This window comes from Mixophyes fleayi, chromosome 2, assembly GCF_038048845.1.
Source record: "Mixophyes fleayi isolate aMixFle1 chromosome 2, aMixFle1.hap1, whole genome shotgun sequence".
NCBI lineage: Eukaryota > Metazoa > Chordata > Amphibia > Anura > Limnodynastidae > Mixophyes > Mixophyes fleayi.
Window position 1 is genome coordinate 308,695,922 of NC_134403.1, and position 72,089 is coordinate 308,768,010.

Consider the following 72,089-nt stretch of genomic DNA (forward strand, 5'->3'; position numbering starts at 1 on the left):
GCAGGAGAATGGTCAAAAACTAGCCGAGGTCAATTCACAGGGAGCACAGAAAAGGAATGGTCAGGAACAAGCCGGGTAATACACTGGAGTCACAGATAAGATGCCACAGGAATGCTGGAGCAAGGATGAGACCTAATACTCTGGCACTCATTATGTGCCAGAGTCGGCCTTTTATAGGGGGAGACAGGAGGCAGGACTGCCTACGGCGGTGGTAATGCTGAACACCACCGCCGGATACTGTGGATCGCTTCCCGTTGCGGCTGCCGGGACCCGGAAGTGATGACCGGTTGCCTAGCAACCGGCCGTCTAACATCGGAAGAAGGCGCCCCTTCCCTGTGCGGAGGATGAGACACAGGGACGGCGCGTGACAATGTGACCGCAAGGTAAGTATTTTCTTTTTTTTTTCAGCGCTGCCCCCTTGCCACAACCAAAACTCCTGCTGGGCCACATTTACAGGTATGCTGGGCCGCGGGTTGGACAACCATGAGCTAGTCTATTTCATCTATTCACCACACAGACATGCCTGCCCTTCATAAAAACCACATCTCATTCTTTATTATTATATTCTTTATTATATGTCTATGTAAAGTGAAAGTGACTTTGGGTAAACCATTTTCTTTATGTGCTTTATTTTACTAACATTTTGCAACATTTCTAATTTTAACTAGGTGTTTACTTGATGTTATGTACTATTTTCTGACCTTTAGGGTTGGAATTCAATTCCCCTGAATTAGCGAGGTTTTAAAATATTGCCGCTATTACTGTATTTTATCCCGGCTCTCTGCTTGCAGCTCAGGGAGCTGTGAGCAAAAAGCCGGCATTGAAACTACTGTTATAATGGTAATTAAGAGCATTATTACCGTAATAACAGTAATAATGCACAGGTCACGTTACTTTTACCAGTAACGCAGCCAATTGAATTTCCCCCTAAGCTTATCAGAACTGCAGATATTTGAAATAACATTTTGATGGTGTGGCATGTTTTTGACAGCTAACTATTTCCCTCCTTCTGAAGGACACAGTGAAACCTTACTCAGTCTGGAATAAAAAAGTATTGCCCTATATAATCAAACAAATTAAACTAGACTAATTGTAAAAGAAAAAAATGTGTCTTTTTGCCACTTCCCATTTAAAAGGCTATATATATATATATATATATATATATATATATATATATATATATATATATATATATATATATATATATATATATATATATATATATAAATAAAATATATATATATATATATATATATAATATATATTTATTAGCATTTACCAACATTAATTGAAGCCGATTTACATGAACAAATCATATAAATGTACTTCAGTGACCAAATACATATCATGATTTTAGCATAAGTAATATTTAAGCATGATGCTCCCTCAAATGTACCTAACACATGTAAGCATGGTCGTAACTACCTGGGTAGCAGCTGAGCAGCAGCCACACAAACTGCTCTCTGGGCACTGCTCAGTGTCCCTCCCTAGAAATTTTGGGCAATGCTTCAAAAGTTCTATTTACGCCCTGCATTTAAGTATTGTTCAAACTACAGTTCCCTGTAGCCCAAATCCCTGATGCTATCAGTTCCCTGTAGCCCCAAATCCCTGATGCTATCAGTTCCCTGTAGCCCCAAATCCCTCATGCTATCAGTTCCCTGTAGCCCCAAATCCCTCATGCTATCAGTTCCCTGTAGCCCCAAATCCCTCATGCTATCAGTTCCCTGTAGCCCCAAATCCCTCATGCTATCAGTTCCCTGTAGCCCCAAATCCCTCATGCTATCAGTTCCCTGTAGCCCCAAATCCCTGATGCTATCAGTTCCCTGTAGCCCCAAATCCCTCATGCTATCAGTTCCCTGTAGCCCCAAATCCCTCATGCTATCAGTTCCCTGTAGCCCCAAATCCCTCATGCTATCAGTTCCCTGTAGCCCCAAATCCCTCATGCTATCAGTTCCCTGTAGCCCCAAATCCCTCATACTACAGTTACCTGTAGCCCCAAATCCCTCACTCTACAGTTCCTTGAAACCCATGAAAACTGAATTTATCTGGGATTTTTTTTTATTCATTTTACAAAAAGGGGATAAGAAAAGTGGATGATAAAGTGAAACTATAAAATAGTGAGACAAAACCGGAGATGGATATACACCTAAGCCCACTGTTTGTAGTTCAGAATCTTGGATATTGTTGGTAGATAGTTTTAAATCCTATTCTGAGGCACTCTCAATAGTGCATGTTTTCCAGATTTTTATATGATTATTAGTCTGAAAAATGTATATTAAATGACCCACATGTGCCATTTAATATTTCACCTGTGATTGTCTGAGGAAATCTGTAAACCCTACACTGATGGCCATATCAGAGGGTATGTAAAAAACAAGCGTTTTAGAAAACAATGGACTTATGACCAGGAAATCGTGACATTCTGAAGAAATTATACGCTCCTCCGTTTCACATTAATAGAAAATGGGGCATATCATCGTCAATGCAGAGCGATTCAGATGTCAGGATGCTGAATGAAAAATGACATTCTAAAATGGACATCTGCTTTAACCACTATAAAAACATTATAAAACAATCAAATCATTCAGAGGCAAATTATTTAAACCCTTACAGAATGAAAACAGGAAAAGAAAATAAAGGCAATCCATTCTTAAAAAAATAGGTTTATTGTTTTTCAGAAACGTTGTTTTAAAGTGATAGAAGACACATTAATCCATGAGGAAGAAAAACAGCCACTTCATTGAAACACTCAACAATATAAATAATACATAACCCTAGATAACTACATCACAAAAATCTGAAAAAATAAAGTATGTGGCAGAAAAAGAAAAATTTAAAAGGTTACATCAACAAAACATATTCTAAAAAGAAACGGACAGATTGCAACTTTAAATAATGTACAGTCTATTATTATCTTGCAAAACAACGAAATCATTTGCAATTCTACTTGTAGCCACTACTAAAGAAAACTAAAAATGCAAATGGTAAAATGTTTTAAAACAGAAGTAACTTTCTAACAATTGTCCTGAATGTTGCAATAAGGTGTGGTTGTATTTTGGTTGAAGCAAGATAGGAAGAAGTGATCTATATTGAAAATAAACAACAATGACTATGTAACAATGCACTGACATACCACTGTTTTGATTCTGAAAAAACACGTTTACATATTACTTACTATTGCATTACAATATTTTCATCTATGAAAACTGATGCTGCAAAGAAAGTGTCTTTGGTTTGAGGTGTTTATACAGAGGTAATATGGTCATTACCGTGGTAATCTTATGCCTTTTTTTCCATAAAGGAAGCTTAATATTACTGATTAGGCTTTTATTGCAAATTAAATTAAAAACTGAATAAGTAAAATTATTCCAGCCGTTGTCTAATATTGTATCAAATATTATATATCAGGTGTTATTTTAAATGATATTCAAATATTTAAATTCCATGTAACAAAAAACATCAAATGTTTTGCACTTCGATAGAGCACTAGTCTGTAAAAGTGGCAAATTGTAAATGGTTTTACACTTATTGATCTGCTGAATTCACCCACTTTCGCTGATTGGGCTGAATTTAATGAATTCAATAAGTAAAAATATCAGTGAACATAATGTTATAAAATATAAATGAACAGCTCTTACATGTATGAAGTGGTTTAGCGGCAACAGTCCTTTCCCTTATGAAAGAGCGTTCATAGTGCTCAAAAGGACATTTGAAAAGAAAAAGGAGGAGCGCGGTAAATCGTGGGGAACGCAAGATTAAAAAGGTCTTAAAAATTAACACACACACACACAGTAGATCTGATCAATTATAGTTGTGAGCACTGATATACTGAAGATAACTGTTCTGCTCTACATTGCGAAATATTATCACATAGGCAACTGGAGTGTATTAATCCATTTGTTAAAGGTAAATTGTAAGTATTACCTTACCATTTTACTCTATTAAATTTGAGTCTACCATTACAGAAAAAGAACTTATTGCAATAGATTACATTATAATAATTTACAGAAAAATAGCAGTAATCAGTTTTGTTACATAATTCCATATATAAACAAAAGCAGTGCAAATCCTATTGTTTTCGTCACCTCACTGGTTAAATCAAACCAAGTGTTGGTCACACATATTATTAAAAGCCATAGACAGTGCAACATGAGCAGTGAGCTACTGGCATAACAGGACACACTTGGTTTAATATTTAAATGTCTAAATTCAAGCTCCTCCCTCCTTATTACTCAGACAAGACTACTGACCAATCACCAACTATGCAATGCCAGGCAATGCCTTATGTAACGACAACTGCCACTTGGCAAGTAAACCCCAGGGCTACTTATTAGCCTTGTACTTCGAAGCATCCCGCGGCTCTCTGCTTGGATTGCTCCAGTCATCTGCTTCTGCAGGATTCTTGTAGTGTCGCCATGCTGACTTGTTAAATACTGGCAGTCTCTCAAATGACTCACCAGAAACAGCCTACATGTAGGGGGAAGAAAAAAAAAAAGGACTTTCATTTGAAAAAATATATACTTTCAACAATTTTCTTTTTCACAATCTGGTGGCAGATTCTAAAAAACCAACACGTTACATAAATATCCCGAATTACAGTCTGGAACTTTTAAACCTGTAATTATCAGTACCCAATCTTATCCCAATCTTCATAACATCGCTAAGGCGCAGTAAAGAGTAAATTATTTATCCCACCATGGCGATGCTTATGAAGTATATTCTTGTGTGTGAATGTGAATCATTATCATTTATTTATTTATATAGCGCCAGCAAATTCCGTAGCGCTTTACAATTGGGAACAAACATTAATAAAACAATACTGGGTAATACATACAGACAGAGAGGTAAGAGAACCCTGCTCGCAAGCTTACAATATTCTTGTGTGTGAATGTGAATGACAAGTTAATATAAAATATGGGTTAAAATGCAACAATAATTAATTAGTGTGAAGAAGTTTGCAAAGGGAAGTGAATATTTAATAAAATCCCATTCCTGGCCTCCCTTTAAGAAAACAGGAATCGCTTAAAAAGCCATTGTAAATATCAAGAAAAAAACAGAACCTGATTAGTTTCCGAAACATCAAATGGTCTCTATTTCCACTTTGATCTTTCAGAAGTAATTTTGCACAGAAAATGTGGGAATACAAAGGTTTTGTAATGGGTGAAAAATCACCAAATCCTCAATAGAGGATTGGTTGTTTGACACAGGTTATTCAATACAATCTAATGACACCCACACAGGTTATAATTTTTATGCTTTTATCAAATTACTTCTATTTTGATTGTATCTACATTCTTACGTGATACACAATTTTCTACATAATATTACTTCTAAAAAATTGCAATATTACCACACAAATTAAAATGTGTATTGTGCATTTACAACAGACACTCTGCAGTGTGATGGCATCTTAAAACTGGAGGGAAGGTTGAGAACAAGGAAGAAAAAATATGAGACAATGTGAGATGAAAAGAGAGTAACCATTATTAAGAGATTACATCAAGGAACAGAGACAGTGTAAGAACAGATGACTGAGGGGAGGTATGAGCATGGGGAGAAAAAGAAAGTGTGTGTAGGGGCGAGCGAGCAGGGAAGAGAGAGGCAGCGTGAGTAGGGGCGAGCGAGCAGGGAAGAGTTAGGCAGCGTGAGTAGGGGAGATTGAGCAGGGAAGAGAGAGGCAGCGTGAGTAGGGGAGATTGAGCAGGGAAGAGAGAGGCAGCGTGAGTAGGGGAGAGCGAGCAGGGAAGAGTTAGGCAGCGTGAGTAGGGGCGAGCGAGCAGGGAAGAGGGAGGCAGCGCGAGTAGGGGCGAGCGAGCAGGGAAGAGGGAGGCAGCGCGAGTAGGGGCAAGTGAGCAGGGAAGAGGGAGGCAGCGCGAGTAGGGGCGAGTGAGCAGGGAAGAGGGAGGCAGCGCGAGTAGGGGCGAGTGAGCAGGGAAGAGGGAGGCAGCGCGAGTAGGGGCGAGCGAGCAGGAAAGAGTTAGGCAGCGTGAGTAGGGGAGATCGAGCAGGGAAGAGAGAGGCAGCGTGAGTAGGGGAGAGCGAGCAGGGAAGAGTTAGGCAGCGTGAGTAGGGGCGAGCGAGCAGGGAAGAGGGAGGCAGCGTGAGTAGGGGCGAGCGAGCAGGGAAGAGGGAGGCAGCGTGGGTAGGGGCGAGCGAGCAGGGAAGAGGGAGGCAGCGCGAGTAGAGGCGAGCGAGCAGGGAAGAGGGAGGCAGCGCGGGTAGGGGCGAGCGAGCAGGGAAGAGGGAGGCAGCGCGGGTAGGGGCGAGCGAGCAGGGAAGAGGGAGGCAGCGCGGGTAGGGGCGAGCGAGCAGGGAAGAGGGAGGCAGCGCGAGTAGAGGCGAGCGAGCAGGGAAGAGGGAGGCAGCGCGAGTAGAGGCGAGCGAGCAGGGAAGAGAGAGGCAGCGTGGGTAGGGGCGAGCGAGCAGGGAAGAGGGAGGCAGCGTGAGTAGGGGCTAGCGAGCAGGGAAGAGGGAGGCAGTGTGAGTAGGGGCTAGCGAGCAGGGAAGAGGGAGGCAGTGTGAGTAGGGGCTAGCGAGCAGGGAAGAGGGAGGCAGCGTGGGTAGGGGCGAGCGAGCAGGGAAGAGGAAGGCAGCTTGAGTAGGGGCGAGCGAGCAGGGAAGAGGGAGGCAGCGTGAGTAGGGGCGAGCGAGCAGGGAAGAGGGAGGCAGCGTGAGTAGGGGCGAGCGAGCAGGGAAGAGGGAGGCAGCGTGAGTAGGGGCGAGCGAGCAGGGAAGAGAGAGGCAGCGTGAGTAGGGGCGAGCGAGCAGGGAAGAGAGAGGCAGCGTGAGTAGGGGAGATCGAGCAGGGAAGAGTTAGGCAGCGTGAGTAGGGGAGATCGAGCAGGGAAGAGTTAGGCAGCGTGAGTAGGGGAGATCGAGCAGGGAAGAGAGAGGCAGCGTGAGTAGGGGAGAGCGAGCAGGGAAGAGAGAGGCAGCGTGAGTAGGGGAGAGCGAGCAGGGAAGAGAGAGGCAGCGTGAGTAGGGGAGAGCGAGCAGGGAAGAGAGAGGCAGCGTGAGTAGGGGCGAGCGAGCAGGGAAGAGAGAGGCAGCGTGAGTAGGGGCGAGCGAGCAGGGAAGAGAGAGGCAGCGTGAGTAGGGGCGAGCGAGCAGGGAAGAGAGAGGCAGCGTGGGTAGGGGCGAGCGAGCAGGGAAGATGGAGGCAGTGTGAGTAGGGGCTAGCGAGCAGGGAAGAGGGAGGCAGCGTGGGTAAGGGCGAGCGAGCAGGGAAGAGGGAGGCAGCGTGAGTAGGGGCGAGCGAGCAGGGAAGAGGGAGGCAGCGTGAGTAGGGGCGAGCGAGCAGGGAAGAGAGAGGCAGCGCGAGTAGAGGCGAGCGAGCAGGGAAGAGGGAGGCAGTGTGAGTAGGGGCTAGCGAGCAGGGAAGAGGGAGGCAGCGTGGGTAGGGGCAAGCGAGCAGGGAAGAGAAGCAGCGCGAGTAGGGGCGAGCGAGCAGGGAAGAGAAGCAGCGCGAGTAGGGGCGAGCGAGCAGGGAAGAGAAGCAGCGTGAGAAGGGGCGAGCGAGCAGGAAAGAGAGGCAGTGTGAGTAGGGGCGAGCGAGTAGGAAACAGAGGCAGCGTGAGCAGTGCCGTAACTAGGGCTGTGCGACAGGGGCGACCGCCCAGGGCGCAATGCTGAAGGGGGGCGCAATTTAGGAATTTTTTAGGTTAATTTGGTTAAAATTGAGGGCTAGGGGGGTAGCATTTGTCTTTCTTGCCCCGGACGCTAGAATTCTAAGTTACGGCTCTGAGCGTGAGGAGAGGCGAGCGAGAAGGTAAGAGAGGCAGCGTGACCAATGGGAAGAGCAGGGAAGAGGAGAGAACAAAGAGAACAACAAACAAAAAAACAGTGTAAGGAAAGCTCATACAGTTTCATCTGATGTGGCTATTGTGCATGTCACAGGAATAGAGCCATCCTTTACCAATTTAACAGAAGTAAATGTTTTAATATATAATTTACAGTCTAAACTTGCCTCCTGATTGTCTGTAACATCATGGGCTGGCATTTAGCATTAATAAAATACATTTTAAAAAAACTTTCAAATCCCTACTTCCTCCATTTGATAAGTAGTAAAATAATTGAAACAGAAATTTAAATAATGTCATTATTTAAACAAAGTAAATAATGATCATGAAGGCAAAAAAAAAAAATATCTTCACACAATTCTTAGGAGATAGATAATACCTTTAGATAGATAACTGCATCAGTCCCCACACCTTCCATGGAGTAGAGTTGAAGGTCTCCTTGGAAATAGCGAGCATAGAGTTGAGAGATGGGCAGTCCATAACCGAAACCAGCCTTAAATCCATGGAAACGAGATTCAAGTAATTAGTTTTTGTTTCAGTACATTAGAGAATTAAATTAGTTGTATTTTGCTACTTAAATCATAGCATGGTCAAAACACACTTATTGAATAATACAAGTTTGATTACTCAAAGCACTTCATGTATTCACTTTTGATTTCAATCAACTTTATTCTCTGAAGAATTAATATAAAATGGATTTGATTGATGGCAAAGTCAGCTACACCAAGCAGAGTGAAGTATCATGAGGTTTTCAGTATAAATTTAAGCAGAGGAGGGCTGGCAAATTTTAGCCTGGGGGTAAGATTCAACTCAGTAGCCTATTAGGAACATTTTAAATAAAAAAAAAAAAATGCATGTGGCTCGGTGACCCAGTCTAAGGTAGCCTACTATGTGACCGGCCTGGGAGGCACATGCCTCCTTGCTCCCCAGCGCAGCCTGTACCTGAAGTTAAGTAATTTTTAGTGAATATCACATATTGATCAAAAACTTACCAAGGGAACTGCTCTGCTTGGCTCCAGACTGGGTTTGGGTGCTGTTGAATACATGTAATTGAACAATCGATCAATCTTCCTTAGTGGCACCCCTCCACCCTGGTCAGTAATCTAAGAGAAAGAAAATAGTAAAACAGAACATCTTTTGCAATAAATGCTTACTAACAGTTGCATCTCAATGGCAAGTTGCACAACGCAGCATTTGGTCATCGTTTTTGTGATTCTCCAAACAGCTATTACACCTTATTGGAGGTGTTCTGTGCTAACATCACGAGTCCTGGAGGGGAACACTTTTACTTGATCCGTGTGTGTGTGTGTGTGTGTGTGTGTGTGTGTGTGTGTGTGTATTTTATTTTTAGATAATATGTGGATGAGGGGGGAGGGGTGGTGGCATGTGGCATACAGGGTATTCTTATGAAAGAGCAGAGGCATTCTGAAACTTGGCCTACAGCCTATACGTGGTTGCAATGTATACTCCTGTAAAGTAACCCCCATCATCTGGATGACTGAACTAAAACAGCGAAAAACTGCTGTAGAGGACCACTGCAGAAGGTACAGGTTTTTTAAGCCCCCTTCACCAACACATTATATTAGATAAATAATAGTTTACTGTAGAGGTACACTTTAAGTACTTCAACGTTAGAGAATGCGGGACAATTGTAATTTTCTGTATGAAATGTACCTTAATTGAAAGATCTTCTTTCCCAAGCGTGACTAATGTCTTTATAGGTGGCAGAGATTCCATACTGTCCTCATGCCGCTCTACAGTTGCTCTCATTGAATTCTAGATTGAAGAAACATCAAAGATAAAATATCACTGTAGCGTTATATATGGTCCCTATGATGGCTATGGAAATAATGAGTTGAAAGAACACAGATGCACACATACACTTAAACACTTCAGTAGTGAACTCCAAGATGTTATAGCAACTATACACCTTTTGGGCTATCTATGCCTGTTTAAACAGTTTGGACAGTGGATGCTGTAACTCTCCCATATGTACTGAAATCATAAGCCTTGAGGAGTCTCACTGAGAGGTTTCACACACCTGCATATGCTTGCCCACACTTGTGCATGTACACATCTATGATCAGTTACTGGTAATGAGCAGCTCACAGGCTAATCCCACCTGTTGCTTACACAAAGTGGAGGCAGTCATTAAGAAAATGCAATTTTATTTCTAATGGTAATTACTACAGTTTTATTGCAAGTTGTCCTTTCACTATTTGTTTGTTTAAACCTTTTTTGGCTAGTGTTGGTTGGGGGAGTTTATTGTGGTCTTGATTGAAGAACGCTGATCACATGTGTCTGTTAATCAGATATATTCATAGTAGAATGGCTGCAAAGCCAGTGATGGCTGCATAGTTAGTGTATATATATCTAAGTGTATAGATACAAATGTAAACAAAAAATTTAAACAGCATAATTCGGAGTTATACCGGAGAAAACAGGAGAAGAACATTCTGCCTATTAACTCAGCTACACAGGGACTACAGTCAGTATTCACTTGAAACTCCATTTTCTACCTCTGATGTTTTCAACTCACCCTGGATACAAGCTCCATGCAGCATGAGGACTGTTTTGAACTCTGATCTTATTTTCTTCTCATTTCATGAAAGTTTGTTTTATATGTCAGTTTGGTTTCACTGCAAAATCCACTATGTTTAATCAGCCTGCTGTACTACTTGCTCAACCACTCCCTACCCATGCTACATTATTTCAGTCCCCTATCTTTATCACTGTGCTCTCAGTTCTACTTAATGCTTTGTCTGCCATCACAATTAGGAAGAATTGATACTGATTTTGAACCACTCTCCTCTCTCATGACTCTGCAAAAACTCAGCTATTCAATCACCTGCTCTTTATTACTCTCCATTCAACACTTCCACCCATTCCCCCACATGACTACCACATCATTACTCTATACTATCCAGACATCCATGGATAAACTACATTTGCTGCAGCATAGCTCTGCACTACTTATCTGATTACACTGGACATTGCAATTAGGTAATTCCTTAATTCCCTAATTTTTGCTATTTGACTCATAAATCCCAATGCTTGCCAAAATATTTTACTTTCTCTCTTTTCATGGCATTATCTTTAGGACTATATCATCCCTCACCCATCCTGCAACACACACCTCTGTCCACATTGCCCCTTCATTACTTCACTCACCTCTAGTGAACACTCATGAACTGTTTTCCTATTTAAATTCGATAACTTTAACAGCCGCACCATGCCACCAGAATCTAAAACAACAGACATCTTACAATCATCTTACCTACTTTTCTTCATCACTGCTTCTATTAGCTGGTGATATATCACCTAATCCAGGTCCCCCTCAATTCTCCCACACGCATATATCTGAAGACCACAGAAATCCAGCAAACCTTAAACGCATCTCCTGTCTCCCCTCTCTTCCAAAGTCCTTTAAATGTGCCCTTTGGAATGCACGTTCTGTTTGTAACAAACTTACCTCCATTCATGATCTCTTCCTCTCAAACAACCTCAACCTTCTAGCAATAACAGAAACATGGCTCATGCAATCAGACACTGCCTCACCTGCAGTCCTTTCACATGGTGGTCTTCATTTCACCCACACCCCCAGACCGGGAGGCAGACAAGGAGGAGGGGGTTGGACTACTTCTCTCCCCACAGTGCACATTCACAGTTCTACCAAGTGTCCCATCACTCACATTCACATCTTTTGAAGTACATACTGTTAGGATTTTTAACCCATTCTCTATGCGTGTTGCTGCCATCTATCGCCCCCCTGGTCCACACCAACAATTTCTTGAACACTTCTCTGCATGGCTCCCTCACTTCTTATCTACTGATATCCCCACCATCATCATGGGTGATTTCAACATCCCCATTTCTAATCCACGTTCCAATGCTGCTTCCAAACTACTCTCTCTTACCTCCTCACTTGATCTCTCCCAGTGGATTGAATCCGCTACTCATCAGGATGGCCACTGTCTTGATCTTGTTTTCTCTAGACTATGCTCAGTTTCTCATTTCCTAAACACTCCTTTCCCTCTCGGGGATCATCACCTTATTACCTACTCGCTCACCCCCAGTTCTTTACTCTCCCTAGTGTCAAACTCTTCCAAGCCTCCTCACAACCGCAGGAATTTCAACTCTATTGATTTTCAACAGTTTTCCATCTCTCTCCAACACCTTCTCTCCCCAATTTCTACATTCTCCTCCCCTGATCGGACAGTACCCCATTTTCATCAAACCCTAGCAACTGCCCTGGATCAAGTGGCTCCAGCGACACTACATACTTCGCGTAGTATTCGTTGCCAACCGTGGCACACTACAGTAACACGAACTCTACAAAAACTTTCTCGTAAAGCAGAACTTCACTGGCGTAAATCTTGTGCCTCTAATAATTTCATCACATATACGGATATCTACCACTCCTATAGAAATGCTCTGGACACTGCTAAACAAGCATACTTCCGATCTCTCATCTATGCTCAGGCTTCTAACCCCAAACGCCTCTTGAACACATTTAACTCTCTTCTGAATCCTCCTGCCCCAAATCCTCCAACTAACATCAGTGCACAGGATCTTGCTTCCTATTTCAAGGACAAAATTGATAAGATCAGGCTTGAAATGGTATAATCTCCCTTGACATGCAATCGGCTCAATTCCTTTGTAGCACCCTCTGACACTCTCTCGTCATTTGATCCAACAAATGAAGAGGAAGTTTCTACTCTCTTCTCATCTTCCTACTCTACCTTCTGTCCTCTTGATCCCATTCCCTCACAAATTGGTATGTCCCTGTCTCCTGTTCTCATTCTCCCTCTAACTAAAATCTGTAATCTCTCTCTTTCTACTGATATTTTTCCATCACTATTCAAGCATGCAGTGATTACTCCCATTTTAAAAAAACAAAATTCTGACCCTAACTCTCTCGTAAATTACCGCCCCATCTCCCAACTCCCATGCCCCTCTCCAGGCTTCTGGAGAGAATTGCCTACACTCGCCTCACACAATTTCTTACAGCAAACAACCTGTTGGATCCTCTTCAGTCAGGCTTTTGCTCTCAACACTCCACAGAGACTGCGCTGACCAAGGTTGTCAATGATTTGATCACAGCAAAAAATAATAACCATTACTCTCTTCTGATTCTCCTGGATCTCTCTGCTGCATTTGACACTGTTGACCACTCTCTCCTAATACAAACGCTATAATCCCTAGGTCTTGAAGGCACTGTCCTATCCTGGTTCTCATCCTACCTATCTAATCGCTCTTTCAGTGTTAATTTCTCTGGATCCACCTCTGCTCTGCTTCCTTTATCAGTTGGAGTACCACAAGGCTCAGTCCTAGGTCTTCTGCTATTCTCTATCTACACCACTTCTCTTGGAAAACTAATAAGCTCCTTTGGATTTCAGTATTATCTCTATGCGGATGATACACAAATTTATCTATCCTCTCCTGATCTTTCACCATCTGTGTTGTCTCGCGTTACTGACTGTCTTTCTGCCATTTCATCTCGGATGTCTCCCGCCAACTCAAACTCAATCTTTCAAAAACTGAATTAATAATATTCCCACCCAAAAACAGAAGCTTCCTGCCTGACATTTCAATTTCTGTTGATAACATGACCATAAATCCCACCCCGCAAGCTTGTTGCTTAGGTGTAATCCTTGATTCACAACTGTCATTTATTCCCCACATCAACTCTATATCTAAATCATGTTACATACACCTAAAGAACATTTCCAGAATACGCACATATCTGACACAAGACACCGCAAAAACATTAATTCATGCACTCATCATCTCCCGCATCGACTATTGCAATCCCCTCCTTACTGGTCTTCCCAAAGTCAGACTTAAACCCTTACAATCTATTTTGCATGCAGCTGCTAGATTGATTTTCCTTACTAACCGTTATTCCTCTGCTGAGCCACTTTGTCAGTCTCTACATTGGCTGCCTGTATTTCAACGAATCCAATATAAAATTATTCTACTAACATACAAGGCCATCAACAAAATTGCACCGACATACATTTCCGCACTGGTCTCGAAATATCTCCCCATTCGACACCTCCGTTATGCACAAGATCTACGTCTCTCCTCCACTATCATCACATCCTCCTATTCTCGGTTACAGGATTTTTTCCGGGCTGCACCCACTTTGTGGAATTCCCTCCCTCGCACAGTAAGACTTTCCTCTAGTCTTCAAACCTTCAAGCGTTCACTGAAAACCCACCTCTTCAGACAAGGTTATGATATTCCTCAACCATCATCTTAATTTCCCTAGATTACCCTATTACCATCCTCTACACAGCTAACGCAAGACAACAACCCTCTGACCAACATTGCAACACACACAGCCCACTCAATACTTTTACCTTTGCGTTCTAGCTAAACCATTATGCAATATGATGTAGCACATGCCCTTGTGTTTCAAACTCCCATTGTCCTATAGATTGTAAGCTTGCGAGCAGGGTTCTCTTACCTCTCTGTCTGTATGTATTACCCAGTATTGTTTTATCAATGTTTGTTCCCAATTGTAAAGCGCTACGGAATTTGCTGGCGCTATATAAATAAATGTTGATGATGATGGTGATTTTGTGGCATTGACCAACAACATGACAAAACAAAATTCACAAGGAACAGCTGACATAATTTCACACCTCATTGAGATCACTGGTTCCTGGTGAGATAATAGGCTGCATTCATCAACATCATCATCCACATTTACATTCTTGTGGATATTGCTTTGTGTAGGTGACCGAAGTGTTGTTAAGGTAGAATCTTTAACATGAATTCCCTTTTACAATAATGCAATATATGCAAGAGTGACACACAACCTGATTATTTCACTAAGCAGGTAATGCCAGGTAAATGTAATTGCATATGTCAGAAGAATGACAACTTAAAAGAAAAACATTTCAATATGACAGTGCAACAAATATACAGTTTGGGCTTTGTCCAAGTCAAATGTTTTACATATAATGAGAGGCCCACTTTAATTATGTGAGCTAATGCTTTTAAGCTTCGGCTATAGGGCGTGATATACTATTGTTTTCCACCTGAGCATTTGGAGAGAGACCATTACACTGATTATGGTGTAGGTATCGGCAGTGCGAGGTATCGCCTGCTTTGCACCAGTAGGGGCATACGGCTGCTACAAGCTTTTTTTGGCACCAACATAATTAAAGCACTGAGCAACAAGACGACTGAACTCAAGTCTTCTTTGAGTCAAAATTACTACTTTCTGCTACTATGATTACTAATTATTAAAGTAAAATAACAAGGTAATAGGCTTAACATCTGAATAAAGTAGCTATTTAAATGCCCAATTATTAATAAAATGGTTGCTCAAGAACTGCATGTAAGAAGGCACCACAATATATTATTGTGGAAACTGCCAATCTTTTCTTATGAAATGAAATGCTTGCTGCTTCACAACACCTAGGAAGCGTTATCCCTTATTATAGCAGTAAATTACTGAGTAACCAGGTTGAACTGTAGCCAAGCTCAGGATAGCGATACCTCTAATTCTGAACAATTATGGCACGGCATTTTATCCTTAACTGGATTCCAATACACACTGTTATTAATTTGTTTCGGAAAGGATTATGTGACAACTCTAAGGAAACAAGTTTTGCTGGCCCACAATGCTTTGCTGCTCCCTCAGTTAAATTATATTTACGTAGGATAATATAAAGAAGTATTTCCAGTTGCTACGTTTTCTCAGGCCAGGCTTAACTTTTTATTACCACAAACTCCACATCTGGGAAATGACCTCAGCGCACAGGAATTAAACCACAATCTGTTTTTCTTAGCCATAAAAGCAGATATTTATTAGAATTAAAACAGTGGTTCCCAATCTATTTCAGCACAAAGAACCCTATAAATGCTACAGAACTTACTGAGGGACCTCTACTTATCCATATACCACCCCTCTGAATCTGGGCTACAAGTTTTTGGTACTTTACCTAAAAATATAAAAATGAGTAGTAGGTAAAAAAAAGTAAAATACTAGCATTATATTGTATTTTTACTACTGCTGTTAGATGTTGTCATCTGCTTCTTCTGCGTAAAACTTGGAGAAATCCAAGCTTCTCGAAGTGAGGCATAGAACTTTCCATGCAGTGTTTTGGGTCATCAGAAGAAACTTGACACTTGACTGTTTGCAGATTATCAGGGTGGAATAGTTAGGCTTTACTTCATCTTCAGAGTCAAACACAAACCAATTGCAGGTCAGCTTGAAAACATTATATCCATTATGGTTGTTTGGAAACGATGCCCTTTAAGGCAGCCATGATTGCAGTATGACCTAGCAAGCACACTTGTGCTTCAAAAAAAGCAGAAATCTCCCGTGTTATAAAACATATAAACATGATATATAAAAGGAGTTGCAACCTAATTCCGTGTGTCAATGAAATTTACAGTACATTTTTAAACCATTAAAAAAAAAAATACTAAGAACTAGATTTTAAAAATTGAAGTTCTGGACAATGTGTCATTAAACAAATAACCGAAATTTACTTAAAATGTCATCAACTTGGGAAAGATAAAATTAAAAAGCTAACTGCTATCGTGGGGTTAGGTGAGAAAATATTGGATAGACATACAGTAACATGTGGATGTTTCTAAAGGGAAGAATTCATGGCCAAGATTAAGGAACTTTGCATGATAAGTAATGTTGGTAATGTCCAGTGCTTAGAAACTCTTCTAGCACTGACTGCATGTCCGGTATATGATTATTGTTGATAACCTGGCCAAACTGTCATCGACAACTGTTACATTTTGTCAGGGAAGTCCCTGGTCTCATTTCTTGAGCAGCAGCACAGAAAGAAAAAAAAAAACCTAACAGTTATATCTAACTTCTAGATTTTCTACTCTTCCTTAAGTTTACTGACAATACTACAAATAAGAAAAAACACATCCCTGTAAGAATGGTGGAGTTGCTGTTTAAGCGAATATATACAAATACATATAAACTTTATGACAAATATAACTCATACTTGCCAACTTTGGAGATCTCCAAAGTTGGCTGTGTCTTGAGGGCATGGCCAAATTGTGTCGTTATGCCCCGCCCCGAGCTATACAATACCAATTTCGGCAGAGGGTGGGGCCAGGATGACGTGATTAGCACCACCCCCACCCACTTCACCAATGAAGCGGACAGGATTCGGGAGGTTGCCCTCTCAAAAATTCGGGAGTCTCCCGGACATTCCGGAAGTTTAGGCAACTATAATACAATTACATACAGTTGTACTCTATAACACTTTATCTCTACCTCATTTTTATTTTTTATTTGGCCCATTCATTGAAACATGTAAATACTTTCTTTACTCCAAGGAATAATACACTATGTTGGTGCCACTTCTAGGATACAGTGAACGTGTTTTGTTTAGCCCCCAGCACGTTTAACTCAACCAAATACACCTCTCTTAACAAATGCTGCCAAATGACCAAGAACGCCACAAGTCTTCAATCACACAGGAAAAAAAAAAAAAAGGAGAATGCACACATCAATATTAAACCGCACATATCAGCTGCTTTTATTATCGTCCAAAACCGCAAAAAGCAAAAATACATAGATACACTGCACTCTCATCACGCTGATAAGCTGAAAACTAAGGAAACTAAAGTAGTTGAGGTATGAGCTGTGTGCATCCCATTCAGTTTAATCTACGTTTTTAGGATCAATTGTGGAAATCGGCTGCTTTATGGTGAAACTCCATAGCTCCACTTCTATTACTGCTGTGACTGTAGAACTAGTCAAATTCCATTCACTTACATTCCCATTACATTTTCCATAGCATCCCTTCTAAAATGTAACTTTGTTCTGTCTAGGATACAGATAGAATCTATTGTCTCTATATAATCTCTTGATCGAGGTGTTTATATCTTTAAACATGCACTGAGTAAAGCTCAATAATCCTGAAAACCCTGCATTGTTGTGAACTTACCTTAAACAATTCAAATAGCATGTGAAACAGATGAGAGGGAACATAAACCACCTGAAGGGGTCTACCGGGAGATTTAGCTGCAAAACAAAACAATGTCTAAATATACACTTATGTGGATTTTTTTTTAAATGATGCAAAAGAACATAAAAAATTGTATGCCCGTTATCCGTGTTTCAATTGGATATTTGGTGGTGAAAATTAATTTTTCTTCCCCACTTTAATTGAAAGGATAGAGTGACATTAACAACCATCTCTCTAACATGCATTTGGAAGACACTGATAATTAAATGCAACTAACAATTTTTAAACTTGTATTTACAGATTTTATAACATGATTCAACTAATCAGTGCCAGGAAGAATGAGTGCCCTACGCCAGATCTATACAGAAAGTAATGTGCACTGCTTTGGTTCTCAAAAAATATTCTATTTTAAGAAAATGTGTTTAAAGTGTTGACACACAAGTTGCTTCAGTTATAAATGTTGCAAATACCTTAGAGCTGGAGCCTTCAAAAATATTCCCTTTTGTATGTACGTCATGTACATACCCGTTTTCTTGTCAAATGCATTATTTAGTCATATGTAACTTTAATTTTAGATTTTTAATTTATTCAGGAAATATGAATGCAAAAATAATAAGTGTACATAATTGTTTCCACACTTCCATTTCAAATTGCACAAAACAAATGTTCAAATATGGAATTTTGTAGAGAGTACTTTACCATTAAACTCTTCAATCTGCAGCTCAGGTGCAGCCAAGTAGTATTGCTCACACAGCATTTTTGCCGTTTGATAAGCATCTGTCAAGTAAAAACATGCATTGGTTTAATCTATACTAAAGACACATGGGTATGGATTGAATCAGTGATGTATTATACCATCCTTAGCTGAATGTTATACACTCTCTAAAGACTTACACTACCCCCCGTCTCTACCTTAATGAGGATGTGTTTATTAAAATTCTTGCATCCTTGATTCACTTTAATGTGCTATATGTGACAGCACATTACAATGCCTGACCACATGTAGCATATTACCGTGAAAGAAAAAAAGCACTCTGCAAATACAGGCAGATTTGATCTGAGAGTAAGTGGTGTGCAGAGCCAAGAGACGGCACATTAATTGATGTAAATCCCTAAGCAGTAAATCTATGAGCAATAATAAAATCACACTCATTACCGGGGTGGTCCAACAACAGGTGGTGTGTAAATAGTCTCTGACATTCAAAAATGCGGAAAACAAAACAAGAAAATAGGAAATGAAAAAATACAAGCAGTATTGTAAGGTAAAGAACCACAAAGTAATTATTCAGCAGAACAGTATAAAGAGTATAAAAATAGAAAACGCACAAAGGTAGAGTCAAACGACCATAACAAAAAAGGACCTTAAGGTTGGGGATAGAAACATATTGAAAGAAGACATGTTAACCAATGCAGTCTTCTAATCTCTAATGAGAAAAATCTATAATATATCCACACCAAATAACCATTTTCTCCAAGGAAGAAGTACTTGTCTATGGCAATAATACTAAGGAAAAAGGCTAGTGAACAATACTAGCAGAACATCTGATGACATTATATATGATAAAGACTTGGACTCACCTAATTTGATTATACAGTATTTTTGTATACAGATTTGTGTGAATATAATGGTCTAGATATTCACATTAATTTCCAGAGTAGAAGTGGCTTAGGATTTGATGAATATTTCCTATTTCAATGCATAAGCAATGTGGATCGCTTACCTTTGACTACTTCTGGCACATTGCAGGAAGGATCAATGCTGCCTATATGTTTGGGATGTGCAGGATTTATGTCTCCCCCAAACAGAAGAGCTTTAATATAAAAAAGATACAAGACATTATAAACAAAGTGCTGGAAAATTACCAAATGCTGAAATGAGAAATAAATAAAAAACAAAACACTTTGTTTTAACTGCCCCAAAGTACAACTGGAGTAATATATAGTGTGTCTCTTACGTTACATCTGGAGGAGACACATGGGAAGTGTAGAAAGACTGAATGACCAGGTAACTCTAGAAAGGCTTTATTCTGAGCTACTACAATGCCTTTTTAATACCATTGTGTGAATTTTACCATTTAAGTAATAAATTGGCAGCTGGTGGCAATTGTAATCTATGACATTTAATTGGCAACTTTCATTTATTATGAAGTGCAGAAAATTCAGACAAATTAGATGTTGATTAATAACCTATGACAATGTGTGTTACTGAGCATACATAACATAAATCAAATATGTTATACGTTCAGCTTTTCAATATCAGGGGGAACAGCATTAAGTATACAACTAACACAAATGCGTTCAGAAAAAGAAACCGCCAGAATATGGACGACTCAACAGCTGAAAAGTCTATGCAAATAATGTTATTGTATCATATCCACAATCTATTAATTTCAAACTCACTTAACCACTTTCCCATTACAGGAAATTGGCTAATCCCTCTGACACTATATGCCCTGCAGCTCTTTTCTACGGGGGACTCTCCCACAGTCACACCCACAGACCCAAAACAGATAAGATGGTAGAGTAGGCATTCTACTTTCTTCATGCTGTACTTTCCAAGTCATACTCGGAACCCTCCCACTCTTTCTCTTCCTTTGATGTCTACACTATATGTCTATTGTCTCCTCTTCACCTTTGTGTTGCTGTCATTTATTGACCCCCAGGTTCAATATCCCAATTTACGGACAAGTTTGCTCTCAGGCTCACTTACTTCCTATCCTTTTACCGGCGTACTCGAAAACTAGGTGATTTCAATATTCGCATTGACCACAGCTCTGCTTCTGCTGCCACTAAACTTCATTCATCTACATCCCAGTGATCTTCATCCCCACCCATTGTAATGGACACTCCCTTCACCTTGTCTTCTTCTGCTTTAGCGCCATCTCTAGTTTATTCTCTCCCCTTTTATACTATCTTGTCTCCACTATCTCCACATGTATATCCCAACAGTACCAAAAACTCAAGTCCAAAAGATGCTACTGCAAGCTCTTTCTAGCTTTCAGAAGCATCACCTATTTATCTATCTTAACTGCAGCAGCAAAACTGATCTTCCTCTCTTGTTGCTCTACATCTGCTGTACCAGTTCACAAATCTCTAAACTGGCTCCCCATGCCTTCTAGAATCCTGTTCAAATTACTGACCCTTAGTTATAAAACCCTCAACACTCCCCCCCCCCTTTTATACATCTCAAATTCTCATCTCAAAATACTATCACTCTCACCATCTAACCTGTGCTAGGCCTCTGTTAACCACCTCTCACTCCTGCCTATAAGACTTCTCCTGTGTTTTTACTCACTTATGGAATTCCCTACCTTACCCAATCAGACACTCCCACAGCCTTCAAATCTTTAAATGGTCTCTGAAAACCAATCTCTATTACAGCTTACCCTACTCCCACCTATACTACCCATAATGATGCACCCTCACAACAGTCCCAAACTCCACTCTGAGCCACACTCACTCCTCTTGTTTCAACTGTGTCCTCTTATCGATTTTAATAACCAAGGCCCTTCCTACTCTTTGTTTTAAAGCCTGCATTAATTTTGTCCATCTTGTATTTCCCTGTTTTTTGTGTATGCCCTGTTTCCCCATTGTACAGTGCTGAGGAGCACTGTGGTGCCTTACAAATCAATGATAATAATAATAACATACAAGCAGCTACTTACTGTGCTGATTAATGAGCATGCGAAAAGAAATTCTATTTGTGTAGAATCTGTCCAAGAAGTACTGGATATTGTTGCTAACAAGAAGGTCAAACCCATATTTCTCTTTGTATTCAATTACACCTTGGGCCATGGTAGGCACCACATCATTATGTCTGTTTCTCACTTGGATGAGAATGTTTAAAAAGCTAAGAAAGGAAAGGAAACAAACAAAAAAGCTTTTATTGTACTAATTAGAGCAAATACACACACACACACACAGTAGCATACTTGTCCTTATATACAAATCTATATGTAATTAAGTGTAAATTGGAAATCAATATTATCAATGTTAATTAAAAAAATAAATCACGTAACAAAAAAAAAAAAATGAATTGCACATACATGTGAAAGTGGAAAGGCAGCTTGCAAAATGTACATTTTTCATGCATTCAAAACCATTAACAAAAAATAAATTGGAATCAAAATAACGTTCTGCATAAAGATGGTACAGTTCAAATTGTCATGTGAAAATGATTTGTGAATCTGGACCATGCTGCAGTCAATAAGAGATCGTCATTATACAGGATGAGAAAAGCAACTAGTTTTGTTACATGGAGACGCTGGGGCTGATGCAGAGTGGAATGAATCCAGTTTGTGTAATAAATTTTGCAAATTCGCACTGTGCATGCCCACAGAGAAATATAAATATATAAATGCCAATGCAGGCTTGCGGGTATCTGCCACTTGCACCTCCTTGCAACTGCAGATGCGGAACAGGGGAGAGAAAAGATGCACAGTAAAAAAAGGGTATGTTTATGCAGCTGAAACCTATATATAAGCCTGTTAGGAGGAGTATCTGGCTTTTAGCGAATGCAAATATGCGCCGATGACGGAAATCAGACGCATATGCTGGCGTTGTGGAGCCAGACACCTCTATACGGGCAGAAATATGCTATTTTTTCTAGCTAAAAGTAATTTACTCCTATTTTGCGACCAACTCATCAGTGTTCACTCAGTAAACTCGGCAGTACTGCTTAGTGGAATAATGTATAGACATACTCTGATCAGCCACAACATTAAAACCACTGAAATGTGAAGTGAATAACATTATCTTGTTAAAATGGCAGCTGTCAAGGGGTGTGCTATATTAGGCAACAAGTGAACAGTCAGTTCTTAAAGTTGATGTATTGGAAGCAGGAAAAACAGGCAAGCATAAGGATCTGAGCGAAATTGTGATAGCTAGACAACTGGGTCAGACCATCTCAACGGCAGGTACCACCTACCTAAACATTGTTGAGGACTAAGTACACCCCATCATGGCAACAGCATCCTATGATCACAGTGGCATCTTTCAGCAGGATAATGCACTCCGCCACACTGCAAAAATTGTTCAGGAATGGCTTAAGTTCAAGGTGTTGACTTGGCCTCCAAATTCCCCAGATCTCAATTCGATTGAGCATCTGTGGAATATGCTGTTAAAACAAAATCAGAGCCATAGAGGACCCACAGGACTTAAAGGATCTGCTGCTAACGTCTTACTGCCAGATAACACAGGACAGCTTCAGAGGTCTTGTGGGATCCATGCCTAAACGGGTCAGAGCTGTTTTGGCAGCATGAGGGGTCCTACACAATATTAGACATGTGGTATTAATGTTGGGGATGATCAGTGTATATAACAGCTCAGAGCAAAGAAAGTGGATGTTAAAGCCTTCTGCAATGCTTGACAACAAAACACTGAAAATGAACTGACTGCTTTGTACAGGATAGAGTGCAGTAAAGTGTCGATTAAGACCATTTACTTACTCATATAAGACATCTGGGTCATCAGGGCTCTTATTTTCATACTCTAATAGTTCAAGAAAACTCTGCATGTACCTAAAAGGGAATAATACAGTTGTTAGAACAATGGATGTGCTGTCACACAACATCTAGCACACCTCTGCTCCCTTATTAATCTTCTGAAATCTGGATATGTGGGCTGTATCTCAGGAACAGTTACACTTTATATGGAAAATGCTATATTTATCCAAGCTGGGTAATTTTCCCTTGACCAAATCATTATGTAAAATATTTAATAACGTGGTTTACTTTACAAAGCAACGTGTTCCGAACAAAATAGCTGTAGTATGCAATATGATCCACATGCATCGTATAAACAGACTATTGGCATAAAATCGTTATTAAAAACTCATCACAACTAAATAAAACTGACAAAAGGGTTCTGATAAAAGATTATATGGAAGAGAAGACAAACAATAGCAAATATTAATGATAATATTGCATATAAATCGTACTACCACCGTCGAGGTAACTTTATCTGGTGTATATTTAAAACATTGTGCACTTGCCAGAAAAATACCTTAAATAATTTTGGAGAAATTAAGAAACATTTTTTTATACTCTTCATTTATTAAAATAACAAATTAAAAGTCAAAATAAGATATACAAGCAAATCTGTAACATACAGAGGTCAAAAAATTAATTTCAATAAAATACATCATCTTAATCACATATGGGTGAATTCTTTGCATCATTTACTTGGTTTTAATAACTTAACAGGGGTAAGGGGTGTATGAGCCTAAAACACAGAATAAGGGAAAATGGAGAAAGACAATGGGCCTGAGTCATTAAGGAGAACAAAGCATGAAAAAGGAGTAACTTTACACACAACCATGTTACTTGGAGGGTGAGGTAAATTTAAAATGTGGGGACAGATTTATAGTTGGGGTAGGGCATGACCTAGATCAACTTTAAATTTCAGTGTAAAAATAAAGCTATCAAGTATTTGTGTGCTACATGAAAAAACAGTCAGTATTTAATGTAAGTGAAAAATAATAAACTAATTTGCACCCCTTCTGTTGTAACATGGTCTGTCCAGGAGCAAGCTTACTCCTTTTTTTTTTTTTTACTTTGCTCTCCTTAATGACTCAGGCCCAATATGAATGTTAGGGATGTTCTAAGTAGAAAAGCATCACTTACTTGTTTACAATTTTACACGATATGTGTGTTTAATAAAAGTATCCCTAGATCAATATATCAAAGAGGCAGCTTTTTAGATCTTAATTAACATTAATGTTGTTACCAAGATTATTAAGACCATTTCTATCTCCTGAGGTACAGTACAGGAAAACACGATTCCCAGATCTGAGTAAATGTATCTCCCTTACCGTGTAGATGATATGTGATATTAGGATAGAACCTGGTTCATAGTCTCATAGTGGACCTATCTGTAACTGCTTGAATAGGGGAGCTGTCATTTGTTTCCAATACTCAGTTACCATACATTTTGCAGCATGTAAAACATGGAATGCTAGGTTATCATAACCCTCGCTGGGACCAATAGGCAGGCCATTGCTTTAATTAATTTTATTTAATATGGTTGTTTACCCATAATATATCTTCCATTAACTTTTGATTTTACAAGTCCACTATATAAGATTGAAGTCTTTTCCTGCGACCACACTCTCATCAATGCAAGGGTGATATAGAAGGACAAATCCTATGAAGTGTAATCGGTACCATGTTGTATTAAAGACAATGCTTACAAGATTTACACAAGTGGAAATATCTAATTTCAGATCTCCTTTGGAGGAAGATAAAATCTAAGAGTGAGGCTAAGGGCTAGATTTACGAAGCTGCGGGTTTGAAAAAGTGGGGATGTTGCCTATAGCAACCAATCAGATTCTAGCTGTTATTTTGTAGAAGGTACTAAATAAATGAAAGCTAGAATCTGGTTGCTATAGGCAACATCCCCACTTTTTCAAACCCGCAGCTTAGCAAATCTAGCCCTAAGTGTTTCTACGTGGATTTAAAAGAGCTAATATGAAGACCAACAAGACCACAAATGCAATATTGCTTTGTATTTGAAGCCAATCTGGCAATCCTCTACTTTCTGTGTTAATATCCCTAATCAAAGTAGTAAATTATAGGCTGGGAAGTTTATCTGACCAGATAAATCTGAGATAAGCTTCTGTTTTTTTTTTTTAATTACGTCACCTGGTACTAGACCAGGGGTACTTTTAAAACAGTATGAAATTTCAGGAGTACATTCTTGTTAATTATCATCCACCCAAACACTAGCAAATAGTGAAGGGAAGTTCTCTTTATGGCTAGCTATAACTATTGGTAATACAGAGGCCCAAACATTCGTTTTTTTTCGTATTTTCTAATGACAATTGTAATAGTGTGTCAGTATTTGTCAGATTGTGGGATGTGAATGGGCAAAATTTCAGATTTACTCTGTAACCAGATAATATGGAGTATGAATTCATGGTTTTATAAATATCCAAGAGAGATGTATGAGGGGAGTATAAGCAAGACATCATCTGCAAATAAGGATAGTTTAAATTACTCACAAGGAATCTATTACAGGACATGACCACCGGATATTAGGTATGGTGCCCCTTTGGCCACAATTTCTCCAACAATCAGGTAGTGCCAATGGAAACACCCTGTTAAACCTTGTTGGGGTATAATATGATCGGTAGTAAATTTTGAGTGGAGATAAAGCTTTTAGCGATATCCAGATTCATGTCCCCCCAGCCTCCTCTTCTGGTGGGGGGATCAAGATCCCTCTCCCATTCGGCTTCATGATAGTTCTGTGAGGGTAGGGCAGCATCAAGAATAATACCATAAACTTGGGAAATTAAACATCTGCTCATTGGGTGATGTCTGCAGATATTTTCAAATGTGTGTGCCGTGAAAAAGTAGTGTAGGAAATGTTGAATTTGTAAAAATTCAAATGGACTCAGTATCTGGGAGGGGGACCGGTTAGGGATAGCCAACAACCATTCCCATAGAAATCAGTTAGAAATTTGAAGTTGGCTCAAATCCTGATACCTAGTAATGGCTGACCCCAGAAGGAACACATGGTTTTTCCAGATGGGAGTCAGGGGAGAGAGCAAAGAGGTAATCTTTAGTTTTAACGAGTATGGGTCCCCAAATCCTTCTCACCTCTTTGTCTGTTTTACCCAGTTTGTTTAGTAGTTTATTATGTTTGTCCCCAATTGTAAAGCGCTACAGAATATGTTGGCGCTATATAAATAAATGATGATGATCCTAGTTGCAAATTTAAGCGTTGGAAGTAATTTGGTAACAGGAGGTCTTCACCAAATGACCTGACCCTAATCCCCTCCCCCAGTGGTGGTAAGGGTCAGGCCATTTGGCGAAGGTCATTTAGGAAGCAAGATTCATTATCGAGCAATAATGTTGTCCCTGTGAGGGGGCATAATATGCGGCCAAAGGATAAATGTGATGCCAGATAATATGATTTTATATCAGAGAAATCCCTTCCACCCTTAGCAATAGATTTCTTCAAAATATTAGCTTAGAGTCTCAGTGGCCTGTTGTTCCAAATAAGATGGGTAAAGACATTCTGAATGTAATTTAATAGGGATAGGAGGACTGTCACTGGGAGAGTCTGAAAGAGATATAGCCATTTGGGAAGGATGTTGATTTTAACAGTTATGATCCTGCCCAGCCAGGTGATGATGATGATGATGATGATGATTCCAGGATGTTGTGTCAGGTTACATTTTGGAGACAAGTTAGTGGAAGTTAGCTTGGAAAAGTAAATCATAAAAGGATATAAAAAAAAAATGTGTTAATGAATTCAGCATCCTGAGGAGAGACATGAAACAGCATGGCCTCTGATTTTAAGTAATTGATCTTGAATTCACTACGTGGGTTTGCATAATTTTATAAAGTTCGGAGAGGGAGATTCTCTGCTGGGTCAATGAGAATAAATTGTCATCTGCAAAAAGTGAAATTTTGGAGTTGGTGTTGGTGTTAACCACCTGCACTCCCTGAATGCTGGGATAAGACCAGACTAGTTATACAAACTGCTCATTCACCAGGGAAAATATATTATTTCAGTCACTTGAGAAGATTTTGGCTAGAAATGGATTCCTTTTTAACATAAGACCATGCTGATCAGATGACCCCTCAGGATGACTTTGTGGGCTGTCCAGAGGGTAGACTAAGATATATCAAAAAGGTCATTAAATCCAAAGTTTACGCCACAAAAGATGTATCTATACCAAACGTAATCTAATCACCAAATACGCAAAACATTTCATGTAGGACTTCTCCATACATAGTTGAGGAAGTACGAGAAATAGGCCCCCTTTAAATAAGTACCCAGCCACTAACTACTTAATAATAAAGTTTAATATTTTATATAAACATTATTAATTATTATTTAATTATTTTTAGATAGTGGCTTTCTTTGTCTGCAAGAGAGTTTATAAGTTCAAATGGTAGATGGCGTTCAAACAGAACTTCCACTCCTCTTGTTGTCTGTGTTTTGTCACAAGCATGATACGATATAGGAAATGTTTTAGATCGCAATTCACGGTGAAAGTCATGAAGAAAGAGGGACTCCTGGAGGAAAATGAAATCCCCCTTATGAAGTTTTAGTGTGGTAAGAAGTGTCTCTCTTTTTTGAAGGCTGTTGGGCTCTTTGACATTAGAAGAATGAACCCTTAGATCCAGTCAGAAAGGTATTGAGACAAATTAGACACCAAAAGTAATAAGGTGAGAGGCTGAGAAAGGTGGTGGCGTCTGGTACCAAGGACAGGGGTGATAGAGGAGCACGGAGGTGGGGGAGGGAGGTTAGGCCTCCTGGCAACCTTGGCCATGGCGTTTGCTGCTGACAGTAGGAAGGAGAAATAAATGCTAAGATGGCAACATGGGTCAACTAAAAGTTAAAACACCCAATGGAGGAGTGGCAAGACTAAGTCCTCAGGGTTCAATAATGATGTAAAACTATGGGTGGAATTGCAGGATACCAGGCATGGGGGGAGGGAGAGAACAGGTTGTTGAAAGCATGTGGATATAGGGTACAGTGCAAACAGTAATAAATACAGTTCTTTCATAATCAAACGATATTAAGAACATAAGATATACTCCTGTAATAAAAAACTGTGCAAAATAAAATACTTCTGCAACAGCCAGATAAAATTCTTGATCTGTTCCAAGTTGCTACACTTTCTGTGGTCTATCCTCATTCCAACCATGCTGCCCCTCTAGCTGTTGAAAAATTGCAGTATCCAATGAACGTTTTATTATTGGTGCACTTTTAACATCAGTAGCTAGAACTGTTAATCCACTACCCTACATATCAAGTGTTTCCCAAACCTCTTAGATAATAAACTCAACCTGGCAGGGTCATCTTCACCTTCTGTTTTATGCCATAATAGGTCTTTTTTTGTGCCATGATCCCCTCAATGTGTCAGCACTGGATAACAATAATATCATTCGCCACTAATTTAGTTAAGGGATTTAAATTAACTTTTAATTAATGTAAGAAGATAACCTCACCACTCCAAAATCTACAGAGTGGCAAAAAAAAAAAAAACAAATTCCTTTTCAGGGTCTAAAGAGAAAACAAGCAATGCCATCTTATCTTTTCTTATTTTATAGACCAAGTGACTTGTATTGTATCTTGCTTGGTGGCCTGGGACAAAATCCACTTGATCATTACGTATAAGACCAGGCAACACTTGATTTAATCTAATAGACAATTAAAAGCTTTAACTTACCAGGACCGTACTAATTTCACAGATGGCCTTTGGAGCAAATTCTCAGGCAGCAGATTGACCTCTTGGAGTGTGTTTGCAAGCCGTACTGGTAGCTCCTTCCGCAAGAAGAGGTATGAAGTTTTTTCGCATGCATTATTGCGCCCTGTAAGACAATAATATGGCTACTAAGGTAAAAAAGTATGTAGCCTATTTTGACATTTTGTGGTATAGTCACAGGATCAGAGTCAGTGGGTGAGGCTGTGTTAATTGTAGGAAAGTCTCACTTGCCTCAATGTAAACATATACAGGTTTACAAATGAACCAATGCATAAGAAATACACTTGAAGCTAAGTGGTCATTGTACATATAGTTTATAAAAGTAAACCTGGGCTCTATATAGATGCATATGTTTATTGGTGCAATACATTAATTTCAAAGCACAACAAAGGTTATGTTACCATTTGCAGACATAGACCTGCCACAGGCAAAAATACAGTTATGGAGGTGAACCTTGTTCTATCTGGTAATAACTGTGTGAGGTCCAGTGAACAAAATGTACCATTCATGTTAGTAATTTAAGAAACCAATGGGACAGAGACTGATGTGAATTACAAATATTCTCTATACAGAGCTGCGCAATATGGTTGCACTATCTATAAATAAACAACAACAATCATAATAATAGTGAAAATAAATTAAAACTAGATACCATCACAAAAAAGCTTATGGCATGCAAATGAGAAATACACAATCCGATGAATAATAAAACACAACAAACCAGTCCGCTACTTCAGAAAATGGAGATTCAAATTAGGAAATGCAACTAAAAACACCAACTAAATGACCATAATTTACTTTATATGTCAACGGACTTGCACAATAAATCCTTTTTTAATAGATGCCTTGATCGAAATATAAACACTTACACTAGCCCACATTACACTTACATTATTAAATACCCATTGCTTCCAACATTAGACCAATTACCTTGACATTATAGTGGTCTTCTGAATAAAAAGCTCAGTTAAAGTATTTACTAAACAAGTCTCATTCTGGCTGGAATTCCACTATGTTGGCAAAATCCACTCCTTTTCTTCAGCTAATCAGAGGTTTCTTTCACACCAAGCTCTTTAGTGGGAACTCTACATTCTGTGCCTAATGTAAGATGTATTGAGAAGATTCCTGCTGAGGATTGCTTCATGTCGTTACATGTTGTTTTTAAAAAGGAAAAATATACTTTAGCCGCTTACAGGAGAGTTTATCGCCGCCACTACCCTGTCGTTTTTTCACAAATCATTGTTGTGCCCTACAAGGCAAAAATGTGCTAATTCATTTAATAGGCATGTTTTATGCACGATTGTGGAATGGTCAGATTATATTCAACAGATCATAGTTATTAGTGAACCTGTGTTCATTTTCAGTGAGGGCAACTTGCCTCAATTAGACAGACAGACAAGAGAACGGAATGGGTATAAGCCATAAAAGATTTACATACTATACAGAAATTAATAAGTAACTACATATAACTATCATGTATACATAACAGCTCTAATTAGGCTTACTGTCATATATGTTGATGGGTGCAATACACACAGGGCTATATTTATTAAAACCAGTAAAAGCTGCCTATTTAACACGGGCGGCAGCGGTACAAGTCTGGGCTGTACATGCGTAAACCAGCTAGCCGGGTCACGCGTGCTCAACTCTCCTAAGACTGGCCCGATGAAGTAGTAAGTTAACCCTTAGAGCTCCGGGCTCAGCTGCCTCTGACATATTTCAATGGTAAAATGCTGCGATAGGTGACTTTCTATTGCCATGATACGAGGCGATAGAAAATCAGCCGTATTGTTGCATTTGAATAAACCACTAAATTCCCAAGAGATAAAAAGATAATTTACCAGTGGCCATGGCCTATCCCTGGGACGCCCATTGTTACCAGCAGACCCCAATTTCTGGAAAGGCCAAATAAGCCTGGGCCTAGGGTAGAAGGACTAAAAGGGTGACAAGCTGTCCCTTATTCATAATTAAACAATTAATAATAACAAAGCAAAATATGTTATATGTTACTCGAGATTAGATTTGTAAAGTTTTAGGATTTGGCGAGATATAGGTGATTGTTAGTGATGTCCTAATATGTAAAAAAAACAGGTTTAAAAGATGGTTTACTTTCTTTTTCACCTAACTATGTCATTTATATCCTAACTATTATATTTTCAATGGGTTTGTTGTTGGGTTTTTTAAATGTCAATCAGAAATGTACTTTTATCAGTCTTAAGCAAATTACAATACTAGAAATAAAAATCTGTCTCATTGATTGTATAGGTTACAGCATATCTGTCCCATGTTATTAAAAAAAGACTGCGCCATAGGGAAGATTTTTAGAAAACCTGCGCTGTCAGAGTTGTTCTTACTTAGCCATGAAGAACACTGTGCCTCTCGTTTGTCATTAATAAATGACTAGCGGAAATGTGCTGTACCCTTTGTTGTACAGAGGCTCAACTCTTCCTAAATGCCAAAAGTTTTATCCAAAATTTGTATTAGAAAAGCACTTTCTGATCAATGTGCTAGCACCTTCCTGTGTCATTAATGATTGCCATTTCCCTTCTATTATATTAACACTAGCCAACAAATAGTTTATTATCTCAACACTTACATCAGAAACGCTCTGCCAACCGTACACAGCCCTGTAACAATAAATCAAACACAACTGCAGCAGATTTCTTTATGACCTGTAATTTCTTAAAAGCTTTTTCAATTCTATTTATTGAATTTTCTAAGTACAGAGAGATCCCTCACCCTCCCCAAATACAGAAAAATTGGCATGTGCAATATGTGGTTAATTAACATCACTGTTGCAGTGGAACTGCAAGGCACGGCTACAATCATTTTAGAACGCTCTCTAATCAACGTGCGTGGTTCTATTTTCTGACCATTTTTTTTTAATGTTACTCCTGAAAGGTTATTCTTACAGTATACATGGCTACAAACCTCTTACAGAGCTTTGTTCAAATGTTTAACCTTTATACAGAGAACTACAATGCAATATACAATGGGTTCATAAAAGAGAAGACTTATTTCACTCCAATTGTAAAAGGGTTGCTAAACCTGTAAAATATGATCCCATCAAAACAGCATTGTATTTCAATTTTGAAATACAATGCAGCATATCTGATGCATATTAATAGGGGGGTCTGCACCATTGCTAGGTGTAGATGTTGGAGTGGCAGAAGATATAGCATTTTAGGCATTAACCCTTGCCTCCCACAGCATTGTGGGTTCACACAATTCATGAGAACCAACTAATGCCACCCCTGTCAGTTTCTTGTCCTGGTGTTGTAGTGCTCTTAGAAGAAACTGAAACATTGGGGTTTCAAACTCTTCTTTTGCCGGTTATCAATAGGGTTAGGAGGAGCCTTGTGTCACTGATAAGTTCTCCTGAAGTGTGGGGCTCCCTAGTACAGACATGACCAGTTCATGGGGGGAGGTGTCAAGTTAGGTATCATTGTATTTTAATGTTAAAAGAAAACAAAAAACTACAATTACAGCTTACAGTGCACTTTGCCTCTATTTCTCATCCACCATTATACTCCACCCCCTCAAGCAGTCCTTTTGACACCAGTGCTTGCCTATCTTTTTAGATGTTGAGCTCACTCACACGAGCAGGGCTCTCTTCCATTTGTGAATGCTTGAAAAGGTGTTAACAAGGATACTTTGCTGCTCAGGCGATGCATTTAAGCAGATGACTGGCAATACTATACTAGTGGGCCTTGGAGCATTACAATTCCCATCATGCAATTTAGCGATAATAAGTCTTGACTTATGAGAGAATTGCATTGAATATAGAGGAGTATTAGCCCTTAATGTGGTGTAATGACACGACAGAGATGTGGGCCTGACATAACTCTACTGCGGCCTGCACTGTCGGTAGAGTCCTCCTCTGTAGAGGATGACTATTATCTCCTGTCAATGAAGTATATTTTTTTATATAAATAGGAAAAAATTACTTTTTTTTTTTTTTTCAACTGAAAATAACATAAGTATCGAAGATTTGTGTTGGTTTTGCAGTCATCAAGATTACATTTCTAACTATTACAATGTCTTAATAGCAGTGTGTCACAAAGAAAGTATTGGAATGAAGATGTTATGGTAGGTGTCATACAACTTGAAAAGGTTGGGACCCACAGACTGGTTCTTAATTATTCCAATAGCTGAAAATATTTGTTTATTATGCAATTAACACACAAAAACAAAATTAAAAAACCTCTCATGCCTCAGAAAGCTTTCTAGTATCCAATTTGACATTTAGCCCCTTATACACGTAGAAACCAGACTATTCATAGCCTCTAAAACCTGGAGGTGTTGGCTTACATTCACATTTTTTATTGGTTGCTATCTAAAATACACTAACAACATTTCACAACAGCACAGTCTGCTTATGATTTAAAGGCCATTTGAAATACAAAATTCCAACATACAGCATTCAGGTCACTTTCCAGTCTGCACATGATACCTTCTCTGCTTCTGCTTTCCACTAGTCTATATTATGTGCAGGAATAATATCGCCAAGTATTTCTATACTTTAAGAATTTAAATGTGCTTGTGAGTCATAAGGAATTAGATGGGCTAAGTTCTAAAACCAAAGGTTAATATTTAAATATATAGAAATATCTAAGTGAAACATAAATTACTAAAAACATAGTAAAACTTGAATGCAAAAATAAGAAAAATCAAATATAACGTATTAACACAGATGGGTGATGAAAACATAAATTATGACTTACGAGATAGATGTGTCACAATATGATGGTGATGCGCACTCTATGTAGGGCTACACATTAGTCCAGGCCTGTCCAACCTGCGGCCCTCCAGGTGTTGTGAAACTACAAGCCCCAGCATGCTTTGCCAGTAGACAACCTGTTAATAGCTGGAAGGGCATGCTGGGACTTGTAGTTTCACAACATCTGGAGGGCCGCAGGTTGGACTGCATTAGTCTATATGCCAACAGTAAATGCTAGTACGGAAGTAGAAAATTCAGTATAGGCACAACCCATAGTGCTTTTATAGAGGGGGTGGGGCTCCATTTCTAGTCCTGGCTCAGTATGTCGGCAGTATGGGATCACACTGCTTATGAAAATGGGCCGGTCACTGAAAGTGGGGCATTTTTGTAGTAGCAGTCTACGCACAAGATAGATACTGCCAAATGGGATCCAAACTTTGTGAACGTATTTAACATTTTTGCTACAATAAAAACACATTACTATACATCATAAAAATTTACATGTACTAAAGCCACTATGGGATATTAATTATACTGGTTATCATACTTTATAAGAGGTTGTCATGTTATAATGGAGAAGCTCTCTACCTAAGCTGGCACGGTGTGAGTGAGAGGCTTGTGGACTTGCTCTACAGAAATGGATTGATTAAATGGCTGGATACAGGACTACTTTATGTCACAGCAGTAGAGAAGACTGAAATTTCAGCTGTCATATCTGTAGACTGCGTCATATCCCATTAAGACATTGCCTCAAAAATGTGATGTGGCCAGCTTTATCTACTCATCCATTTAATTCCAGACACGCATAAATTGGACAGATAGTTTGCATGAATCCAGTCTTTCACTTACCTGGTTTTATTAGCAACAGAAACTGTACAATCAGTTGTTTGAAATTGAGTTCACAGGACCCAACTTTTTAATATTGGTGTGCTAAATTACCCCCATATGACTGAAAAATGCCATGCATAGACATTGATAGTGGCAGCACAAAGATTGGGGGCTATCATGTCACCTATATCTGCTGGGCGGATTACAATCAAAGGATTTCTTTGTAACAATGACAAATGCATCATGTTCAACACGGCTGAGGTTATACCCAATAGACCAGTTGAAAGAGATTGCCTTATTTACAACCGGTCTATCAAGCATAACATAAGCTGTAATGCCTTGTCATCCTTACAACAAAATCCGTTGACTGAAAAATTTACATGATTATGACAGTGAAGTAAGAAGGCAGCTTGCAGACACCAACACTAGTCACAAGGTTGACTCTGACCCTATTACAACATCTAAAAGGAAGATTGATCTGTATGTTTCATCTGCTTTAAATGTAGGATGGACAGAACAGTGTACTAGAGTTACTTCCTTACTCAAAAACACCCCTTTATCATATTTTATATACTTTTTTTTTCCTTCAACCCTGTGTTTCTAAGAACTAGGGGTATATTTACTAAGCTGCGGGTTTTAAAAAGTGGGGATGTTGCCTATAGCAACCAATCAGATTCTAGCTTTCATTTTGTAGAAGGTACTAAATAAATGAAATCTAGAATCTGATTGGTTGCTATGGGCAACATCCCCACTTTTTCAAACCCGCAGCTTAGTAAATCTAGCCCCTAAGCTACATAATACTACACCACTGATTTTTGGAGTGTTTACATCCATTAAACAATTATCTATTACTGCCATTTCAGTAACAATGGATGTTAATTCATTATACAAAATGAATCCATATGATGTTGATGCTCAGACAGTAAGGGAGTCACTTGTGAAATCTGGACCCCTGCTCTCCTCCAAATGAATTTACTGTTGACTTGTGGAATTTAGGTTTGTTACTTTAACAAGTTTTATGTTCAGGTTGCTGGCACTGCTATGGGATCTAATTTAGTTCTGGCATATGCTAATCTGTACATGATTTTTATGAAAGTTGGTACATATTGCCCAAATACGGTGCTAGCATTCTGCATTATAAACATTTTATCAATAATGTCTTCTTGAATTGGAATGCTATGGCCTTAAATTGTATGATGGGTCAACTTTATAATTTACCTGGTCCGATTTATTATGTTACAATCTAATGTCCATTCATTTTTGAGATGGCGATTTATATTATTTTTTGTATGGATCATATCCTTGGTTATATTCTTTTCCCAGAAGCAAAAGGATAGGAAAACTACACTTTTAGTAACATCGACCATCTGCCCTTTTTTGAAACAAGGTATCCAGTCTCACGATTTTTTAAGGTTTTTCAAAATAATTCTGACACTACTGTAATTGCTACACAATTAAAGGATATGACTAAACCATTTTTTGGACAGGAAATATGCTGACTGACATTAAGGATTGACTGGATAAGGCACAAATTAAGTTCAATTCAGGAATACCTGATGTGACCAAGAATCACATTACGAATAGATTTGTTTTTACTAGGTACTAGTCTACTGGTAGTAGTCATCATATATCTAGTTCTTAGAAAACACTGGAATATAGCATTTTCTGATCTAGAATTGAAAGTCAAAATTAGAACAAGGTCCCTTATAAGTAGAGATGCTCACTGACCCCCGTGTTTTGGTTTTGGATCTGGATTACGGTTGTGTTTTGGTTTTGCCAAACCGCCATTGCGTGTTTTGGTTTTGTTTTGCTGTTTTGTTCAAAAATCAATGTTTTTGGTCATAAAAGAACCAAATCTAGTGCTCCACCTGTTTCTTGGATAAGTAATGTAGTTGTAAAGCTAATAAATTATCCAACAAACAGTTTAATTCATGGTAGGCCTTCATAAATTCTACACACAAACCAGATTGTCTTCCTCTCCACCTATGCATATTGGCAAAGCAGCCATAGTCTTTGGATGTATATTACACCCTACACTTATAGTTAAATATGTAAAGAAATGGACAAAGGCAGATTGGTTTCTGTCTCTCTAGGCCCGCCTCCACTTGTCAAAAATACCAAAAAATGCAGCCGTTATAGACTGTACAATATTAAGAGAAATGGACAAAGCCAGTTTGGGGTCCACTGTGTGTAGGACACCCTACCCTTAAGGAGAAATTGCCCAAACAGCAGCCTTTCAAGACGGTACGTGATATGGAAGTGCCCCAAGTCCCTTTCCTCTTTGGGGGTAGACTGCACCCTACACTTAAATAGAAAGTATTAAAAAGATGTTATCTTCATCATCTTCAGCTACAGCCTCACCCTCATCAGTGTGTACGTCATCATCACAGACTACCAATGCTTCGCCGCTTGAATCCGCCATTAGAGAACAGTCAGTGCTTGGATGTCTTGGATAGTGAAGGCCTTCCTCGTGAAAGATGTAGTTCATTTTTATCAACATCATTTTCTCCACATTTTTGGGAAGTAACCTTCTACGGCGATCACTAAGTTCCCTGCTGTGCTAAACTCTCGTTCAGAGTACACACTGAAGGGTGGGCAGCTTAAGTATTGCAAAGCAAGTTTGTACATGGGTTTCCAAATTGCCTGCTTTTCTTCCCAGTAAGGAAAGGGACTGTATGACATTTCCATATCAATTACCTCTTTAAAATTATCCTCCACCATCCTTTGCATGTTAATACTCATATTGGATGGAGTTATGGGCAAGGTCACACATTTTTTTTGAAAAATCCTTCAAACCAGCCCAGATGTTAAACTGTTCTGGTCTGCCCTCTACGTCTTCCCTGCTTCTTTTTTGAAAATTCAATTTTTTACGAGCAGCAGCTGTTTGAGAAACTGAAGGAGGACACGTCGTCAAGCCAAGGCCCAGTTCAGCGGACAACTTGCTGAGCAATAGCTCCTTGCAAAAGTTCACATCTCGTTCATTTTGAAGCAAAGACTCAATGTAGGTCTTAAACCTTGGATCAAGCACAGTGGCCAAAACGTACTGCTCCAAGTTCAAGATCTTAATAACTCGAGGATCATTGTGAAGCGAATTAAGTACTTGATCGACAAGGCCAACATACTTTGCGGAATTGCTTGCTTTCATCTCCTCCTTCAGTTTCTCAAGCTGCTTTTCCAATAGTCTAATTAAAGGAATGACTTGGCTCAAACTAGCAGAATCTGCACTCACTTCACACGTCACAACTTCAAATGGTTTCAGCACCTTGCACAGCACTGAAAGGATTCTCCACTGTGCAAGAGTGAAATACATGCCCCTCCTTTCCCAATGTCATGGCTTGTGCAATATGCTTGGATGGCTTTGCGCTGTTCCACCATCCTCTGTAGCATGTACAGGGTGGAATTCCACCTAGTTACCACCTCTTGCTTAAGTTGGTGGCAGGGCAAGTTAAACTGCTTTTGGAGCTGTTGCAATCTCCTACATGCTGTGGCAGAATGCCTAAAATGGCCTGAAATCTTACGGGCCACCGAAAGCATCTCCTGCACCTCACGGTTATTTCGTAGGAAGCTCTGCGCCACCAAGTTGATGGTGTGAGCAAAACAGGGAATGTGCTGGAAATCACCCAGCTGTAATCCTCGCACTATATTGTTGGTGTTATCAGAAATGACATATCCTGTGGAGAGTCCAAGTGGTATAAGCCATGTATCAATCACATCTCTTCGTTTATGTAACAAATTGTCAGCTGTATGCCTGTTAGTGAAGCCGGTGATACAAAGAGTGGCCTGCCTGTGACAAATGTTACGTAGTGGTGTATATGCTGCTGCTGTTCCTGCTGGTGAAGGTGAATAGCCAACCCAGTGGGCTGTCACAGTCATATAGTCTTTGGTTTGACCACTTCCACTTGTTCACATATCTATTAAATGGACAGTGGGCAGAATGGCATTTTTCAAAGCAATCTCTACATTTGTACACACTTTTTGGTATAGTTGTGGAATAGCTTTATGGGAAAAATGGTGTCGCAATGGAATTCTGTAACACGGACACAAAACCTCAATTAACTGTGAAAAACCAGCTGCGTTTATTGTGGATATTGGACGCAGATCTAACACTAACATGGCAGCCATGGCGTCTGTGATTCGCTTGGCGACTGGGTGACTGCTGTCATATTTGCTTCCCCTAGCAAATGATTGTTTCACAGTTAATTGTAGAAATGTAGGACTGCTCTTTTTCTTGGCCTTCCTCTGGGCTGACGATTCACCCCAGCAGCAGCAACAGCAGCAGTGGGACTAACGCTTTCTTCAGAAGAATCAATTATAGTTCAGGAGTCATGCAGCCTTAATAATTGGGATGCAGGGCTAACTCCGAGCGCTACTGAGGATATTGATGAGGATGGTGTGGTGGGTGTATTTTGTAGCCGTCGGGATGTCGGTGAGCGGAGGGTCCTAGCTGATGATAGAGTGCTTGCATTTTTTTTTGGAAGAACTTACAGCTTTTCCCAACACTTTTCCATGAACTCTCGTCAAATGGCGTAACATAGACGAAGTTCCAAGATGGTTAAGATCCCTCCCTCGACTGACTGTGGCTTGACATACACTACAAATGGCTATACAATTGTTGTCTGGACTGGGGTAGAAATAATTCCACACATAAGAGGTGGATTTTTTTGTTTTATGGCCAGGCACGACAATGGCCTTTTTCTTGTCACGTGCCAGAACTGCTGCCACTGGTGCAGGACTTACACAAACAACCTCATCCTCATCAACATCCTCATTAGCGCCCTTGTCGCCTACACAAATCTCCTCCTCATCCTCTTCTATTTCCAAAGTAGCATCCTCAATTTGTGTATCACCGGCTACACTCTGGCTGTTCAGGCACACATCAGCAGAACTGCTGAAAGGGTCCCTCTTTATGGTTACACTAACAGAATGCTAACGATTAGACATCCGAGTGTTGGATGGACTCTCCACAGGGATTGGTGTCATTTCTGATTCAGAGCAAACATTATCCTCTAATGCCTTACTGTTATCTTGCAGCTCGGCTTTGACGCGTAACAGTAGTTGAGCACCACTTGTAGGCTCGGTAACATTTTTGGATCTGCCACTAATAGAGAAAGGCGAAGGCCTCATTCTCTCTTTGGCATTGCGTGTGTAGAATGGCATGTTGGACAAAAAAAAAAATTGTTATCGGCAGTTAACTTTTCCTCAGTTACACTTCTTTTTCGCTTCAACACTGTAAATTTATTTTGGGTGTGTTTTTTGCCTGATTTCAAAAGACTGTGTAGTTTGACATCGCCTTTCCCAGATGACATACTGGGAACACTACCATCAGGACTGGTGACAGAACCTGGTTGCTGATTCTGCTCATATGTGGACTGCTTTGAATCCATTATAATGAGGCCAAAGCACTTGTAGTGCTACAAATTGTTTTAGATACTGCTGACAAATAGGACTTTTGACAGCCAGAAAAATTAATGCAAAAGAATGGGGGACAGCCCAAAAGCATTTGGAGAGCTAGAAATTGAACAAAAACCCTCCTCTATCCTCCTCTTACTACTGTAACAACTGGTATTAAGATTAGAATGGTATTGAATAGAAACAATAATGTGTCCAATTACTGCTCTATCCCTGCGCTGATATAGCCTGTGTGACCTAACCCTGCTTTCTCCCTCTGTCAAATGGCGATGGATTACTGTGAAGGCTGGTATTTATGCTTTTCAAATCTCGCGAGAACCGAGCTCAGAAATACGAATACGTCTCAATGACATTTTGCCTCGATTTCGAACGGACGGGAGAGTACCGAGCGTGCTCGGCTCGGTACTCGGATAGGCTGAATTCGGATCTCGAGGAACCGAGCCCGCCCATCTCTACTTATAAGTTCTAGAAAGGGACGTATTGTTTAAAGATCTTAAAGAGACCAGACATTACTGGTATTTTCATTAACCAAGGTGGCTTCCTGCAATTAAACGGGATTGCTATTTTTGCCCTAATTGTACCACACGTAGGCAAGGATATTATTATCAGCAACAAATTGACCTGTACTTCAAAATTCTTAGTCTATATTTTAATCTGTCCTTGTTGATTGGTATATGCAGGAAAGACTTTGCTTCAGAGAATTTATGGTGAACCTTAATATAACAAGCCTTGGCCACAAGTAATGGTGATAAATCTGTGGCAAGACATTTTCAGCAATTTAAGTGCCCTCTTGTAATTTTGCACACCCTTCGAGAAGAGGAGGTGATAGAGCACAATGTATACTTAAACAGTAAACAAGATGGATCCATACTTTGAACACTGTAGTCCCCCCCCCCAAAAAAAAGAACTTAACGAGGCAATCCATATGAGTGACTTTCTCATAATTTATAAAATAAGGGTTGCAGAATAAATTGTCTACTAATGAATTTAGCTGGGTACAGATATCCTGGCTGACCTGGCTAGCTGCAAGAAAGTGTTGATTGATACAATGACAATACAATATTTTTTCTCTTCACAGAGGTCCCAATTGGTCTGTAACAAGGACAATGTCCACTTGATTATTATATACGGACCCCGAGATGAACATTATCAGAGAGACAACTCCACCCATTAACAATATTTATTTATAGCATGGATTTTTTTTTTTAATAAATGGTAGATTTTCTTATTTTGCAATGTCATGCCACCTTTTGCAAATTATATTAGTATAGGTTTTTATTTTTGCTAATGCACTCTCAATATGTTGCAAGATATATTTGTTTATTGCAGGGCCTGACTGTCTAATAAGCTGACTAGGCTGCAGCCTATAGAGTGAGGGGGGTGCAAAATTGTGACATGGAGAGTTATAAAGAGAATAATTGCTCTGCAAAGTAAAAGGAAAACATTAAAGAGAAATTTTGTAAAGTTTTAATCTTGAAGTATTCCCATGGTAAAGACAGATGGCAATGAGTTATCCTTGGGCGTGCACTTGAGTATAAGGGACTAGTAGAGACAAGGATGGCAAGAGGCGTCACAGTTCCTACCATCTCCACCCTCGGTAGCGCTTGTTCACAGCTCTGTTCTGATATAGTTCTGATGTTAATGAAAAATAAAGGAGTCACAAGATTACAGTGGACCTTATAAAAAGCCAAGTAGAGTAGAGTTTGTTTTTACCAACCTAGTATTAGCTTTGCGTTGAAGTCTAGGGGACGCTACAAGTGTATTAACCTGAACGCTTAACCAGACCCTGCGCATCCATTTGTTTTTTTTTGTTTTTTTATAATGGATACCCGATGATTGTGCTACTCTTTACTGATGTGCATGTATATGATACACAGATGGTGCCAGATTTTTTTTTAATGTATGGTTCACTTAGCCCCACCCCCATTACTGTATTATATTAAGGTACGGAGCAGTCACTGGTTATCTTGACAAAGGTCTCAATAGAGACTGAAACATTGATCACTTTGCTTAACTGGTTGGAATAAAATTGGCACATATGCAAATCTGGCAAGTGCGGTCTCTCTTTCAATTTGGAATTTACCAGCTGGACTCCACTAGTGTACAGACCTAAATATTGATATACACAGTATATATAATTATTTTTTTATCTGCAGCATGCTTTTATTGTATAAACACAAGTCATTAAGTTAGATGTCTCATTGTTCCGCAATGGAATCATTTAACATATAAATTACTGCATCAATCTTTGCATACAGTGCAAAACAATATTCTGAAATAATGCAGGTTCACTAATAGTCTGTCAAAAGCAACTGGCCCGATAGGAAATCCAGCCGATCATTAATCCACCGACAACACTGACATTAATTGTTCACTGTTCAAATAAATTAAAGAGGTTGGATGAGAATCTAAGGAACAACGTATTGTTTTGCAACTTGGTACCCAAAACAGCAACAGACAGGGAGGTCTAGATATCCAAACATGACCATTTATGAATAGAGGTACCATAATTAAGTGGCTTTTAAGTACACTATTGTACATTAGCATTATCAAAGCCTCTGTATTACTCAGCTAATATGCCAGAAATAACTGAAGCATTTATAAATAATTACTTAGTATGTTATCTGTTCCATCTCATTGCTAATAGCTGCCATCTCTAAAAAGCAGCCTACGAGGATGCAGCTGGTTTTAAATCGCTGAGGCAGAACAAGACTTGTATACATTCGGACATATGCTACTATTTACCTGAAAAACAGTTTCCTTGTTCTGTCTTTCCGACTCTGTTTCAAGTGCACCACTGTTGAATTAACGGCTGTTGAAGCACACTAATTTAATTTAAAAAAAATAAAAAAAAGTCAGCCATTTTGTCACCAGACCTAATGCCACTATTTATTCACAAAGAACATGTGACATTATGGAGGTAATTTCTGCACTTTAGGCCTTCATGATGTAACTAGATCTTATTAAATTAATGGGTTCCATAGTAATTAATTCAGCACACAAAATGGCTACCTTCATTGTCATAATTGTTTACCAGATGAATATTGCTTATATTGAAAGACATAGGCATGAAGCCGCTCAGCTGCCATAAATGCAATGCACAGTTTGGTTTCATATAAAACGCCTGATCAATGATGTCACTGACGGAAGGTAGTTAAACCCCTTCATGAATGGAGCGAATCTACACCTTCCTGACAGGAACATTTTTTTTTACATTTTTAGGCCATATTGGCTTCGGCAGTAACATCTTTTGTTTCTAAGTCTAAAATGTTGTTGTTCATTTAGTAGCATACATTATTAGATATCCTTACTGTATATATTATAAAGATGGGTTAAAAAAACAGAAATAGTTACTTTCATGTAGTTAGCACAACCCCAGAAATTTACCTCAAATACCATAAATAAATATTTTTCCAAGCAATTAAAATAGCTATCGGGTCAGGAATGATTACGTGATTTGTTTCTCTGTTTTTTTCTACCCTCCCATCAGAAATGTGTTTTGTTTTTTAACCTTGAGTGATCACATGAAACTCCACAAGGTCTCACATATTTCAGCACTAGTAGATCCAATGCAAAATTGAATCAAAGAGAGGCTAGTATTGTTACTTATATTCTATCCATTCTACAGGCCTCAGGCCTCCTTCTACTCATCACAGACACAGGTAACTGAAGTTAATATAAATAACATGTTGACAGCTTCAGAGATGATTTCCACTGTTTGTCAACAATCACATAAAACTGTAGACGAGTCCAGATATGCACAGAAAAAAGCGCCGATTGTAATCTCAAAAACATAAAAAAAAAAAAATCACAAATAATCAAGTCACTCTCTCAATATAAACTAGTATACAACACTTTGGAATCACTAATAAATGTCTTGGCTTTCAAAAGAATATATATATGTTTTTTAAATCAAAGTACCATAAAATTGATTTAAAAAAATACTAACTACAAATGTTGAACGATTGCTATTACTGCTAAAAAAGCAAGTATTTGGTCTGATCTTGGGTTGCGAACTACAATATTGCACTAGCGTTTCTAAAGTTCGACCCTGGCTTTAAAAACGGATAAAACAAAACTGCTTTCTCAAAAAACACATCAGTCTATTGTTTTGAGAAATGAATGCTATTCCATGTGTCAGATTGCCAAGAAACATAAGTGTACATACAAAGGTGTTGTCACAAGACCGGGCCTTACATTGAGAATATCGGACCAGCCTGGTCTGTCAATCAGTAAGCCAATTGAACATCAGCCGCCCACTCAGTTGTTAAATGGCCAGTACTGTTGTGGTGTTCAAAGGGGGAGGGTGGACGCAGCTCACAGGAAGTGGACCCTGGGACATCAAAAAAGAGTGGCAGGGGTTAAAAACAGGAGGATTAGGACTCTCTCTACAATCAGGACATGGACTCTGCCTGTTTAATGACCAGCACCTCTCCAATAAGACTGCACGAAAACAGCAGGTGGTAGAACACTGATGTCATATTCTACTTCCACCTGTTACCACCTAGACTCTATACACCACCAATGAAAAGGGACCCTGGCGGGGGGAAGGGGCAAGCATTGGATGACTTTGGGAAGAGTCAAAAAGGGACTTTCCCAGAGGGGAGGGGGGTTGTTGTAGGAAAATCTTGGGAGCGCAAGGACTTGGACTGATTGAGAGTAGCCATATTTTCACAGAAAACGAAAGGATGCTGGAGGAGAGCTTGATTCCTTCTATCAAGCATGGCAGAGGAAATTTAATGGCATGGGGTTGTTTTGGTGCTGGTAAGGTGGGAGATTAAACACAAAATGCAAGGAATTATGAACCAGAAAGGTTACCACACTATTGTACAATGTTAGCGTCGTCCCCTGTGGTCACAGCTTGATTGGTGGAAATTTCAGCATGCAGCAGGATAATGATTCTAAACATATTTCTGCTATGTGAAGAAACAGGGAAACAGCTGTAATTGTTGCAAATAATTTTTTGATGAATGTAAAGTCTGATGAATAAAACAGTTAAAATAAAGTTATGACATTTCAGGTCAATTTAATGTCACCGTGATTCAAACTATTTTTTTTTCCCTCTTTTACAAAGCTCTAGACATAACATAGTGATTCCAAACTTTTGCACGCTACTGTAAAAAAAAAAAAGTAATAATAAGAATGAATCTAATGGCATAGTAAGTAGAATAAGGAAATGGCTTTAAAAAAAAACCTCAAAATAATTGAATATATTCTTAAAAAGCATACAAATTATGCATAACAAAAATATTAAATATAAATAGAATCGGTAAATATAAATATAAAAATAAAAACAGTGTATAAGGCGACACACATAAATCCAAAGGCTAAATATAGAATTAATGGCATAATAATGGAAACTACTGAAGAGGAAAGACATCTAGGAGTCACTATTTCAGGTGACTAAGACAGGTAAGCAATATAATAAAGCAATGAGGAAGCCAAGTCAGATGCTTGGTTGCATAGGGAGAGGAATCAGTAGCAGAAAGAAGCAATAATGCTACTGCATAGGTCATTGGTACGGCCTCATCTAGAATACTGTGTTCAGTTCTGGAGGCCATATCTCCAGAAGGATATAAATACATTAGAGACTGTACAAAGAAGGGCACCTAAAATGGTGCATGGCCTACAGCACAAAACTTACCCAGAAAGACACAAAGATCTTAATATGTATAGTTTGGAACAGAGAAGGGAAAGGGGGGACATGATAGAAACTTTCAAATATATCAAGGGTTTGAACAAGGTACCGGAGGGAAACATACTTCAAAGGAAGAGAAGTATTAGAACACAAGAAAAAAATACACAAACTGGAGGTAAGTAGGTTCAGAGGAAATTTTAGGAGAAACTACTTCACAGAAATGGTAGTGAATAAATGGAATAGCCTCCGATCAGAGGTGGTAGAGGCTAATACAGTAGAGCTGTTTAAACGTGCTTGGGATAGAAATAAAAATATACTTATAAAGAATAAATGATCAAATAGGGTTTAAGGTACCATAGATTAATAAAAAATGGGCAGACTAGATGGGCCAAGCGGTTCTTATCGGACATCAAATTCTATGTTTCTATAAATGGACAGATGTTAATAAAATGGATAAAACTTGGAAACCACATGTCCAGAGAACAAGAGAAGGTATAGAAATTACTGGAAGTATCCTAAGGAACTCTTATATAAATGTCTGGTCTTTAATTAAGAACTAAGTTTCCATAGAAGCCAGTAACAAGTTCAATATAACGTTTACTGATGTGTGTAGTGTGTTAAGCAAGTGGTACACTAATGGTGACAAAAAAAAATCCGCTGTTTGTCCCCCATTTTCCTCAGACTAGCACTAGGGTTAATCTGACTGGGGGGAGACGCTTTTTTATTTTGAACACTGTTTAGTACCATCTACTATATCGCCACTGGACCCACTGGCATTGCTGATGTAATGTTGTTATTGTGACGGTCGGCATTTTGACCACAATCACAATGTCGACCACAAAAATATCAGAATTCACCTTGTCAGCATTTATATGTTGGCAGGATAAATGTCAGTATTTCTTCTGTCAGAAATATGTACCCAACCCCTACTCATACAAAATTTTCTGTTGCAGACATAAACAAAAATTATTTACTTTTACAACCCACGAATCTGCTTTGCCAGCAAATCCATTCTGGATACAACTGATTGTTTTGCTAGGCAAGCCCTATGTAGGCACTGCAATGTTTCACTAACATTTAAATAAGTGTATAAGAATGTTCCTCTTGGTATTTATGTATTTTTAAAAGACATAACCAAGTCTGGCTACAGCTCAAAGCAGCATTTCAGTAGAGAAATTTCCCATAATCCTCACAAAGCCAATATACATGAGAATCCTACAATGAATCATGTCAACATATTGCTGCTTGCATGGACCCAAAACAAGCCAACTCTGATTAACATCCAATCAGAATTTAGCAGATGTTGTTTGGGACATTTGAAAAATGCAGTCAGAGAATATTGAGATTTTATTTGTCTTCCCTTTGGTCATTGCTATCTATTTCAATTAATTGTGTGCTCTACTGTATCCATCATCTTTATTTATGTCTATAGGACACAGCCTAACAACGAAAGGAGGCCATAAACTGATGTGTAGGATATTCAGTATCTTAAACTACACATAATCCAGCAAATAAACTGTTAGACTATAAGTACATTTAGCCCAGAACATGCAATAAGCATTTACAGGTGCCAGGAGACCCACACTTTCAATTAATATTTTGAAATGTTTTGTAGAGTGTATACATTTTCTCTATGTAACAACAACAAAAAAGTAGTTATCTGGGCCAAGAGAAAATCAATATCCATTGACACATTTAATCGTGGCTTTAAATGTTTCACTGAAAGACAGTTTATATTTTCACTTTGTGCTCTGAGACAATAATTAATTTTATTCAAATTTTTCAGTGTTTTACCAAAAACCTTCTTGAGATACTATCAAACGTATTCTGGTCATTGGTCGTGGCGAAAGAGTTTGACTGTCAAGGCTGGTTTAGGATTGGATGTGTAAATGAGGGTGGGAGCGAGGCAGCGTGACTGAAGTATTGTGTATGTCACATGCCGTTGTACAGCTGGTGAAAGAGTTTCAGAATATGGTCAGTGACAAATTATGACCGGCAAATAGTTTTCACTGCTTGCTGAGTACTGGATAGTGTTTGAGATAATGCATATGTAAGTTCAATATATATGTATGGATGATAGCAGTGTAACAAACTTAAAGAACAATAAAGTGTAATGTGTATTGAAGATAACTGTGTGTAGCAATATTAATGCTTTCATTTAATTTAAAAATAGAGTGGTTATAGTCTTACTATATTGTAGTCTTAGTGGTATGTGTATAGTAGTAGGTTGGAGTATTGCCTCCTCTAAAAAAAGGAGGGTGTTTGCATGCTGGCCACTTGTGATTGCCTTAGCAAGTGCTGATCCATAGACCCATTTCCATCCTAACCATTACCTGAAGCTTTCTGAAAATCGAACTCCTTTTGCTGGTAAAACCAGAGATTATTTTTGGATATTTTCGTGGCCATATTGCAAATCATCCCTTGGCTCAATTACATAGCTCTACACTTCACAAGGTAGGAATCAATGATTTCTTAGATTGTGGGATGTATATAAATGATGTATTTATTCATATTTGCAGGTTTGAATAAGTGGACATTTAGCGGGATTGCAAGGCGCCATGTGAACCAAATCGAAGCTTGTACAGTAAAGCTATTAAAACCAATATATTCCAAAAACTGAATAAGCTCCAGCATTTAAAACTCCAAGATGTTTAAACACAGGAGCAAGGGAATATAGGAAAACATTGAGAGTTTTAATGTTACTGTGAATAGGGAAAATTGCTTATTCCCATTCATCCTGAAAAATTCCCGAAGCTATGCAAAAGGTCGAGAAGAGTGGACTCATATGACCCAGAAACCAACAAATACCCATCATATGTATACCAGCTCCTACTCCTGTTACCCGAATCTGAATGCCAGCTCATATAGCTGCTTACAGCACTGGAGGACTTAAGGAACCAATTAAGCCATAGCTCTTCAACAATTCTACTGAATAGGTATGGTATGGATAGATTATATTATGCTTATTTTCCCTGCAGTAATGATACAGCACGCAGTTGTAGAGCATGGGCGAGTTCCTGGGGTAGAGGGAACCCTCCTATTTGGGAGAGGGAGTTATATATAGGGATGGTTTTCTGAGCATGGAAAAACTTTCAATAAAATCTAAAGAAAACTGGTGTCCAAAAAAATGTGAGAATCCTAAAATAATATACTATTTCACCAATGTTATTTAAAAAATTAGCCTTTATTTAAAAAAACAAAAAAACACCCCACAAAACGTGGACATTAAATACAATGGTTTCAACTTATTTTTATCCCCTTTTGAGAGTCTTAAACTATATATATTTGAACAAACCAATACAAACTATTTGCTTGATTTCTCTTAAGATCTTAATATGTTTGCATCAATGCACTTATGCTCCCTAATTAGTATCTTTTAATACCTTTGTAATAGCGGTAATGCAGCATACAATCTACACTTTTCATTCTGTCAGTTTATCTGGACTAATAATGACCAGCAACCACTTCCATACACGCTGCAACGGACAATTTACACAAGAGGTCAACTATTCTTTGACTGTTGGGAGACCTTGCTCCTTTCACTATCTCTCGCCGGCTTGTCTCCATTTTTCTTCTTGTACCATGAGAATGCTATATGTGAAAGAAACAGTGTCCCCACTTAACTAATCCTGAGAGGACTGCCTCCAACAAGTTCAACACACATATTGTGTGCAACTAGAAACGTTGCAATGTTCAAATGGCCATAGGCAGAGGTTATGAGGACAACTAGCCCCAATGAAAAATAATGTAAGGAAATTCACCCTTGGGGGGGAATTCAAATCAGTGAGAAGTGTCTTTCGGCCAACCCGGAGATACTTTGCACGTATATTTTTACTGAAATATCCGTTCAATTTTCCTCGCACCAGCATATATTTTTACTGCAGTAACGGTAAAACTGTGCAGCCGTGATGATCCTGAGAACATTGCAGCTAATTGAATCGCACCTTAATGTGATAAAGAACAGTCTAAAAGACTCTAAACAACCATCCTATATATAAAATCAATGTAAACAAGCCCTAAGGCCTAACTAAATAAATATTTGTATTATACGTAACTTTTAGTGTAATTAAAATGTAGCCTTGCTCAGGTTTTCAGAACAGATCTACCATACAAAAAGAGGTCATCTAGTAACTAAGCAACTTTCTAAATATTTACATGCAAAAAAAAGAGAAGTGCTCACCAAATGAACCTTTACACTTAATCCCAGTAGCCCTGATACATTTATACAAACACATTTCATGCACTCAGTCCATATTTGTTCTTGTCCAACAAGCAGACCAAACACCACACACAAACTATCCGCAGGAGCAGAGCTACATTAACCACATTTATCAAAGTAAACTGATTAATGAGGTACAAAGACTATGTTTTCCAGGCAATTTATATGTACAGGTTCACCCAAGGTGAATATATATCTATACTTTGCTTTTAATATGGAAGTTGGTACAATCACAAGTGAATGGAACATGTACGTAATAAATTGTTGGTCTCCCGCTCTCATAGGGACCTCCCTGTCTTAACTGGTCCCCCCCAAATGGCTTAATCCAGGTCTCTGCACACTGTTTGGTAGCGGCATTATATGTTTAAGACATATTGACAAAGTCCTTTTTGGATAGAAATAGCCTTAATGTTAAGTGTACTCATTTAACTTCACAGCAAAAAAAGATTTAAAAAAATATGTAGTGCAACAGTGTATGACTGTGTTTTTAATTGCTTCATATCACAATTACATTTTACATAAATCTTAAATATTTTATTTATGTAAGCAGTTAGATCCGAAATAATGCTGATCTAGACCATTCCTTATTTAAAGGGGATACATTAAGTCCGAATTGTTTTAACAGCTTCTAATCTTTGAAAAGACTGCTTATCCCCAAAGTTAAAATTTCCAGATATGAACCATAGACATAAAATACACTTGTGACTGGATCACTTATAAATAACTTATGGTATAAATTTATTTAAATGAAATAGCACAGGGTGCTTATTTATATCATTGCAATGTACTGATTTTACTATATCGTGTGGCATTTTGTAGAGGAATGGCATTCAATTCTAAGGTATTCATTTCTGATGCAATGAGCATTTGTTGAGGAAGTCTTTTGTGTATTTTGGTAGAGGAAATGTCTTGTTTGGGGTTTTGTAACTTTGCTGGAGGAAATCTCCAATTAGGCATATGTGAGGAAGGAGTCTGTTTTGCGGACAGCAGGAATTGCTAAATAAGTCTATTCAATGTGAGTGACCAATACTTGAATGCACGGCAGGGAGCCGTTGCCTGTTAAAGTGAAAGGAAATCTAAAGACCAATGGGATTCAATATATCGCAGAAAAGTGTAAATTTTGTTAAGTATAAGTTGCATTTAAATCCATGTTTTGGTAAACATATTGCATCCTGTTACTAAAAATAACTCAGACTTCAGGAGGCTGGCTTATCCTGTGAGGCTGTGTCCAAAACAATATAAAACAGCACTGCTTTGTACTGTATGTGTCATTCTTGTTCCATCTGACCTGATCACTGGTACCTTCAACTAGTGTGAAAGCAAATAAACATCACTTGCTTCAAAGACCTGCTGGAGAACTTCTCCATGCTGAAAATCCTGTGACCTTAAGATTAGACCCAAAATGGAATCCGTTCCCGGCTGTCTTAGGTTTGGACCCAGCTTTCCAGCACCACCACTCTGCCCGCTACCCAGCAACTCTGGCCAGTGTGATAGGCCAGGGGGGATCCATCCACAGCAACCCTGATCCATAGTAAGAGGTCATGTGTACCAGCCCAGGTGTACCAGCAAGGGGGTACCCTAGCAGTGACAGTTACCCAGAAGGAACCCGGTTCTGGATGCCGGTAAGGAGTCCACTGGTGGCAGCATTTCTATGCCCCTCCTACTGCGGTTTGAGGGTGCATTTGGTATAACAAAAAGGAACGGTGGCAATAGTAAGCCCAGCTTGTTCCCAGCAACAACAGACAGGGTGGCATAGGCGGTCCATCCTGTCACAACACTGTTTAGCAATGCACCTTCACCATGTTCTCAACAAATGGATGAGTGCACAACCTAAAGAACTCTCAATCTCCAAGGTGTTTTCAACAGTGAAGGGTTTTGGTGGATTTTATATCATGTTGTGCGGTGCATATTCCTGGCATGGTTTGGGTAAGTGTTATCCTCATGCCAGCCAAGTTCAAAGCTACTTTACGGAGTGATTATCTTCATTCCATTCATGTTGCTTCATTTCTTTCTGGGCGAGAGTGGGTTCTTCCAGAATGAATGCCCCAAACCACAGAGCTCACGTTGTTGCCATTTTTTTGAGGAGCATGGCCCTGCATAAACCATATGACAAAGCCTTTTTGCATTTCCACAACAATTAATAAGTTGTATTGCTCAGTATGTTATGCAGCGCCAAACGTTTGAGATTCCTCATGGCCACATAGCTGTGAAAACAGCTTTGAACATTCATGATTAAGTGAAGGCTGCTACGTGAGGGAGAGAGAGGACAGATGTTGCTACATACAGTGAAATGTGCTTTTTAAAAGGAGAATTAAAATCACTTTGTTGTCACAGGCTGAACTAGAAACTTGTGGGCTCTATAGCACAATTGTAAAGGGGCCTCAACATTTTTTAGGTAGGGCCACATCTCATTTCATCCAGTAATCCTTTCAATCCCCTCTCATCTTATTGGGTCAGATGCCTCCTAGTGCAGTCTGTTCTGCACTTCCAGCTCTGAGAGAAAATGGGATCATCAGAGTTCCCTAAACCTCAGAGCAGAATTTAGTTTGAGGTCAAGAATGCCAGCTTGATTATACTGCATACTGGGGCTTCAAATGCCTCACAGCAGCCACTCAGCAACCATCTTAAAAACTTTTTAGATTATAGTTTGTCTTAAAATATTAGCAAGTAAACTATAGCACCACAATAACCCAGGCCACTTGCTGACCCATTGTATAGCTTTTCTACCAATAGTGCAATAGAATAATTAGCCTTAAAAGCTGCTGTGTCAGCACCGTCAACTAGGCAGTCAGTGCATGTCCTCCACTAAGAGATTACAAAAAAATTAGACTTATGTCAAGGCTGTCAGATTGTAAACGGATGAATCAATTAAGCTCTTTATTAGAGACAATTTGCAATCTGCTACAAAGTAAAACAAACAGGGAACCAACCGGCTGTTGATTAAGTGGAAGTGCAAGCGGCAAAATCCCATATTGGAAGATTGAAAATGAGTGCATCCAGATTGCATTGTCAGTTATTTTTTAATAATTTCTATGAAATGAAAGAAAACTTGGTTTGCCGGTTTCTATGCATCATATAAACTTTTGCCATGCACCCAATAAGCGGAAGAAGTGATTACACTGTCCTATGTCATGATATATGGAAAGAAGTTTAGTTAGCAATGTGTCACAGCCATCATGGGAGACTTGTCCGAAGGACAGATTTCCGAATTAAAGTGTTCTCCATCTCAACCCATGGAAACAATGCCCTCTAAAGTGAAGCAGTCTGTACTGTACATGCAGGGGCCATGTTTATTTTATTTTTTTTAAGATGGGAAAATTAAAGAGGATCAGCCTCAATATAAGTTTGCTTTACTTAAAGTGGAACCTCTTATTAAACCCATTAAAAAGATTCTGGTTCTGAACAAAAGTGGAGAAATCAAGAAAATGTAGAAGATTTGGTTCATGGGGAAATTGATGAATGAATCACCTTTCATGTGCACGATATTATTCAATGCTCACATTACCATCTGAATCAAAATATGCTAATATGAACAAGCCCTGAAATATGTATTTAACACTAAGTTGTAACCCTCACGCCATGAGCTTTGTGATCAAATATAATGATGAGTTATGTTAATTATAATTATGGATTGAGCCCTATGTGAAAGGATTAACAGAGAAGGCTGAGGCTTCATGATTTATGTTACAAATCACAGCTCCAGCTTCTACTGGAACAGATCTAAAGGTTAACAGACACCAGTGAGACCAGTTTGTTATCGCAATGTCATTTTACCAAGCATTCAAAAGTATAGTTTAGTTTGTAAACCCTCAAAAGTGACCATACCTTTTAAAACAATCCTTCAGATTAGACATGTTACAGGGAGTATTATGATGTTGTATACCCCCTATAAGACCCAGAATTGCAACAATATAATCTTAAAAACATTTTCATGGCTCCCCCCTTGTCCCTGTATTATATTAAATGATTGTATATTTTACTGGGATTATATTGTCATAATTTTGTAACAAATATATATATATATATATACACACACATACACACACACACCACACATATATATTTGTTACTTTTTCCTTTTTAAAAAAGGAAGCAATACTAAATTAGGCAAAATTATAATGGATGTTTTAATGGTTTAACCCCCATGTTGCCTTACAACAAATATAGGGACTATCCATACATATGGGCAGCAGGGTGGCTAAGTGGTTAGCACTTCTGCCTTACAGCACTGGTAGGTTAAATGGCTGCTAACAAATTGACCCTAGTTTGTGTGTCTATCTGTGTGTAAGGGAATTTAGACTGTAAGCCCCAATGGGGCAGGGACTGATGTGAGTGAGTTCTCTGTACAGTGCTGCGGAATTAGTGGCACTATAAAAATAAATGATGATGATGATGATGATAGTTCATTGGGGTGCAGTACCCTTTCGTAGCCTTTGGGTGGCAAAATGTTTTTTTGCCATTATTAAAATGGTCTGACCCAAACAGAATATATGAAATTCACTAATTACAACAAATGTTTAGTAGCAAATAGCAACCCATAAAAGATTTCCTTCCACTGCCTAAACCTGCACTTGACACATCAAAGCTAATTGCCTAATAGTTACTATACATTTGCAGTGTGCTGTTTGATAACCCCCATGAACTACAATCACAAAAGATGACAATTTTAGTCTACTAGGGAACATGCAACATGACAAGAAGGCATGACATATATAGGACCTTGCTGGTCATATCTTATATACATAATAGACACCAAGTTTGTGAGCAGGCCTTCTTACCTCTTTGTTTGTCAATACCCAGTCTTGTTTTTTTACCATGTTTGTTCCCAGTTGTGGAGCACTGCAGAATATGCTGGCACTACATAAACATGCAATGATGAGCACTGCACTCTTTGAAAATCATTTAATTTATACCTGACCTAAACCAAATGGGGAGACTTTTATTAAAGTGTGTACTTGCTCAAAAACAGAATAGTTAAAAATGACACTCAAAACAAAAACAAACATACATTTATAATAACTGCACTGATGATGGTTATACAACTTACACTCCACCAGGTGTGACCTTTCATGAATGTTAACCATTAGTCCAATTAATAATCCTTTTCCCAGCCAATCCAGCTCCTCTTTGCGGAAAATGGCAATTGGGTGTAGAACATTATAATTTCCTGCATACCCTGTAGAGCGCCATAATTGCAAAATAATTTTTAATAAATACCCGTGTATTGCAAAACAAGAGTATTACAAAAGCGCAATTGTTGCAAAAACCAGGTGTCCAACGGGTCATGATGTGGCTCGTATTTTCTGGAGCTGTGTAAGAGTACTGCTGAATCATAGACTCTCACCATCATTTATAGGTGTGGTTGTAAAATAAAATGTGACATCTACTAATGTTTATGTCTATAACTAACGTTATACTCACCCGGTTCTTCTACATGTCCATCTCACTTCATACTCTTAAGCTGGGTATACATCTATGCACTTATCGTGCAGATAACATGATTCACGACCGTTTGTTCAGCTATTGCATGAGTGTGTACACTCCCACAATCATGTTTTATCATATCAAAACACAAGGCTTCTGTTGATTTGGTTTTATAAACTTCCTAAAAATCACGATCAACAATAGAACGATGTCGGGAAAATGTGGAAGTGTGTACACACTCACGACCACCAGTGCAGGCATATATCTGTAGAGTGTGTACAGAGTCACAATCTTTCCAGCAATGGTTAATAAGAGATCTGAAGGTAATTTGTGTATCTGTGTACACATGAATCTGGCATGCTCATCAGGACTTTCAATTGTTGGTAAAGTCGCTACAGAAATTGCATCTGAAGTAAGATTGCATAGGTGTGTTCCCAGATTTATTCTTCACCTCTGTGTTTCTTACAGCTACCAAAACTTTTACTCCCCCATTTCATGTTAATCATCTACCTCCTTGTACTCTGCATCACGTCCGACCACTATAATCATTCACCCACCTATCCGGCACGTCTCTTCACTTCAATTCCAACACACATTTCCTGCCCAGTTTACACATGCATACCCCATTTACCAGTCCAAGGACTGTTCTTCATCTTTGATTCATTTTCAACTTTACGATCACATTTACTTTCACTCTGACTAATATAATTCTCATCAACTGTACCGTTTGTCTCATTTCTCAAAAACTTACTACCTGTGATATCCCCCTTTCTTCAGTCCCACTAGTTCCCATCACATTCTTCCAGTCTACATTCTGCATTTATCTTACCTCAAATAACTTTGCTTCCTAGTTTCCACAACTTTACAAGGTCGATGTACCTACCTCGGTCTAAACAGTAACTTTTGCAAGCAGAAGATCATCACTGAGGTGATATTATGGGAGTACTCTCTGTAGGGACTGATATGATAGATTATTTACTTAGCAGACATATTTATTGTAATGTCTGAAGGATTCAGCCAGGGACATTAGCTTAACTTCAGTGCCTGTTTTCTGTCTGAAGTAGTAATGGCAACTCTAAGGGAGCAGATACTCACTGGAGACAAAGTATAATCTCTCTAATCACAGCAAGACCACAAACTACTACATGCCAGCTGGAAAGACCTGCCCTATATGATATATTATGAGGTAAAGAAAAAAAAAGTGTTGACACTGCTCTTGTTAAACTCTATATAGTATTTTCATACTTACAGCTGTAATATATAACTAAAAGCACACTTAAAACACAGCTACAGAAACTTGTAACAAGAGCCCATAATAGGTCAAAGGGGGTTTTATATATTTCTACAGGGATTTCAAAACCTACATCTCTTAACAGGAAAATTCATCTTAGTTACCACAAAAAAAGCATTACTATGTATGTATAATATATAAGAAGATGGTTCTCCTGTAGAGAAATATTATAATGAATTTTGAGTTAAAAACTAGTGCATTTGCCATCAGCTTTAAATATCTAAAGGGCAGCCCCACCAGTTCAAAATTATACTTGTCATTTTATTGGTTCTTTTTGTTGTTCCACTGCTTCTCTTAACCAACATAATAACATTTGAAAGTGTTAGTGCTGTAACTATTGGCACTTTCCAAACCTTAGTACCCTGTCAGAAGCAATAGAGCCCACAGCGGTCTGTAAATTACACTCTGCTGCAATAGGTTCTGCACATAAAAACCTCCTTTTCTTGAAGCCCCAATTGTACCAGGTATCCCAAAGCCCTCGAGGGGAAGAGGGTCCCTGGAAACCCCACAATTACAGAACAAGGGGTGGGTAAATCATTTTTTTAAAATAATTTTTAAATATTGAAATTATCTTTAATATACACATTAATCCACCTGTCAAAGCAACTTTTTTTAATTAATATTAGCATTGTCTGGACACTTAATGAACACAATTTGCAGAGTGTAAGGAAGTGTTCTTTCCAGATGGTTGGAAATAGTGCAGCAAAGTTACATCAAATTGAGGGGGTTCCCGAGAATTAATTAATCCCTAATGAAATTTTAAATCTAAAGATGTGACAACTAGACAGGTCCTGCATAATGACTACAAGAGAAAGACATTGTTAAACTTTTTTTGCATTAAAAAAACACATCACAAGTTTACCCAAACATGACAGCATTTTTCTAATTCATCTTAATTGTGTAGATTATTTAAATTTACTCTGTCTTTTTTTGACATTAATGCCAATGTATATTGTATGTAAGGTAGAGAGGGAACGCAAAACCAGGAGGCATTCTTTTAGTTATCAGTATGTGCGGTTTTAAACCTAACAATATAGTTTTATGTGAGGGCAACAGGGCCCATCCACAAAAAGAGTGTTTTTAATTTGTTTTATGTAACGGTAAACAAAAGAATTTACATTCTGAAAATATTAAGCACTGTAAAAAATGCAGGTATGTTTATATTAAAAGCTCCCTTATGAGACAAATAATTACAATATTTTACATGAACCATGGCTAATATTACTTCATGATGACTCAGATTTTGTTATAAGAAGTTCACCACCGATGCTGGACAGCAGAATGCTCGCAATTGGCTGGTGTTCACCTGCTTGACTAGCTACCATCATCTCTGGCTTAACGTACTCTATGGATTCTGATGTGTTGGTCACTTGAAACATGCTGCCCATCAATGACTTGCAGCAGTGCTAAGACCAGTGGACTTAAATCAACAATGGCCACTGTGAAACACACAGGTCACAAAAATGTAGCACATAAACTATATCAAATAATAAAATGGTGGCTTTATGCAGAACATTTTATATTATAGCAACAGAAGCACCCTTGTTGTAATCAGTAGTATCAACCATATATCATAGGGATGGATGTGAACAATTAACCATTCTCTATAAAACTATAATATATTGAAGATATATACAGGTTAATAAGAATAATAAATATGATCTTTATTTCTAAGTGAATATTAGCCATTTATGCAATACTGCTTGATAACGCTACATTTTATGGATTACATAAATTTATAGGTATTATCTGTTGCTGTTTTTCTCTCCATTTTAGGAAACAGATTTTTGCTAAAACAAAGTGTAACTACTTTTACTAACTGTTATGGCAACTAGTACTTTCTTATACTAGAATCAACCAACCAGCCACATATCTCAAAAATTAAACTGTTGACTTCGGCTATTTAATTTTAACATAAAAAAATACAGTTACCATGACAAATTCAACTATATAATCCTCTAGTCAAATTATGAATCAACTGCTCTTTTAAAATGTAACATTGGATTTAGCTAATAAAAATCTGCCATGTATAATCTAATAGGGTAGTCTCAATCCAAGTGCAATAAATATCAGAGTCCCCGATAGCACACATTGCAAAGTGCAACAAGCACTGTCTATAAACACACCAGCAGCCATAATATACGTGCAAGGTAACTCACCAAAATCCAACAACTGCTTGATAGAGAGAGGGGAGGGGGAAAACTTGGAGTAGTACTCGATCTGATTGGGGATGGTGTTTTTCAGCAGGTATATGCACAGTCTCATGATGCTCCTCTGGAGGTAAGTGACCCCCGATAGTGATAACACGACAAATATGAATAGTAAAAAAAATGTAAAAGTAAACCCTACATATTAATAATAGACTCACTATTAACTAAAATATGCCAATGCACCAATATATATGAGCATATAATAAGAATAAATAAAAATGATGATGCAAGTGCTGCTCAGGTTTGCACGTACTGGTGAGGGGGATGCTGAAGTTGGACACATAAATGATGTCCAGTGTTATAGGTAAACAATGCTGATAAAAGGTCGCTGATGAAAGGAAGGAAACATACAATGCACAGCTGAGCCCTCCTACACCAGCAGCAGCAGCAGAGGCCCAGGAACGCCCACCTGACCCGCGCGTCCACGCGCACAGCACGTCCACATTTACATTCCTACACGGAAAGACCAAGCGCGTTCACGAGCAGCAGCTTAATGGGCGTGTCAGGTCAACCTCCCTGGCTAGTCAATCCCCGCCCTTCATCGTGTTTACTTCCCCAATTGGTAGAGAAATATTGGCAGTTAGAATTTGCTTGATGAAGGTTGTGCAGGTAAACCGAACAGGTAAACAAGGGGCGTGGGGCTCAGGGGGTGGTGACGTCAAACGGGCGTGGCTAAGACACTTCCTACGTTTAGATGCATCCACTACTGTGGTACAGTTTTATCGTTGTACTCAGCAATGTGTGTGTGGGTCAGTATAGCAGTTACCTGTAACATGTCCAGCAAAGTGAACTTAGTAGGTTGTACGTAGCATGAACAATTCTCATAGAGCTGCCTTTATTATGAAATTAAAACTCCAATGGGAATTGAAATTTGTTCAAGCTGTAAATGAAACATTATGGGCCTGATTCAAAACCAAATTCACAAAACTGCAAGGAATTCATATCCTCATACATCTGACACTTTGGGACATATTCAATTGTTTGAATATCCCGCCGCGCTAGAACTATTACCGTTATATTAAGCTGGATTTCAGCTCGCGGCTCCCTGTCCAGCGAGAAAACTACCGTAATAACGTTTTTTATGGTAATAGTGCGTAGAGCGCGAAATTTTCAGCGTTTCCGCCTACAATTGAATATGCCCATTTCAATCCCTTACAATTTGAGAGGCGGAACGGGGAGGGAAGGAACCTACTAACGTAGGCCAAGTACAGTAAGAGCATGTTCATGTAGATGAGGCAAATTCAACTGCTGTGCTTAGCGTTAAGTATGGATGTTTTCAGCCATATTATTTGTACCTGCTACAGAACAGGTGTAAATACTGGATGGTTGTGATGGCTAACAAAGCATTGTTTTTGTTCACTAGTTTTCATGTACAGAACAGATGTACGCATTAGATTTATTTTTCTGTACACATTGCAACTGATTCTTTAGAAGACATAAATGCTGATACGTGTCGTATTTTGCGTAAAATTGTACTTTCAAAAAAGGACTATACGTCAGCGAACGCAAGTACATCCAATTCATCTTCGAACACAAAGCATACTTCTGACAACCTACAATTTAATGGATGGAACGGGGGATGGGCAGGGGCATATGCACATAGCTATTGTACAGTAAGGGTGTGCCAAGGTTGAGCACACACACAACTGTCCGATTCAAGCTTTGGCCATCTCTCAGGTACGTAATTTTCAGCCGTATCGCTTGTAAAAATGTATTTTTCATTTTTGTTTTGTAAATATTGTTTATTGGAAACATTGCAAGAGAAATAACAAAAAATACAAACCAGAAATGGTAAGAAGCAAGGGATGGAACACACTACAAGAAAAGGTCTAACAATGAGATATCAGTATCGATTTTACCAGTGATTGAAGTTTCGATCAGCATGCTGATTTACATGTACAGACTAGAAAGTTTAAATCATTTTTACACAATTTAGTGTTGGAGCTGTGATTTTTCACTGTCATAACCATTGTCTCAAACAATCGTGACTCTGTACACACTGTGCAGATATATGACCTCCCAGCAACAATATGCTTAATAAATTTAAATAAAAGGCTGAACCTCAGCGCACACAACACCCACAAACAAAGATTCCGGAAAAGGAAATACATCATCACCATTCATTCTATGTGTATAATGTACGTGGTAACGCTGTTCTCAATTGCACATCCACAATTTATTTTAATATAAAGGCTACAATAAATCAACAGAAAGCTCGTGGTTTGTTGCTTCTCGCTATGGCAAGAACACTATAAATATAGATCCAGAGGGAACAAAGAAGAAAGAATCTGACTTTTTGGACCAAGCGGTGATTCCAGAGGAGAGACTCCTTTCACATATTCCCCTGCTACAGGAGATACAGGACAGCAACCCAGATAACTTCAGGAATTTCCTGCAGATGACTCATCCCATATTCCAGGAACTGCTCCAGCTTGTCACCCCATTCATCCAGAAGGAGGACATCCATTTAAGGAGACCCATATCTGCAGAGCAGTGACTGGTTGCTACCCTACGATTTTTGGACACTGGCTGATTTCAAGTACAGAACAGCAATTTTACCGCAAGCTCTGGGTTTGATCATACTTGAGACCTATGAGGCTATCTTACAAGTTCTGCATGGACAATATATAAAAATTGGTGAAAGAAATAGTCTGATTTAAAACAAACATTTTTATAATTTATGTACATTGCCAGCATACAGTAGAAGTGTCTATTTGGGCCTATAGGCGGTCAGGATAGGCAACCAATCTCTGTACATCAGTAATTGTAAAAAAGGATCTTATGTCCTGTTTCTTAGTTTAAACATGATTAAAATATTTTCCATTTCTTTATTTAGATACCATCATAATTTCTGATGAAAGTTCAGAAGGAGGGCACAAGCAACAATATTTCTATAACCTCCGGTGAAGGTGTTTCTAAGAAGATGGAAAAGCTGAATAAATATTTTAAAGAATTCAGGGCTAGCATGAATGATATGAAGAAAAAGTTCCACAAACTGGAGATAAATTACCTATGTTTCACATGGATGAAAAAGTTATGTTTTAATTACTTTATAAATGTAAAATATTTTATTTAGTAGATTAAGATATTTTGCAATTTCAGGATTGTCATTTGTTTATTTACATCTAGTTTTAAAAAATTTGGATAATGTTTACAAATAAAAGGCATTGTAAACAACTTTCTGGTTTATTTGTTGCACTTGCTAGATAGGTGGGTCTGAAATAAAGTCTAAAACAGTGAACATTTTCTGAGGTACAGACACAGGTGTACAGAATATATTGCTAGTCAGCCATTATTATAGAGGTATTAATGGGCATAATAGGTGTAAAAATTTAAAAGGTGGACATAGCAATAAACATATATAAATACATTCATAATGTGTCATTATGTTAAGAAAATGAAATACACACAGAGGTATTAATGGTCATAATAGGTAGAATTAATCATATATTAATATTTGACTCTGCCATTATATATATATATATATATACATATATATACACATGGCCGCCATCAGAAATCGTGGAGCCCAGTACAAATCAAGCAAGCAGGGCCCCCCGATGACCCCCCCCAATGAACCAGGGCCATCTTTCCGACTGCGCACGATGGGCAGGGGCCCAGGGGGAAAGGGGGCCCATGGCAATAAAAAAAAAAAATCACTGAACTTTATCAGTTAAGTTCAGGTAAGTTAAGGGGGCCCCTAATATATATATATATATATATATATATATGTGTGTGTGTGTATATATATGTATATATATATATATATATATATATACACACACACATACTCACACTCACCAAATATTGGCATTGTCCCTTCTAGAATCACAACATTTTTACTGACTCTCCTGCCCTCTCCTACCTGTTCTTCTCACTTTCCCCACCTGTGGCTGCAGGTTTCTTTAGTTGCGGCTTGTCTGGATCCTGGAATGTTGGGAGCCCTATTTGAAAAAAAAAATGGGTACATTTAGAAAATTACAGCCAGCCCCGGCGTTAAATCAACAGCACCCACGATTAATAATTAGGCCTTCCTCCAACCCCAACATTAAAATAACAGTATTCACATTTAATAAATAAACCTATTTCTCTCCCTCCCTACAAACAGCCCCAGCAATAAATTAATAGTATTTACATTTCAGAAATATACCTATCACTGACATTAAATAATTCATAGTCACATTTAATAAAGTGACCTCATTCTCCCCCACATTCAGTAGCCCCCAAACCACCCCATCTTAAAGTAATAGTCCGCACTATAAAATTGCCCAACCATTACCCCACAAAAAAACTTGCACCCATTAATTAGCCACCACCTACCTCACACTACATTGCCACGAGCCTCCTGTACCATCACACACACATTACTGTGCCCCTTCATCCCCATGTTGTGCCCCCTTATGATCACACTGCGCCCTCCATGCTGCTTTTCCCCTTCACCTGGCACACATTATCACACTGTGCCATCCTGCCCCCCTCTCCATCACTGTGCCTTCCAGCCCCCCCCCCCCACCTCTCCATCACTCGGTGACTTTCTGCTTCCCCTTTTCCCTCATACTGTGCCTCTCTCTCCCCCCTTTTTCCTCATACTGTGCCTCTCTCCCCTACTTTTCCTCATACTGTCTGTGCCTCTCCCCCATTTTTCTTCATACTGTCTGTGCCTCTCCCCCCCCCCTTTTTATTCATTCTGTCTGCTGCCCAAGATGACTTCTGCTTGTTACCATGCATCCTGTCTGCTGTCTGAGATGACCTCTGTTTGTCACTATTCATCCTGTCGCCTCCCTTACTGACCTATGCTTTTTGCCATTTATCCTTGCCTGCTGCTCGCCCAGACCTGTTTGTGACTTTCACAATCTGTTAGGCACCTGCTCTGAGTTTCTATTGTATATTTACTGTTCCTAGTTTGTTATTGTTCCTACTCATAGCTTTAGGGGTTATACTCCTTTCCATTTTGTGGGGTTAGTTTGAATCCACCCATCCATGTATAAACCTATACTATTGCACACAAGATTTGTGGGCAACTGAGTACCTTTGAGCACATAGCTCTCTCTGGATATAGGGCAGCTGTAGGTGAAGATCTTACATGGTTCTATAGGTTTAAGTGGCAGACATTGGAGGATGTAAGATGAGAACAGTGGGTACATGGAAGAAATGTGTCTGATTTTGAGTTACACGTATCCTTAAGATACTCCGTGTAGGATGTATATCTTTGTATGTCCTGTAGACATGGTGAAATTGTTAGTGTTGATGATGGGCAGACCTTTGAGATGGACTACCTATACACTAGATTACATGTAGGATGGATCTTAAGAAGTGGCTGTGTTTTTGCACGTACGTTAGAGACGCACTTTTGCAGCCAACTCTAACTAAGGCACAAAGTACTTTGTCAAAGTGTCAGATAGATACTAATTCCGACAGGGATGATAGACGTTAGATGATCTCATTGTCCAATGTTTGTATTTAGAAGTATACATTAACCTTCTTTCCTCATGAATACGCACACACACCTCTTTAGTCTGTTTACATTTCACTCCACTGATTCACTTCTGTGTTTCTCCCACAGTAAAACAGCTGCCTACACTGAATGACTATTTTATTAACAATTTTTAGCATTGACTTCCACAAATACATTCACACTTATGGTAGAAGTAACCTACTATAATTAAACTGTCTATTAAGGCCAGTCTATTCAGACATTATTGACTCAATGCATTATACATCTGTTTCTAAAACAATACCCCATGAACATTTTGTCTAGCAACTTCCTCACTGGTCACACAATGCAATATGGCTAAATGTATTTCCCCTCTGTAAATTGGTTTAAGTAAATGGTGCCAAGCACGTCCTCTGTTATAATACCTGGTGTCAGATGCCCAAAAACAGGATAGACCATCTCTGCCAAGTGTCTTAATTAACAAAGGTAGGCGTTGCAGTTTCTCTAGTTCACAGCAGCCACGAAGGGTCAAAGTGCAATCTGAAGGTAGAAGTATTCATGGATGGTAGCTACATACCTTATCAGCTATTAGAATGCGGTCCGCCTGCTTCCACCCGAATCCCCCTCCCCGAGCGCGGGTGCGCGCAAAAAAACCCCCAAAACTTAAAAAAAAAAAAAAAAAATACAAAGAAATGTGGGCAGTGAGGGCCCGGGCTGGGCAGGGGGCCCTGCTACCGGGCCCCCTGGTGAGCCCGGGCCCGGTACAAGAGTACCCCCTGTACCCCCCTGATGGCAGCCCTGTATATATATATATATATATATATATATGTATACACGTATATGAAGAAACGTAATAATATTAATATAATAATTCAGAATTGATGAGAGGGACACGTCACATTACATGAATGAGACTTTAATGAGAATATGTATTTTCACATGTGATAACAATGTATGTTGTCTACTACACTTGTCTACAGGAGCACATAAATGACATATGAAGCATGTAAAATAGGTTTATTATAGCTTCTCCATTAAAAGAACACTATTCCTATCTGCTTGACATTTTTACACCGCACCACGTGACAGATTTAGAGACAACATTAGAAATTTAATTATAAACACCCAGAAAGGCGTCGCTTTCAGAAGATTTCTTCTCAATACCTCCTCCCGACACCTTATGCTGCCTTCCAAGATGTTTTTTCCAAAACCGCCTCAGAGGTCCTACGTCCTCATAGGCCCTGGGACTGTGCTATTGAACTTATTCCGGATCGTCCCATTCCCAAAGGCCATATTTATCTGCTTTCTCTCCCCGAGAATGAAGCTATGTCCCGGTATATTTCGGAGAACCTCTGTTCTCCGAAATATACTCTGTCCGTGATTGTGTGGCCTCCTGTGAAATCTGTGCACGTAATAAGACGACCAGATGCTCTCCCGCTGGTTTATTGTTGCCACTACCAGTTCCGGAACGCCCCTGGCTCTGCATCTCGATGGACTTCATCACCGATCTGCCTCTTAGTAACGGTCTTAATACTATCTGGGTAGTGGTAGATAGGTTTTCTAAGATGGCTCACTTTATACCTCTTAAGGGTCTTCCCTCTGCTCCTAAATTGGCTCAAGTTTTTATTAAAAAGATCTGTCGTTTACATGGTTGCCCGCAAGAGATTGTCTCGGACCACGGTGTTGGAGAGCATTCAGTAAAGAGTTGGGTATTGGCTTAAACTTTTCGTCTGGTTATCATCCTCAGACTAACAGCCAAACTGAGCGTGTAAATCAAGAATTGGAGGTATTCCTTCATTGTTTCTCCTCTGGCAATCACTCGGACTGCAGCAATATCTTACCCTGAGCTGAATTTGCCCATAATTTCCACGTCCATGATTCCTCCGGTTCCTCTCCATTCTTTACAGTATTCGGAACTCATCCTATGGTTCCCGACTTCAATTCCTCTCCTACGTCCCCTGTTCCTGCCGCTAATTCCTTGGTTCATAATCCATCTCGCATCTGGGCTACCACGAAAGAAAGACTGTTAAGAGCGGTTCAACAATTCAAGCAGGCTGCTGATCGTCATCGCAGACTTGTCCCTATGCTGCAACCTGGTGACAAGGTTTGGCTTTCTACCAAGAACCTCACACTCCGAGTTCCATCCTTGAAGCTGGCGCCGAGATTTATCGGGCCTTTTCCGGTTCTCCAAGTCATCAACCCGGTGACCTACAGATTACAGCTTCGTCCCTCGCTGAAGATACATAATACCTTTCATATTTCTCTTCTAAAACCCTTGGTACTCAACAATTTCTCCAGTACTTGTCCACCTCCTGCTGCCATTTCTGCATCCGATAATGAATTTGAGATTAGCCATATTTTGGATTCCCGTCTTTTCCATGGTTGTCTTCAATATCTCGTTCATTGGAAAGGTTATGGTCCGGAGGAAAGATCTTTGCTTTATAAAGAAGATATCCAGGTTCCTTGGCTGTTGGCTCAGTTTCACAAAGATCAAGAAGGGGGGAGTACTGTCAGGCGCTGTCCCCGCACCTTCACTCGGTGCCGGGGACGGGTGCCTGAATCCGAGTCCTCACGTTCTGTTGCTAGGCAACGGGACGAATGACGCACTTCCGCCCGGCCGACGCTATTCCTTCCACCTGACCCCCGCTCTCCAATAGGTATTTAGCACTCCCTATATCAGGAAGTCTCTGGCACCATTAGGGTGCCAGAGTATCGTGGTATGGTTCCCCTGCTCCAGCATCTCCCAGTGCTCAGCTGTTTCTGGACTGATCTTTTGGCTGCCGACCCGGCTTGTCTGACACTCCTTGCGGATCTCCCTTGAGCATTATCCTCTTCTTTGGCTTTGACCCCGGACCGTTTGAACCCGCTTTTGTTTGCCTCCTCTGTACTGCGCAGCCAGCCCGGTTTGACCTCGGATCACCTTACTACGTTTCTGCCTGATCCCAATACTGTCCTACCTCTGGTCAGTACAGCATCTCTTTCCAGCACCACTTCACTGGTGGCTGACCCAGAGGGCCGTGACCTGCATACTCCTGCAGCGAATTCCAAACTTCCTTGTGGGGGTCCCTGGTGAAAACCAGGAGTACATTTAGACTCCGTGCCTCCAGGTGAGCTGTGCCAATACCAGTAATTGGCCTCTACGTTGAACCGTGACAGTAACCTTGTGTAGGATAATATGGAAGATCCACAGTAGCCTTCACATATGAATATACAATCATTAAAATGGCTTTCTAGTAGATGTCAACAACGATGCATTTTTTTACGTTTGTCATTTAAGAAAAGAGTAGAAGGGGGGGAAGGAGAGTTCAGGATGAGCAGTAAGGAGATTAAGGAGGGAAAAGATGATGGAGTAAGGAGATGGAAAGTTCACACGGAGAGAAAGAGCAATTAGTAGGAAGAGCTTTGGAAAGGGAAACCCTTTCCAGGCACGGTCTCAGTCTAGTGGTGTAGTGGCTGATTATGGTAAGAGGCCCAGGGAGCCTATACTTTAGGGAAGGAAATGGAGGAGCCCCTCAGGATGCTTGTGATATGTTCCATCTGTTGCAGACAGCGAAGTGTTGGCAGAGAGGAGTTCTTCTCAGAGGCTACAATCTGGCAGTTCGCCTCACACATGATGTGCCTGAGTTGCTATGGAAATGAGAGGGGAGGTCAGGGTTGAGAAGAGGGAGTAGCACATATTTGGGATCTGAAGGAATAGAAGAGCCAAGAAAAGTAGAGGCAAAGGAAATTACCAGACCAGAATGGGCGAAGTCTGGGGCAGCTCCACTATATGTGCAGGAAAGTGCCAGCGTGATTGCAGTTCCTCCAGCAGACATCGCTAACCTGTGGATAAACACTGTGTAACCTATAGGGGACATAGTACCACCTATGGAGCAAACTGAATAATATCAAAAAGTGGAGGAACAGTTTAGCGCTTCCCTTTCATAGACATACACATATAAATCAAACAATAGATGGAATCTGAAAATCGGACTTATCTACTCCATGTAACAGAAGTCCTTTCCAAAGTCAAATTCCTACAGAAGGCAGTGTTGAATCGGACAGATGCTTCGTTTCTTATATACACATCACGATGTAACTCTTCCTCCTATCGCTTTTGTACATCGGATTTATAAAGAATATTTTCAAAAAATCTTCTAATATGTGGCAATGAAATAGAAGACTCTCATATAAATCCGAGGAGATAATCATATGTAAAAGAGAGAGAGAGGACAAACATAGTGTAATTCCGTATGAATAAATGGAACAACTCGTGAGTAAAAGGATATAAACTCACATTTAATATATAAAATCATGCTAGTAAAAATAGCTGTACATCCACAAACTGTAGGAGTAAACTCATACCAGATTTAAAATGGTAATAGGCATCCAAGCAAGAGGCTAACACACCCGGATTGCTGCCGTCTCGGAGGGTTGTTTCCTAGAGTAAAACACCACAGGTGTGCCTGCTGTGCACCAACGCATTTCAACTCTCGATAGTTTTTTCACCTTGAAAAAGACTATCGAGAGCATTTTGTCCAATGACTTACATTTACAACTCAGCTATAACAAGAGCTACCACACTTATAAATCTAGTGCCTGTTATCAGGTGCCTGCAATTACAGGTTCCTGTTATCAAGTGCCTGTAATTGCGAATAGCGGAGTACATTTCTCATCAATCCGTTCCCGCTTTGCTAGGATACGATAAATGAATGACAAGCAGCCATTTTGCACACAGGTGTAGAGAAGATGCGTGGGTGACGTCAGCTCGTCCACACGTGCTCTGCGAACCAATCACTGAGCAGAGTACTGGACAGACAATACTAGAGACAAAATGAGAGCAAGCACCTTTGCTCGGTTAGAGCTGCGGGTCCTTGCTGACGGAATGGATTGTATGCCCGCAGGCATGTATATCTCAAATGAAGTTAAGTTGCGGGTATACCAGTGGGTGCACCGCTACATTTGGAGGTGTTTTCACTGCAGGTGCTCCATTGTACAGCTGCAGAGGCGATGGAGCGTTCTACGGCAGCGCCAGCCTCAGCTTCTGGAGGAGCTAAGGCATGAGATTGCTAGAAATGAGTTCTCTATTGGCTAAAATAGTGTAATCCATATACATGCTTTATTTTTACCAATATTATAAAATTTAGCAAAGGACATGTCCTACCCTAAATATAAATCTGTCTCCAGATTAAAAATGTAACTCACCCTCCAATGCAACATGCTTTTGGCCCTGTGTTTTTCACTTTTATTTTGGGTTAACATTTCATTTACTTTCATTACTGATGGAGGCCCAATCTCCAGTCTGATGAGGCATGTTTGAGATTCAAACTCATCATCATCTATTTTTTTATATAGCGCCACTAATTCTGCATCAATTACAGAGAACTCATTCACGTCAGTTCCTGGCCCATTGGAGCTTACAATCTAAATCCCTTAACATACACACAGACCGAGAGAGACGAAGGGCAATTTAATAGCAGCCAATTAACCTACCAGTATTGTTTTGTAGTGTGGGAGGAAACAAGAGCAATCGGAGGAAACCCGCACAAACACAGTGAGAACATACAACCTCCTCACAGATAAGGCCATGGTCGGGTATTGAACTCATGACCCTAGTGCTGTGAGGCAGAAGTGCTAACCACTAAGGCAACATGGTGACGGTCACTTCCAGATATTTCTAATCTAACTGTGGCAGATTATGTATATTACAAATGTATTTGCAGGCAATTTTTGGGGACAACGCTCACAGTTGCCCTAAGCTGATTTAAGCATATTACAAGTCTTTACCCAAATACCTCCTGTAATATTAAAACATAGAAAACTGAAACATAAATAGGCGCACAACCTGTAAAGCAGCCCTTCTTATCTGCAGACCTCACCCATAAAAGTCTTGACCAAAAAAAACAACACAAAAATAGATAGAAGACGGCGCTATACAATTTGTTCTGATAAAAATCCAAATAGAAGAAAATCTTTTTCAGTTCAGGCTCACTGTTAGGTAGTCAATAATCCTCCACATTAATTTTCATTGAAAATGTGAGTGCTTCATTTGGTAATTCAGTGAATAATTCAGTGTCCTCCAACCGATCACTTTTGGATATTTAAATCCTCATCATGTACATCAGCATATTATGTGAAAAAAGGAAAAAACATGGATTTTTATCAGAACATATTGTATAGAGCCGTCTTCTATCTATTTTTGTGTTGTTTACCTCCTGTAATATGTCTCCATAATCTGTCACTATTTAGATGATAGAATTTTTAAACTGGAAAATACAATATCAATGTAGTACTTATTTTTTAACATTAAAATGACAGTTCAGCATCCCTATGTCACCTAAGCCAAATCCAAGATTGTTTACAGGCCATTTGAAAGTGTTGTGTGTGTTTAATTTTTTGGGATTTTCTTTAAACACACTCAATTATCTCTGTTTGTAATTGCATGTTTCACTATGTCAGATCACATTATTATATGACTACATGTAGGTAACTGTTAAACGGAGAACATTTATCAAGAAAGTAATGTGTTACACGTATTCCAACAGGCCGTCAGAGGCGATGGGAAGAAGAGGTCAAGGAGGAGCCTGAGGAGGAAGAGCATGAGGCAACCGCGCCGGAGAGGGAGGAGAAGGAGGCCGAGCCGGAGAGGGAGGAGGAGTGGGCCGTGCCAGAGAGGGAGGAGGAGGAGTCCGTGCCGGAGAGTGAGGAGGAGGAGCCCGTGCCAGAGAGGAAGGAGGAGAAGGCCCATGTTGAGGGTTTGGTGGAATGTAAGTATATATATATATATATATATATATATATATATATATATATATATACAGTCAGGTCAATAAATATTGGGACATCGTCACAATTCTGATATTTTGGGCTCTATACACCACCACAATGAATTTGAAATGAAACTAACAAGATGTGCTTTAACTGAAGACTTTCAGCTTTAATTTGAGGGTATTTGCATCCAAATCAGGTGAACGGTGTAGGAAGTACAACGGTTTCTATATGTGCCTCCCACTTTTTAAGGGACCAAAAGTAATGGGATAATCGACTCAAAAGCTATTTCATTGACATGTGTGGGCTATTCTCTTGTTATTTCATCATCAATTAAGCAGGTAAAAGGTCTGGAGTTGATTCTAGGTGTGACATTTGCATTTGGAATCTGTTGTTGTCGACTCTCAATATGAGAACCAAAGAGCTGTCACTATCAGTGAAGCAAGCTATCATTAGGCTGAAAAATCAAAACAAACCCATCAGAGAGATAGCAAAAACATTAGGTGTGGCCAAATCAACTGTTTGGAACATTCTTAAAAAGAAAGAACGCACCGGAGAGCTCAGCAACACCAAAAGACCCGGAAGACCACGGAAAACAACTGTGGTTGATGACAGAAGAATTTTTTCCCTGGTGAATAAAAACCCCTTCACAACAATTGGCCAAATGAAGAACACTCTCCAGGAGGTAGGTGTATATGTATCAAAGTCAACAATCAAGAGAAGACTTCACAAGAGTGAATATAGAGGGTTCACCACAAGATGTAAACCATTTGTGAGCCACAAAAACAGGAAGACCAGATTAGAGTTTGCCAAACAACATCTAAAAAAGCCATCACAGTTCTGGAACAACATCCTATGGACAGATGAGACAAAGATCAACTTGTACCAGAGTGATGAAAAGAGAAGAGTATGGAGAAGGAAAGGAACTGCTCATGATCCAAAACATACCACCTCATCATTGAAGCATGGTGGTGGTAGTGTCATGGCTGTCACAGATTTAGGGTATTTGCTTACTGATTTTTGCACTACTCACCCAAGAGGTGCGGAGTCTAACGTGTTCCTGGTTTTCACCAGGGACCCCCGCAAGGAAGTGTGGTCTTAGCTGCGGGAACACGCAGGTCGCGGTCCTCTAAGGGAGTAATCAGTGAAGCAGTAGATGAAAGCGGTGTCGTACAGGCCCAGTCCAA

At 39.3% G+C, this 72,089-nt stretch overlaps 1 protein-coding gene across 1 annotated transcript; it reads right to left on the reverse strand.

The window, feature by feature from the left end:
- Positions 1-2,693: 2,693 nt before the first annotated feature.
- PDK3 (pyruvate dehydrogenase kinase 3) lies at positions 2,694-59,209 on the reverse strand. The gene is made up of 11 exons (XM_075196517.1): positions 58,671-59,209; positions 28,947-29,088; positions 23,209-23,280; positions 21,427-21,611; positions 19,483-19,572; positions 18,461-18,538; positions 17,741-17,817; positions 9,474-9,575; positions 8,792-8,902; positions 8,179-8,292; positions 2,694-4,467 (listed from the first exon to the last, which is right to left on the reverse strand). Exons 1-11 carry the CDS (start codon positions 58,774-58,776, stop codon positions 4,324-4,326), a joined length of 1,221 nt encoding a protein of 406 aa, XP_075052618.1. The 5' UTR covers positions 58,777-59,209; the 3' UTR covers positions 2,694-4,323.
- Between the last annotated feature and the right edge of the window lie 12,880 nt (positions 59,210-72,089).

What these genes read in the sequence shown, in the direction of transcription:
- PDK3 (XM_075196517.1), bottom strand. Translation starts at nt 58,776, where the DNA reads ATGAGACTGTGCATATACCTGCTGAAAAACACCATCCCCAATCAGATC. An exon ending in TGTGCCAGAAGTAGTCAAAG is followed by an intron (nt 18,539 to 19,482) that starts GTAAGCGATCCA and finishes TTTACTTGACAG; the next exon opens with ATGCTTATCAAACGGCAAAA. An exon ending in GCAGATTGAAGAGTTTAATG is followed by an intron (nt 17,818 to 18,460) that starts GTAAAGTACTCT and finishes TTTGTTTTGCAG; the next exon opens with CTAAATCTCCCGGTAGACCC.